This window comes from Pempheris klunzingeri, chromosome 6 (genome assembly GCF_042242105.1).
Source record: "Pempheris klunzingeri isolate RE-2024b chromosome 6, fPemKlu1.hap1, whole genome shotgun sequence".
Lineage (NCBI taxonomy): Eukaryota > Metazoa > Chordata > Actinopteri > Acropomatiformes > Pempheridae > Pempheris > Pempheris klunzingeri.
Window position 1 is genome coordinate 9,087,166 of NC_092017.1, and position 72,089 is coordinate 9,159,254.

Here is a 72,089-nt window from a genome sequence, read left to right on the forward strand (position 1 = left end):
CTCTTTGAATTATTCAGTGGAGCGCTGCTGCTCGCCACAAAGAGCCATCTCTGAGCCATTGAGACAGAAAGAGGGCAAATAGGAGATAGACAGAGTGAGAGCAGAGTGGGAGGGAGGGAGTGGGAGGGTGACAGAGTGATGGCAGCAGATGTCTGACTGGGAGCTTCCCAGGAAACCCCACACTCATCTTCCTCATCCTCCTCTTCCTCCGCTCTGGCAGGCCTAATCGCATAACCCGGGTATATAACTAGCTGTCACGGCAGGTCAACTGGAAATAGACAGCATTCTTGACGGCAGGCATGACCCGATACAGAAACCGGCAGGGTGCCTGGGAGAGGATAATGTGTCCTGAGCAGCCATCATGACATAGCAAATCTGCCCGCAGCCTCGTGCTGAACTGAACGTCTGCCTGAACCGACAATAACACCACTCATTTCATCTAAGTTGTTACTGTAGTCTAGTACGTAACAGTTGAAGAGCTCAACATTTTGAGGCAAACGTATATTCGCTTTAGAGGGAGAGATGGTATTATGAAGCTACAGCTGGGCGAGGACTAGCTTAGCTTAGCATAAAGACTGAAAACAGGGGGAAACATAGTGTACATGTTATTGTTGGTGGTAGTAGTAGTGGTAGTAGTATTATTAGTATTATATAATACATCTCACTCTGAATGTACATGTTGTCATATGTTATTATTAGTAGTAGTGGTATTATTTGTATCATTATTATTATTATTATCATCATTATTATTACTTTCGTGTTTGAAGTTTATTCTTATTCTTTTGGAGCTTGTGTAGCAAAAAGCAATTTCCCCCTGGGGATTATTAAAGTGATTCTGATTCTGAAACAGCTAGCCTGGCTCTGTAGGAAGGTGACAAACTCTGCCTACCAGCACCTCTAAAGCTCACTAATTGACATTTTATTTGTGGAAATTGACTCAAAAGGTTTTTTGCCAAACTATTTCTTTGCCAGGAGCAATAACTTTGCCCGCCAAATGCTTCTAGCCAAGATTCTGGCACATAATTGTTCGCAAAATAGCAAATTATCCTTTTTACACTTAAGTTTCGAAACAAATTAAATTATATTAATTAGTGACCTTTGGATGTGCTGGTAGCTGGATTTTGAGACCTTTTGACAGAGCCAGGCTACCTACTTCTTTTTTGCTAAGCTAAGCGAACTGGCTGCTGATTCTAGTTACATATTTAACTTATGAGGGTGGTCTTCATCTTCTCATGTAACTCTCAGCAAGAAAGCAAAACAAACTATTTGCTCTAAATTTTGTAATTTTCTTTATCTTCTGTGCATCTTTGATGAGTTTCTGAATCAGTCATACGTTAGTGTGATCCAATATCTACTGAACACAGCAGCTTTACTGCCGCAGACATGACACCGCTTTATGAAAAACTTTTTAGCGCTTGAGTAAGTGTGTACTTTGAAACCACTGAATCATCATCAGATGAGGACACTATAGCTTGTTCTGGAGGCTTGAAATGACTTACCACAATGTGCAAAATGGAGCAAAACTGGCAGAGGATATTCAGATCAGATTCAGTAGATATTCGGGTCCAACAAGATCTGGAGTTCAATTCAAAATAAATTAAAGCCAAAATGTAGGTACACTGGGAAAAGTTTTATAGAGTTTTGTTTAATCTGTGCAGGATTTATTGGAGAGCTGTATTAAAGAGAACTGGATGGGTTTTACCAGATTATGATGGATTGAGAACAGTCACGGCCATCTGGATACAGAAGGGGTCTTAGCTATGAATTATAATAGGGATTAATAGTAAGATTGGGTAACGTCTTATAATCTTTATTGTGTTTATACATTGAATCCTAAACCAGAAAAGATATTCAGAAGACTCCTGAAGGTGTTTCCCCAAAACAACATCTACCATTTACACCTGATCAGAGTCTCTGATGACACTCAGGACTTTATCATTTTTGACAGTTAAAATGTAGCACTCCAATCTCAGGCTTTGAGAGATCACACATTTCCCTCGTGTGTGAGTTTATGTGGTACTCTGTGTTTGAGGGAAAACCCTAATAGTGAGTTTTATGCAAATGCTGAGGGGAAAGAATGGAAGAAAGCCCCCCCTTGCTGTGTCGCCTCACTGAACACTGAGGGGAACCAAATAACACCAGCGCTGCTGTGGGAGGTGATGCAATGCCAGGAACTTTAGGCTGAGGAACTCCTGACCTTTCCTCTCATCTGCACTTTCTGTCACTCAGACATCTGTGCATCGCCCAATGCCGGCTTGAAAGGTGAGATAACACTAACTGATGAAATAAACGGTGAGAAATGTGTTCTCGCGAAACATGAGAGTGTATGACCATGTGGATTCAGGTATTGATATAAGAGAGTGAAAGAGAAATTGAAACAGAGCAGAAGGGGGCAAAAGAGAAGAGGGTAGATGAGATCAATGACCCAAAAACTGATGAGTGTAGATCGAAAGTATCTCGTATGGAAAAGACATAGAGGAGCAACAAGTGCTCCTTTTTCTTCATCGATGGCTGCATGTGGTAAAGCCATACAGCGCTGCAGTGTGATATAAGTGGATGAGATGGTGTGTATGGTAATACCCCAGACTGGGGCTATTTCTGCACTGTCTGTAAACCTGTGTGTAACTGCACGTGTGTATTTGAGCCTGTGTGTGTGTGTGTGTGTGTGTGGCTTAGACCATGCAGAGTCAGTCAGTCTGTCGTGGGGCTGTTGGGGATTCCTGTTTAGTCCTTCGGTGAATGTCTGGGGAGGGGTAAGGGGGGGGGGGGGGGGGGCTGGTGAGACTATCAGCTGCCCTCGATGATGTGTCCAATTTCTGTTGTTTATAGTTCACGTCTCCACTTCTTTTCATCTCTCTCATCTCTCCTTCAGTCTCTCCTGTTTGTGAAGACACATAAGCCACACCTTGAGCTCCACCAAATATTTTTAACCCAGTCCTCCATGTCTGTCATATCTTGTCTTGTTAAACAAACAGTAAAGCAAACCCATATCAATGTGTGTTGTTGTTTCAACAGCAAGAGGTAATTAATTCAACCTTTCCTTCAACCACCCGCAGAAAAACCCATGGGCCACTATTAATTCATTTGTTGGTATATTATGCTTCAGTAAAACATGCCAGAAAAGAATGAAGTGACACTGATACATTTGATAAGATAAGCTGCTATTGAAATTTATATTTTTACTTTTTAATCAATGAAAGTGTTAATACTTTATTGCTTTATTACAAATACTGAAACTGTTTATATGTGCAAGTCCCTGTAAATAAAACCAGCATCAACCAACCAATTAACCAGTGCATCAATATCAGATCATTTCTTTCTATTTGCTTGAAAGAACAAATTTATTTTAGTGATTCTAAAAAAAGGTGCAGAGACTCTATTCTGCAGTTGAAATGATGTGGTAAACAGACTCCTATCACACCCATCATCACTTCTGCTATTCTTCAGCCACATCCTTTTCCCTGTACTTTGTTCTTGCATGCAAACATCTGTTTTTTATCTTTATCTGTGCTTTATCTCCTCTGCAGACGCTTTGACCCCCACCAACACACTCTAACCCTTCCTACATTGATCTCTGCCTTCCTCTGTCTGGATGCTGAAATTTCAGATACACATGTTGTGCGTCTACAGTCTTCATGACCTCGAGGGACCGCAGGGAGGTCAGAGGTGAGGCAGCTACTTCTGCTCTTCACAACCTGACACTTCAGAAACATGACAGCTGAAACCAGCATGTGTGTTTGTGCATGTATGCGTGTGTGTTGATGCCTGCACTTTGACACTGTGAATAAATAAACCGCAGCATGTTCTGCAGAGAAATTGTTTATTTAAATAAAGGCTGGCTGGTTTGTGAAAATGTGTGTGGTTTGTGTGTTCCCCCAGCATTTATGTGTGTTTTCTTGTGTGTGTGTGTGTGTGTGTGTGTGTGTGTGTGTGTGTGTGTGTGTGTGTGTGTGTGAAGTGAACAAAAAGACCAGATAAACACACTGTTATAAGTGACAATTTGACAGGAGTCGGGGTGTTTTTCTCTCTACGGAGATGGCAACTTCTTTACATCCCTCTTCATGCGATGTGTGGTGTGTTTCTGTCAATCTGTCAAATGGATACACACACACATAGAAACAGAGAAGTCACGCATACACATGCATTCATGCACACAAAGAAGCCCTGCTGTCAGTCAGGGTTCAGTAAGAGGCAGGAAACAGACAGGCTATTCTGTCCCTTGGCACAAGTCCCTAAACTGTGGCCTGGCTACTGCAGAGAGAGCACTGTGTGTCACACGCTACAGATACAGGCTACCCTCTGTCACACACAAATAACCTCTCTCTCTCGTATCTCTCTATGTCTTTCTGCCACAAACCCAGCGTTCACATCTGCATGCAGGCAAGTATGCACGACACCCATTCATGCAAACTGCACTGAAGTAAGCTGGAAAACCACATCTGCGGGTGATCTAGCCCTCATTCTTACAGACGGCCTGCTTGGTGTATCCCTTTCACCAGACCTGTTCACCCAATCAGAGCCTGAGAGCATGTGTGTCTGTGTGTGCACACACGAGGGTTTAGATATGTGTGTATCTGAGCATTTATCCACAAGATAATGTGGACAAATGGGAGCCTACCCCAAATTTTCTGTTTTGGTTGGTGGCTGTCACTTCAGTACTGTTGCTACATGCAGGGTTTTAATAAGATCAGAAGACAGAGAAAAAAAAGGGGTCTTGAGAAAAAAAAGATTCTGCAGACATTTTTACATGTAGAGCAGCACTATCTGTGGAGCCCCAAACAAGGAAGTAAATTATATATAAATAGGTCATATAGGTTGAAAAAGGTCGGACAATGATTCCTCCTAAAGGTGTTGGATGGGGTTAAGATCGGAGCTCTGTGCAGTCAAGTTCTCCCACATCAAACTGGGAAAACCTCTTCTTTATGGACCTGGCTTTGTGCACAGGGGTATTGTCATATTGAAACAGGAAGTTGGAAGCAAACCCCCTCCGTCTGCCTCTCTTCCTTACTATGCCTCAGTTGCTTGATTCACACTGTCCATGTAGTTTGCATCAGTTGAGGTCATACTGGTTGTATTTCTGGAGCAGCGGCGCTCTGGCAGTGAGCAGAGTGGCTCCTTCAGACGTTACATCACATACAAAAACACACATTTACACCTACAAAGAGAGGTGTGGATGCAAAAGCACACTGGAAAACTCACAAGAAGAAGATCAAAGCAGCACTTGCAGTCTCATCTGAAGGTGATATGACTGTTTTCTGATTTAGGTAGGACCAACTCCTCGACTCTGCATGCATGCATGCAAGCATGCAGAGTCCAATGATTTAAAATGGACAACTACTCTCATTTCTACCTTTAATATTCAATGTTTCTTATTGGGTTGGGTTGGTCACCCCTAATGAGTGACAGAAGATCTCACCCTTGCACGCATAGCTGTGGAAAACTGAAGCTGGACTGGCCAGCAGGACGCGGCAAGGGATGATAATTGGAAAATCTCTCCGCATCGAAGGAACAGGAAAACCTCAAAACTGTTGGTTTCAGTTTTCTTCCTTTACACTACAACTGACTGACATTTCAATTAGTAGCTAAATCAGTGAATCTAATTTAAATCTATTAATAACCAAATCATCACCTTGATCAAACAGATTGTGCTGGCACGTGAAGCCCGAAGAAGCATCCCTCTCAGCACGTTGTGTTTGTCCATCCAGTAATGGTCACCTTTTCATCCACACTTCATTCTCACACAGGGAAACTACAGCAGTGAGGCTGGCACTGACCTTCAAGTCAAGTCTTCCAACTCACACTGAAGCCATAATGAGGCTTTTCCTTCCAGAGGCTTCTCTACAGTCACTCCCCAAACGACCGCAGGAAATGGAATTTTCTGAAAGGATCAAAACAAGTCGAGAGTTGTAAATGGTTTGAGTTTCCGACAAAGACAATGTGCCAGATTCCATCGCCTTGAGGGACACAACCATATCACAATGAATCCTCTGTCTGCCTAAAACGTGTGCACAGGCACACACCCACTTGTTCACACACACACACTCACACACTCACATACACATATATATCCTTACAAATCCGCTCAGATTCACACAGAGGACACACAACACACACAGTGTTTACTAATAGGTTAGGAGATCCTGGGAAACGCTTCAGTATTTCAGTGGTTTTCCAGTGGAATCTTTTTCATACCTGTGTGTCAGGGCTTAGTGTGGTGCATGCCTCTGCATATCCTGCACTCCTGGTCTGACTGTGTATGTGTGAGGCACCGTCCTCTGAGCCTAAAGGCAGCCTTACATTTAACAGTACTCTGCTTTTGTTTGGGCCAAGGTTCAGGAGGGTAATTCAGTTTCTGCTCTGTGTGTGTATGTGTGTGTGTGTGCATGTGTGTGTGTGTGTGTGTATGTGTGTGTGTGCGTGTGTGTGTGTGTGTGTGTGTGTGTGTAAGTGTGTGAGAGTCTGGGGTCGAGCAGCCCATTAGCAAGACATTCCCTGATCTAATTGCCTTCTTCCAGCACCCAGTTTGACAGCTCTGTAATCTACAGTTACTCACGGTCACTCACCGTGGTAGGTCTGTGTGTGTGTATGGGCGTAGATGAGTGTGTGTGCACTTGTCCTTGCTTATGTGTGTGTTGGTTGTTATGGCAGGTTACAGATTAACTTAAACATACCTGCAATGTCACTCATAAATATGTGCAAAAACCTCCTCTCTTCTTCCTTTCTTTGCTTCTAAAATAGTGCTCAACTACGATGTGATGACTTGTGAAGACTGTACAATTGTACAAACATTCAAAAGTATTTTAAATTCTTCTCCCTCACCGTTATAAATCGCTGGCAATTGTTTCTGTTATGGAGCACAGGTTTTCATCATGTGTGAGGCTTTATGAATTCAATCTACAAAGCCTAGAGAGTGCAGTGCTCTTGACTTGCATGATGAGTACAATGCTACTGTTTTGGTCCCCACATATAAACATGTATCCAACTTTAAAGGTGCAACCACAGGACTAATGCAAATCTTTGTGACACATATTTACTATAAAGTTTTGAACCTTCACACAAAATCTTGCTCTCTCACTTATGCATTCAGTACACTTACAGTGCAAGACGGTGGGAAATGAGACAGAAAGTCAGTTTCAAAGAGAATGCTTTCATCTTTCCCACAGGCAGGCTGAGAGTCGTCTTATCTCTGAGGCATGGCCCAGCTATCTAGAGTAAACCACAGTGTCTGCACAGGGAGCTAAAATTGATGGTGCAGTCCAAGTTCTCCCTGTTAAACATTAGTCCCAGGAATCCCCCTTGGCTTTGTGTGTGTATGTGTGTGTGTGTGTGTTCTATCTTTATTGGGACTGTTTCTGGAATAAAAGCCGACCTTGTTGAGACCAGTGGTCCGAATGAGGACAGTGGCCTGTTCCTGATGAGGCAAAACATCATTTCTGAGGTCCTGTTTAAGGTTAAGGTGTGAGGTGTGAGGTGTGAGGTAGGTAAGGTGTGATTTGAGGCTAGACTGAAGTTAAGTTTAGGCATGAATTGGTTATAGCTGTCCACAATGAATGGAAGTCTATACAGTGTCCTAATAAGGATAGCACATGTGTGTGTGTGTGTGTGTGTGTGTGTGTGTACAACCATCAGAAGATTTCCAAGAAGATAGCACCTATTCTGCAGAACAGAGAAATAAACATTCCTTCTGACCTGAGGGTAAGGACACACACATCTCTAGGGAATTGTTCGCATCCATTTAGCTACCATGAAAGCAGCACTGCTAAAGCCAACGAGGTCAAAATACCAAAGAGACAGACAGATACAGAGAGAGAGAGAGAGACAATAGACTGAATGAATTGAATGGAGAAGCTGTCAGACACTGACAGACAGCCACCAATCTCCCCCCCCCCCCCCCACACACACACACACACACAGACACACACACGCACACACACACACACACAAACACACACACACACACACACACTGCTCTCCCATTCTCTCCGTCAGGAAGACAGCAGAGCTTTGGCTACGATAAGCACCCTGGAAAACAGTTCAATCAGTAAGAGATTTCCTCTGTTGAACACAACACACACACCTGCATGTACCAGCAAGCCTGAACTCCTCAACTCTCCACTCACACACACACACACACGCACACACGCACACACACACCCACACACACACACACACACACACGCACTCACACCCACACACACACGCACGCACACACCCACACACACACACACACGCACTCACACCCACACACACACGCACGCACACACCCACACACACACACACACACACACACACTGCCTACCTCTCATACACTCATCCTACACGTGAACATAATCAGCAACAGTTTGCCAAACCCCACAATTTGCATCTTTTTACTTGATTGTGAAAAAACTCCAGCTGAACATGAGACACGAGCCGAAGAAATCTGACACAGCAAAGTTTATGAAAGTCTTCAGGTTCAACCCGTTCATTTTCCCAGGACTCTCTCAAAACATTGTTTTCCAGTCTTGACAGTTGGTAGTGTGTGTGTGAAACAAACCGCCTGTTTCAGCGAGAGACTGCCGCACTCCGCGTCTGTTTTATTTTGGCTGTATCCTAGCAACAGAGCTGTTTCTGCTTACTTCTCTCTCCACCCTCTGGCCCAAAATGCTCCAGGCTGCTCTTCCACGTGTGTGTGTGTGTGTGTGTGTGTGTGTGTGTGTGTGTCACACATCTGCTTTGCATTGTGGAGGATCTCAGCTCTGACTGCTCTCTAAGCCCCTGATTTTGTTACAGCAAGCCAGCGAGATGAGAGGGCAGCACGCGGTTGGAGGTTGTGGCGGAGTGGGCGCGAGGGGTGAAGATGGAGAAAGAGCAAGCGAAGCACGGAAAGAGATAGAGGGGAAAATAAGAATAAGATAGCGATGACAGTGCAGCAAAAAAAAGTCAGAACATCTGTGGCACATGCAGAAAGAATGTGACTGCTTCATACGAGGAGGAAAAGGGAGCTGAGGGGAGAGGTTTAAATATTATGGAGCTATAAAAGTTTTCCAGTGCTTCATATGAGGAGTGGAGGTTCCATGCTTTGCCTCCTGCAGGGTTGAGTGAGCGCTCGGGTGGTGCTGGCTCACGCTGCTTGGCTGGACCGGACTATGATTTGGTATGCTAGGTGAGGCTAAGGGAGGATGGGCAGGGCCTGGCTCGGATGGAGATGTCTCATCCCTGCTGAAAGAGGAGAATAACAGTGAAGGAAAGCACTGGGCCGAGGAGATGGGTCACTGGGTTTGTTTGGCTGCTCCGACGGCTGCCGTGTCTGCACGACTCCATCACCTTGTGATCTTTCCTCAGTCTACCCTTTTATTCTCCACTCCTTCCCTCTATGTCATCTCATTCCTGTGGGTATTTCCTCATCTTGATAGCCCTCTCACACCTATGCCAGCTAATTATTGGGCTTCACTTTGTGATTATTTATTGCGCGCAGCGGAGGGAGAGTTGAAGCTGAGAAGTGGAGAAGAGGTGAGAGAAAGAGAGAGAGCTTACATGAGAAATGGCTGCAGTCAGTTCCCCATTGCAGTGAAACATTTGGCAAGGGTGCTGAACAATCAAAGCTTTGGGGCTGTGTACGGGTGTGTAAAGGTGTGTGTGTGTGTGTGTGTGTGTGTGTGTGTGTGTGTGTATGTGTGTGTGTGTGTGCGTATGAGAGTGAGAGCACTGAGTGAGTAAGACTGGCATTAACCCAGGATATCAACTATAGGGTGCTTGAACTTTGGGGAGCTGAGACACTTCCAAAAGAGCACTGTGTGCTCATAAAAAATATTATACAACAGCTGTGGTGTGTGTTTGCATGTGTGTTTTTTGCAGTTGCATGCGATTGTATGTATGCGTGTGTCTGCGTATGTGTTTCGGCAAAACCATGTTGGAAACCGTGTCTACTTGAGAGTCTTTTCAATCAAACTAGAGTGGAGAAGGGAGCGCCAAGAGAGCACTTTAGCCTTCAGATGAAGAGTGATGAGAATAGACCCATAATTACTAGTGAATCCTCTCAGTCCGCAACCTTCAGCCGAAAACACTGATTGTGTGTATGTGTGTGTGTGTGCGTGTGTGTGTGTCATTCATCCGTCTACCAAACTCTGAGTCACATTTAGACTATGTACGTGCTCTCCAAATGTCATTTCACGTGTCACATACACAAACCTCAATACCTCAAAATCTGGTTGGTTTTAGTGACAAGAATGGCAAAGGAGTACCTTTTCTTCAGAGTCTTTCTATTTATTATGTGCGCTTGCAATTCACGTGTATCATAATTTAAAGAATTTCATTTTTCTGTGTCTTACCTCCCATATGAGACACATCAAATTGTACAACTTGTGTGACTCATCTGTGACTTTTTCTAGCAATGCCATATACATATGAAATTAAGAAAATACCTCCACAGTTTTTGCCTTAACCTTTATTTTCTATTATTTTATACCAAGTTTTTAATATCTTTTCTACTTTTGAGAAATGTTTATGCATATTCGTATATTTCTATTATTCTGTAATGACCTACAATATGCAGCACAACCTTAGCAACTATCCATTAAACCATGTAGCAGCTAGCAGCTAAACTTCACTTCAACCAACCAAGCATAAGCCAAGCTCAGTAACACCTTAGCACTTAGCATCCATCCATTAGCATCCAGCAACCATTTAACAATGTCTTTGAGGAGTTTCATTGCTAGTCTTATCCAGACATTTTTTCAAATATTATTATGCTGTAGCAACTGTCTAGCATAGCCTTAGCAACCATCTTGAAACCCAAGCATATGGCAACTACCTAGTAAGACCTTTGCAACTATTTAGCAACCAACTTGTAACCTTTTTTGGTGCTCAGCATCCATCTTGTGAAGATCCAGAAAACATCCAGTAACATCTCAGAAAACCACATAGCAAAACATGAAGACTTTAAATAATAAGCCCATGTAGAAAGCCCATGTAAATGTTCTTCAAACAACAAAAACTCTTTTTATTTTATTTCTAATAACTCTCACACTGCTCTCACAGCCATGTTAGTGGCCTGTCTGTCTGCATTCCCTTAACTTCACGTGTCCCGCATCAAAACTGTCCCCTGAATGTGTGTGCATGTCCAACTGTTACTGTCTGTCTCTTTAAGGCTCTGACTATAACTTATTTTTATGGCACTTATGATCCGAAGATATTTTTAAATTTTGTAACTGGCAATGTGGCCTTTTTAAAATCTCATATACACAAACACAGACAGACTCTTGTTCACACAGACACATGGATCCTGTTAATTTCCAGGTGGGTTTCATGTTCAGAAGGTCTAGTTCAAGACAAAAATCTGGTCCATGTCCCTTCTTGACCTCTACACACACACACACACACACACACGAACACATTAGTAGGCTAGAGGCCTCTGGCCAGTAATATCAGAGACAGTTGGTGTTTTTGCTGCACTTAGCGGCCCAGTATTCCCTTACCACAACAACATCCAATCACCTGCCAGCTCGTGACCTCTGACCTCTGCGACAGAGCCGGGGATAGAGTGCATACCAGTGTGGGATAGCATGTTTCACAAGCCACAAAGTTGAAAGGATTTCGTCTGCCTCCAGGCAACAAAAGCTGTTCCCTCACTGCAAACACAAGTGATTAGAGAGAGAGAGGGAGAGAGAGGCTGTTAGCTGTTCATCAATACACTACATTAGGCGGGTACATGGATGACTATCTTTTCATTACATATGTGGACAGATGAACCTCCCTGAGGGATTTCCCCTCCCTTCACTCTACCGTCTCTGCATCTCTCTCCACTCCTCATCATCTCATCTCACTCCTCCTCCCCTGATCTAAAACACACGCCAAGCCTTCTACCCATCCACCTTCTCTCTTCTTTCACTTTTGTGTCTCTCCTTTCACTTTCAACCCAACTTGCTTTATCAGTTCAAGCCAAACTTGGCGCTAATCATATCTGAAAATAACTCTTGGCAACTCTTGTCCTGCCTGTGGACAAATGAGGGCTCTACCAAACCAGGATTTCAGGTCATTAAGCTGTTGAAGTGTCGTTATACAAGTGACTAAACTTTCTGGAAGTCCCTGGTGACTTATAACAATTAAGTGTGACATCGGTTGCTCTTTCATATTTTGTCCATCTTCCTTTTATCAATTCATCAACCACTCTTCTTTCTATCCCTCTCTCTCTTGATTTCATCCTTCTATCTCTCTTCACTCCAGCCCTTTAAAACAATAAGCTATGGAAGATGGCCAGTTTATGGGATGAGACGTGTACTGTAAGCAATTACCATGAAATCAGCCTTTTTATTTCATTACTGATATACCCAAGGGCACACACACACACCACACACACACACACGCACGCAGGCATACAGACATTCACTTGCCCAACACGCGCTTAGTCCTTGTGTTTTATGCGAGTGGTAAAGAAGCGTATCAGTTGGTGGGCATGTAAATTCATTAGCCACTAAACAGCACTGAATAATAGTGATGTGTTGATGGGAAAGTGTACCGTGCACATGCGTGTGTGTGTCTGATGGGAATCAAGCTCAGAGACCAGAGGGAAAACGATGATTGAATTCTGTGCTATACTCATGACTCAGTAGTTTATGGGGAGCAGCACTGCTCCTTCTCAGAAACACTAAGTGGAATGAATAAGTGTGTGTGTGTGTGTGTGTGTGTGTGTGTGTGTGTCTGTCAATCCTCTTCTTTATGCAAACATGTGGATTCATGGACCTATTTACTAGCACTGATGCTTTATCAACCACACGTTTTGTTACAATAAGCATTTAGACTGAGCCCTTTTGCTATTTCCTGTCATATATAAGCAGATGTAAGGATGTTGCCAGCACCATTGTAAATGTGCGAAGAGGAAAGTCATCACTTACTATTTCCAGTCACTCAGCAGAAATAGACTCAAATAGAATTCACTCAGAGCTGTAAATGTTGGACAAACGAGCCAAGTACGACTGCTGATTTGGAAAGGAAAACGTTCCCATTGTATGTGACTTACGAAACATTTTTATTGTTGGTCTGTCTGCAGATGCTGCTAAGGTCCTGGTCTCTCTATGAAATTAAATTGAACAAATAAAGATGACTTTAAAGAAAAAAATATGGAACTTAAACATGCAAAACTCCAGCTGGCAGACCTTGAGGTCCTGGCTCTCTGTCGTTGTCTGATATGAATTAGTACTGTCTGTCCCGCTGCACTGTCAGCACTTTCCCCAGCCTGTATTCATTCTGCATAAACTGTGTAGGTGTTTAAAGGAAGTGTAAGGATGAGAAACCATGGTCAGACATTCAGTGGTGACAATGTATGTTAGGTATTAGAGGTGGCCGAATCTGTTTAAAAGGTCAAATGAAGTGTGCATGAGTGTATGTGAGTGTTTAGGAGTGTAGAGCAAGGGAATGGGAAGGGTAGACTGTCACCCCAGAGCAGCAGCTGACTGTCTGATGGTCTCAGTCCCTGGCTCCATGTCCCCAGCCCGGCATGTCAGTGACTAACTGGATATAAGTGAAGGATTAAGCACCTGGACATCACACAGAGCAGCCTGTCTGCTACAATATGACATGCGTGTCATCACCTGGATAAGATGCAGATGGGGTGGTGGTGGTGGTGGTGGTGGGGGTGGGGGTCGATTACAATACAGACAGCCCAAGAGGAGGGAGGCAGGAGACGGAGGATGTTAGTGTTGGTTGAGTTGTTTCCTTGTCCAAAAAGTTTGATTTACAGTAGCTCATTAATCAGCCACATATGACACAGAACAGATACTTGAACACGACAAAAGTGAGTGAGATGGGAAAAGTGACAGAAGGGAGAGGAGAAGAGGAGAGAGGAGGAGAGAGGAAGGAAATCCCTCCTAATTGGCAGCAGGGTGCCATGTCGTCAAGCTGAGGGTCACATCTCTGTGTAAGAGCCTGGTCTGTCGGTCAATTTCAGCAACCTGAAGTCCAGTATTGTCACTCACTGGAGTATCAGCTGCTGTGGCTCTGTCTATCTGACTGACTCCCTGTTGCTTTTACCTTTGTACTTAACACTGACTGTGTGTCTTGTTACATTTTCTTATGCTTTATACATTCATGTCATCCATACTGAATGAGTTTCACCTGTTCGCTTAAAAATGAATGAATAATAGCAACTTTTGCCTTTAACAATCTTTCTGACGTCACTGACCAAGACTAAAGGCACAAGTTTACTCAGAACTCAAAACAGTCATCTGGTCAAAAAGCTCCATAAAATCCTCCAAAACCCAAACAGCTTTCTGATGACTGACTTTTGTCACTTTCCAAAAATCGAGAATCTGGCACTCACACCCACAGACTGGCCTGTGTGGAGGTGAAAGCCAGGGTTTGAACTTTTCTCTCTAGTTCTCTTTTTTTATTTTATTTCTATCTATTTTAATGTAAACAACACTATGACTGTCCTCCAGGAGAGACAAAGCTTATCAAGAAGCAGTAAAAATAACAACACAACTAAGCATGCTGAATGTACAGTGTACAAATAGGGTTACAAAAATGTGTGTTGCTTTGACATCTGACAGATGTTAATGTATATAAAGTACAAACACACACACACACACACACACACACACATACATATGGTGTAAATGTTTACACGAAGGTGTGTAAGCATGCATGGGCATTTGTCTGCATGTCCTCGTGCTGGTATGTACTCTTGTCTCTCTGCCTGTTCTATCAAACAGCCAAGCCAGAACAAGCCAGGTGAAATTATTTATGGCCTTGTTATTGGTATCTCACTGCTGAGTTGCTCAATATTAATAGCTGATGCTTCCCTTCGTGACTGCATGCGAGAGAGCAGCGGGGGAGAGAATTATTACATCTCAGTCAAATGTAAAATACATATCAATAAAAATCCCTCTCGGGGTGCCTTCTGTGGATCACACGCATATGAAACAACAGAGAGGTCAGATTAGTTGACTGGTGAAAGACAAAAATGCAGCTATGTCAGTATTCCAGTTCAAGACTGACTGATTTCTGAAGTGAGTGTAAAAGCAGGTCTGAAGACTTCCTTTTTGTATTGGAGTCTGGCTGCATGCGAGTGACAGAACGCTGTCTCTGTTGTTCAGTCAACACCGTCAGCAGAGGAGATGCTGGACTCAAATCAGTACAGAAACTATGAAGTGTGTGCATATCTGACTATTTGTATGTATGTCAGTGTGTGCACCGTGTTTGTCTTAAACACAGAGGAGAACAAGAGCAGTTGTCGCTCACAGCAACAAGCATGCGAGCATGTAGGTGGCATTGGATTTCTCTTTTTCAAACTCAGCTATTCTCTCCTGGCCTTTTATCTCTTTTGCTCTTTTTCTCTTCTCCTCTTCGCCTGCTGTTGAGCACCGTGGCAGCAGAGGAGAGGAGACGCCTCTGTAAATGTTTACTGTGTGAGAGTTTGTTAAAGATGTGATTGGAGAGTGATAAACACAAAACATCTGGACTCAGACCCAACATCTGCTGCCTTGAGGGAGGTGGATGGAGCGAGCAAGGCTACGGGAGAAACACTGAGGGGGGAGGAAGAGAGGAGCAAAGGGAAACAAAGTGGGAACAGAGAACTAGAGCTTGCAAATACTCATCTGATGCTAATCCCTTGACAGCGAGATAAAATTCTTTTAACACTCTACTGAAATGGCTGCAGATATGTTCCCTCTCTTTGTCTCTTCCTCACTTTATCTCTGTCTTTCTCTTTTCCAGCTGAAGATCTTGGAGTCCAGCACCCACTACAAGGGTGGGCCATGTAGGGGAGGGAAAACAAAACCAACGAGGAGCAGATGTTAGAAAAACACACACACACATACACACACATGGATGCTCACTGACACAAACACACACATTTGGAGGATAGATCCTGTCCTAGAAAGGAGACCATGACCACACCCCTTCTACACACACACACACACACACACACACACACAATCCCACTGATGTAAAAAAGAGAAGTTAGAGAACACATCAGACACAGAAAAGCATCCTCCCAGCAAGACAGGAAACTTTTCAGAAACTGTCCCTTCAGTAGCTTTTCACGGTTTGTGTGGCCATCCTGAAATCCCACAACATGTGTGTGTGTGTGTGTGTGTTTCAATCTGATCCATAATCATCGGAGGAAACAGCTGCATGGACCTGTGTGGGTTGTAAGGGGCGGGGGTTCGCAGATAATCTCTGAGTTCTCAGACAGGAAGCTTGGAGAGAACCTCAGGAAGTTGCTCTCAGGACCGACGTACAAAACAGAGTATGCATGTACAGCAGCAGGGAAAATAAACACAGCTTTCAGGTGCACAAGCACAATGACTCGAGTGTATGCACGAGTGCCTTTTCCGTATTTTTTACAGCATGGCAGAGTGCGCGCAAGAAAAAGTGCATTCAACAAGTTTATGCATTGGGAATATAACAAAACGGCAGCATAATAACATGGTGTGTTTTAAATATGTGCTAATGTAACACCTGAACAGCTTTTGCAACACTTTGACAAACAAAGTCATCAATCAATCAGTCAGCAGCCCATCAAACTATTTGCTCTGTATGTTCCCAAACTCTTGAGTGACTCTCTATAAAAACCCACCTCGGGCTAGAGGAGGAGAAACTGGCACTGTGCCTCCTTTTCACTGCCTCTGCACAGAAAGGAAGCAGCCTGAGTAGTTTCATTGTAAGTCCTTCCTGCTGCTCTTGAAAGGCAGAAACCATGCTCCACTGGGGCCTGTCCTCGTGTCAGGGATTTGTTTACATCAATCATCTACAGCATATATCCAACAAAGCACAGTCACAGCTGAAAAGTAGGACATTGTTGGCAGAATGGCCCTCTAAACCGGCACATGGCTGAGAAATGCCACTGTGATGGTCTATTGTCCAAACAGGTTAGGCTCCTGGGTAGCGGTGCATTCCTCACATGTTTTATGTTCTTCATGTGCAACATCTAAATGCCACTGTCAATATTTAATCCATAAACTTGAATCTAGGATGGTTGTAAAGTCTGCTCTTGGCGCCAGAGTGTAACTGTTGCTACAAAATAAAGCACACTCATCGAGAGAAACAACGGGCCTGTGGGGCGGCTGTACGTGACACGGAGCTCTTTCGATCTGTGAATTTCACTTTATGGTTGAAAGAGAGGACGGTGCTGCCTCTGAAGCTACACTAGTTTCACTTCTCTGCTGTGCAAAACCACACACACACAGACACTCATGTCCTCTCGCAAAACCATATTGACACACAAATGCACGCACACACACACACAATGCTGAGGGCGGACGCACGTCAAAAGCAAACAATGGAATCCTACTCCCCTATAACGTCACGCGCCCACTGCTAACCGGCATGGCACCCAGACACATAAAGACAGCGGGGCGTTTGTGATGAGCTGAATGAAAGTGTGTGAGTGTCTGAGAGCTCCTACATCGACTGACAGTGACGTCCGTCCATTCGCTCCATCTGTCTCCTCATTTCTGCAACCCACGCACTAGAGCGAAAGAACACAATGGGCAGGCCATGAGCAGAAGTGAAGTGAATCTAAGACAAATATGTAAAGAAATGGGAAAAGCAATAATAAAAAAAGGGAGTCATTCAGTTCTGATATAATCACTCCCAGACCCAGGGGACTAAGACACAGCTGTGTTATCGTAGGTGTCTCTGCCCAGCCTGTCAGAGACTCACCCGCTTGGACACACATACATGCACAATGGGTAATTAGTGCCAGTTAGCCCACTCATTTATCGCCATTACGCCAAAACGACTTCCTCTGCTGCCCATTTCAATGCACATCAGTCTGGAAATGTCATTTAGATGTGTGGGCTTGACACACTAGACACAATTAAGCAATTAGAGCAAATTTATCAATCAGGTGCATTTCACTTACCACCACTAGCTTTAATTTGTTCACAAATAAGAGCTGAGAAGTCCTGACTAACATAAATAGGGCATTTATTTCATATACCTGCAACCTCAACAGCTCCTTTCAAGGAGTAGAGCAGGTGAACAGAGATGATATAGCATATGCTGTGTATTTAATGTACACTAAAAGGTAAAGACAAGCTTATCACAGCTTTTCAGGTTGGGTTTTCTTTGATTATATTGAAATTTCACCTGGAACATTTTGAGGTATATATTCATTCTCTGCCCGGAGGGGAGTTAGATGACACTGATTGACTATGTTAAATGTCTGTAGGGTATGAATGAATTATTAGTTTTATTTGCATGTCTCTCTCCATTGACATGGCCCATCCTTTATTGAATTATTCAGACACATCGTTAAATGGCAAATCAAACATTCTGGTATGTAAACCCATCTGCAACTGACAGCATGCAAATATGAACAGCCTTCATACAATGTCCCAGGAGCGTGCCAGCAGTGGAAATTAAATACATACACACAGCCTCACATGCATAAAGACAACAGTTGAAACAAACATGACATAAACAGCAAACAAAACAAACAAAAAACACATTGGGGATTTTCAAATGTAAGGACACAGTAAACAGCTGTAGGCTAGCTTAGCATAAAGACTGGATCTATACAGAAATAACATAATCACCAACACTATTAAAGATCCCTGTTATCACTCTCGGATAAGTTAACTGGCTGTTGGCTGTAGCTTCATTTTTACTGTACAGATGTGAGAGTCTTATCTGACTTGCAGCATGAGAGCGAGGGTATTTCCCAAAATATTACATTTCCCAATTTAATGGTTTATGGCATGTGAAGAGACAAAGGGACCACAAATGTCCCCTGAGACCATCAGGGCACCAAAAAAGTGAGGATTTTATTTCAAAGGATTCACAGGCCAAACAGATCCAAAAGCCCAAGTAAAAATGAAGCTGTGTGTTTAGCTGCACAGTCCCCTTTGCGTGCAGGAACCGGGACCACTGAGGAATCCCTTCCCCAAGATTTACATGGCTGTTGACCTGGATTCAAGAGAGAGAAACAAAAACAGAGAAACAGAGACCTCTGGACATTCATTATTAAGACGGCCTGCTAAAATGCATGACGACACCTGATAAAAAGAGTGAAGAAGGAGGAGAAGCAGTACCATAAAGAGACAGTGAGATAGTGGGTCAGCCTGGCCGCATGTTGACCTCAGGTAACCTGGGTATGTGGGAGCTGCAGATCGGCTCTCTGGACGACTTCCTACTGTCTTCCACAGATATCTGTTAGTCTTGAGTGGAAACAGAGCTTGTCTTATCTGCTATTTCAACGTGACTAAAGAGTTTCTATTAAAAGTATCAAAATCAAGATTATTATTATTGTTAGTTTTAGTGTTGGTATTTGTATCAGTATTAGTCCATTGGTTTTGGTTGTAGTAGTAGTATTTCTGTCGGCTTAAAGTGGAAAAAGATGAGTGCCTGAACTCTCCTTATTCACGTGTGAATTGGCTGGGATCAACAAATCATAAAGTGTTACATTCTGAATTTCCAGAAAAGCTACCAGGAGTTGCTGTTGATAACAACAGATGTGTTGTATTCAACCAAGAGGACAACTGTTTGAATTATTGGAATAATTATCATTGGGTAGGATTTGACATTCAAAACTCTGTTGTGTCATCTTCCGATTCTGTTTGAAAAAGTCACAGTACACTGAAATGTCCTTTTTATCAGAAAATTACAATACCTGTCACTATTAAATGAACGCTGTCAATCTAAAGAACACATCCTGATGGCAAATCACCAAAACATTCTATTGAATCATGAATGTTTGTACTTTAATATTGTGATTTTATGTAAAATATTTGTCCATTTATCATGTAAAAGTGATGGTCCAATTATTTCACAGCAGACAACATGGTTTCCAAAGTCAATAATAGCTCCCAGATCGAGGAGAAAAGGAGGGCTGGCTTGAGAACATGTGGGATGTATTCATATTTGAATGCATTTCACCAGAGTTTCTACAGCTGCTTGTAATCTCTGTGACACAGGTACGTGATCAAAGTATTGCTCAAGGATACTTTATGTCAGGGTGTACCAAGTATAAAACCTGTGACCTTCCAGGGTGGCCTGTCTCATCACCATCTCACCCTACAGCTGTACAAAGATATACAGAGCCATCTTGAGAAGTGTCTGGAGAATCCCCCAAAACCCACTGGGATCTACGGAAGTCCACATCAACTCCCCAGAGAGGTTATTCATCAGGCCTGCATACCTAATTCAAACATACAAATATATCTAGGCCTTCTGGCCAGACCACCTGACCTTCGACGCCATAGTAATGGTCTGCCTGACAGAGCCAAAACACACAGCCAGAGCAGTCCCATGAGCCAGTCTGTGTTTTCTCATGCATGCATGCCCACACACACACACACACACACACACACACACACACACACACACATGCACAGGGTTATACAAACACACACATACAAGCACGCGAATGCATGTGCACACACACAGTCTCAGTATGTGATAAGAGACGTAGCCCTTAACCTTCTGAGATAGACGCAGGTCTTTAAGTGCAGACAGGAATCCAACTGCTCACTCAATCACTCCAGTGTGTTTGCATGTGAAACACGGACAACATGTGTGTATATGTGCATGCACCAGAGTCAGTTTCGGGTGAGGCTTTTTTTCTATCTCTCTCTGACAAACCAGTCTAACTGCACACGCTCACACATATATACACACACACGAGCAAGTGTGCTAAAGTAGAGAGGTGATTCGGGAAAGATTTCTCACGGCCAGAGTGCCCCGAGCTACACTGAGTAAATACAGATTAATGATTGGTTGAGAGGGCGGAAGTGCATTCCACAGAGTTAGCCACTGATTGCAGCCACCTCAAACTCAAATGACAAACAAACACACACATACGGTACGAGATGTAAAGTCACTATTGTTTCCAAGAAAGTAGTAGTTAGAAATGAAGCACTCCCACTGCACTTATACTGGTCTAGTTTGTGCACATGGATTACTCCCAGACAGAACTCCTACTGATTTAAGTGTGTATAAAGGTCATCTGAACACAAACAGTATAACACAAACGACACATTAAATTACAAGAACTGTAACATTATATTAAACACTGATAGCAAATCAGACACTGTATACCAGCATCGATCTCATAAATCCTGCATGCTGAGCAGTTCCAGGATGTTAAAAAGCACAATTTACAACAACAGTCCCCTGTCTTGGTAAATTCAGACTATACTTCTTGTCTGTGCATATCATATTTCGACCCATATTATTCTATATATTGTGGTGATACATATACCTACAGACTTGTCATATCAGGTTACAACCCTTAAGATGAATTGCAAGACAAACCAGACAAGCTGGATGCCTCACAGAGATCCTGCTTTCCATCAGCACGCAGGCGAGCTGCGGGACTGCACGTTACAACAGCTACACTGCTGCCGTATTTCACATGTTGATCTGATTTTATGTGTGCGCACAGTACGTGTGTGTAAGCCTGCAAGTAAATCCTTAGGCAGGAATATTCCCAGGCACCGCTTGTATATCACTTGTCAGAAGCTTCAGATTTCACGCCAAAACAGTTGATTGCCTTTCGGCAGAACTGCGATAACTCTGCCAAGTCATAACTTAGTCTAATGATTAACTAAGGATTCACCGATCACTGGTTCAGATTCACAAAGCGCGAACAGGAAGGAAAACTTGAAATGAAATTGAAGCGGCACATCAATTAGGGGAAGTTCTTGTCTGTCACCTCAGTTATGGCTCTGAAACTCACAGTATTCTCAACCCGACAGCAACAACACTACGAACAGTTTCTGAGTATTAGAACCTTTTCAAGTTTTTTTGTTTTTAAGACTGTCTCAGAGACTGTACTTTAGACTGATGAGACTGCTGTTATTTCCAACATTTTGTCTCTTTTTTGCCAAATGAATACACTCAAAAACAGTGTAGGCAGGTGGATAGAGAGTCTGCAATGATTACTGTACAAAAGCGGACAAAAAGAGCGATTACACTTAATGGATAGTGAAAAGGGGCAGCAGGATGGTCCAATGGTTTGCACTGTCAGCTCACAGCCAGAAGGTTCCAGGTTAAAGCCTGCCGGAGTTTGCATGGAGTTTGCATGTTCTCCCCGTGGGTTTTCTCCAGGTAGTTCCACTCACAGTCCGGAGACATGCAGGTTAGGTTAATTGGTGAATAGCCCGTAGGTGTGAATGTGAGTGTGACAGGTTGACTGTCTCTATGTGTCTGCCCTGTGATTCACTGGCGACCAGTCCAGGGTGTACCCCACTTCTCGCCCAGTGTCAGTTGGCACAGACAAATGATGTCGTCCTTCCAAAAGTATTTTCTGATTTGACATCAAAAAATACCCTCATGTGTCATCTGAGAGAGCATGGACAGTAAGTATTTTGTTGTTTAATGTGACTTATGCATCCAGAGTGGCTATTGTCAGAAAAACGTGGGTTTCTCTGGAGAGGGCTACCACACCAGCAACAGTTTGGGTCATCTCCAGCGGTGTAGCTTACTGGCCATCTGGTACACTGGGACAAATCCCAGCAGGAGGCTGCATCAGTGTGCCATGAAGTTGTCATTAGGTGTCTACACGAGACTGGCCTGTGTAAATTTCCCAACCCGACTGGCGCAGGACTGGAACTGGGCTATATGCAGTTGTAATGTAGATGATCCCAGCCATTGCTCATATTGGAACGCTCTCCGGGGGAACCAATGGGAGGTTTGACCTGAAAGACCTGAAGGAGAGTGCAATATGCAGAAGCTCGCAGCTGGACGCCTTTTTCTACCTAAAACAACTTGTTGTTTGCACAGTATACATAAAGTAGCACAATGAAAAAAAAGAATTGAAATGAATCAAGTAAAGAGAAAGTACATCAAAATGGTAGACGGCTTGTATTTGACTGCATTGTCTGCATTATTGCATTCACTCCCTGTTTATACTGTATATATTGCAGCACACTGACACCATGTAATGGAGTATTGTTTGCATAACCTTGACCACATTAAATCTATCCGATCATATCTGAATGAGATATCATTCTAATTCTCAGATTAGAGCAGAGTATATACAGATTACCATTGGAACAGTAGTAATAATCTAGTGAGTACAGGCCATGTCAATATTCTAACATTTAGCCAGTTATAATGACAAAGCAGTTACTATTCCTGATCTGCATTAGTACCCAGTCATATTGTGTTCCTGCTCTTAGACAGAGCCACTCACTACTGTTTTCAAGTTCATTTTCCCAGAAGACAAAGAGTCCATTTATCTATAGGGAGGCAGAAACGGGGAGGGGAGAGACAGTGAAGGGTGACAGAGAGCGAGAGAGAAAGAGTGAGGAGGAGGAGGAGGAGGAGGAGGAGGAGGAGGAGGAGGAGGAGGAGGAGGAGGAGGAGGGGAGAAAGACGACGGACAGAAGAACTTTCCAAAACAGCAGATCCTGGAATGTTGGTGGAAGGTGCCACATAGCTCCAAATATTTGTTGCTTGGTTGGCACGGCAACAGGACAACCAACACGTTTGTTAGCAAATCCCTACAATGATACAGGGAGAGTCAGGGAGAGGAGACGCCCAGAGAGGAAGAACGAGGACTGTGATATGGGACAAAAATATATCATTTAAAAAAAGAAGCAGGTTGAACAATAAAAGGGGGGAAATGACAGAGTGAGGGTAAGGACTGATGGACTGGGAGTTTCATTGTTGACATTCATGTGTTGAGAAACAGAGGCACACGTGCCATCACACAGACACACACACACACACACACACACACACACTGACAGCTACAGATAGACACAGCAGTGATGGTGAGAAACAGAACAAACTACTGTCACTCACCCATGAGCTGTTGCTTCCTCCCTTCAGTATCGCCCTACCTGGCCCCAAATAAACACACACACACACACACACACGCGTCTCGGGTAGGTCTCAGAAATCACCATACAGTATCTGGTAATGTGCACAGCAAGGTCTTCCAAAACTAATGGATGACATGAGTCTCGTCCACTCAGTCCAGTATTTTCCAATTTTGCAGCACACCATGGCAACTTACCAAAGCACAAAAGAAACACATAAATCATATTCAGGTTTCTGGGACAAAGCACCTTTGATTTGACAGTAAGTTAGTTTAACCTTTACTAAGTTTCAGTTTTGTTGCTATGGTTACTGTTAATCGTTACTTGTGGCCACATTGGCTCGCTTGAGTCACAGAGGCTTGCTTGAAAAGACATTTGAAATAGTGATTAAACTCTAACACCGAAACAGAAATAGGTATTTTCCATGGTCTTAGTACAGTATAAAGTGGTAAAAAAAAAAAATCTTTCATCCAACAGCCAGACAACCATCAAAATCTGAGCCCCCTCCCCTACAACCATAACACCACTCAATATTGATCTGTGATCAGGTTTCATAGCTGTCTCAGAGGAGGGTGGTGAGGATGATCTGTGTGTTTGCGTGAGAGAGAGAGAGAGAGGCTGATAGAGAGAACAAGACAGAGAAGAAAGGAGAGGAATCTTTTTTTTTTTACAGTTGCATGTCTCTTGTTTCATAGGATTGCATTCTGCAAGATCAAGTTCACTTATCATATGTCCAATAAATAAATTAAATTAGAAAATATTCACCGCACCCTGAGTCATGTTTTATTTGTTAAAGCTTCTCTCTATATCTATCTCTTTCTCTCTCTGACAAACCTGTATTTACGTTCTTTCTTCTTCAGCAAATGAAAAAGAACAAACTTCCATTCTTCCTTCTTTCCCTCGACCACAGGCTGAAACTGCTGCTTGACTTAAAACAATCGCTCAGTCCTGTCACTCTGCCCCCTCCCTTTCCCCTCCTCTTTCTCCCTCTACTTTTTTATTGCCTCTGAAAAGCCAGCCTAGAATAATCAGCAAGTCCAAACACACATTGACAACCTCCCAATCACACACGCACACACACGCACACACACACGCACACACGCACGCACATGCACACACACAAACAACACAAACACATAAAGGCAGGCAGAAACATACTAAAACAAAAACACACACACACACCTTGTGCGGTTGGTAAGGTCCCCCAGCTTGCAGCGGTAAATGGAGTGGAACAGGTTAGCATTGCTGCCATATAGTGTCCCACCTGTACAAACATGGTGCTTGATCGTGGCCTAACAGACACAAACACAACTGCACACACACACATGCACGCACACACAAAAATAGCCCTCCATCTGGGCCGAGGCACTGGTGGGTTTTAATAGCTATCGATCATTCTCCCTGGTGACACACTCACACACTCACCTCCCTGTTACAGGCCGAACAGAGCCAGCTGAGGACTCATACAGGTCTCTGAGTGTACACACACAGACACACACACACACACACACACACATCAGCTCCACATGTGCACACAACCTTGCAGTGTCAAAAAGGCCATTTACTTTGCCAGCCTGCGTGTGTGTGTGCGTATTAATGCTTCTGTGTGCCTCTGAGTGTACATTTGTGTGTGTGTGTGTGTGAGAGAGAGAGTCCTGCTGTGGCTCACTCTGCCTTTCTTTTTAAATGAGGTTATTTAATTTACATAATGAGGCCCAGACCCACTCTCATAGATTGAATTACGTTGAGACAACAAATAAAAACGCATGCAGACAAGCACCCCCACAAACATACAAATCCCAGCCTATGTTGCTCTTTAACTGAAGTCCTCTCTTGCCTTAGCTGTGATTTAAAAAAGCATCTGTTGGCCTAAAAAGCAAAAGTAAAGTCAAAGAACGTGCAGTGTGCCCGCCCTTACCAATGATGTCATTGTACACTTGCCCGAGTGAGTTACAGTGCGCTGAAAGGGTCAAAATAAGGGAGAGCCAATCGATATTCCATATGATTCTGACCAATAAATCTAAGATGTGATTAGTCTGGGTAGTTAGCGGCAATTAATTGTCAAAGCCAATAAAGTCTTTTGTGGCTTAGGGTGCCAAAGAGGCTGCTGGGAAGCACAGTTCATTTTATGGGCAAATTAATTAAAACAGCGGCTGAAAAACCCTGTCAAAGACGGGCATCAAACACTCATTCTACACTTGGTGAAGGGCGGAACAATGAGACATCACTCAGGAGGAGTCACTGTATCTGTGTGTGTGTGTAGTAATCAAACACAATGGTGCCTCCCTTTACACCATGTCATAAATCCAGGAGGGAAAGAGGGACATTTGTCATTTAGCTGCATCTCTCCTTTTTCATTAAAAAAATGCCTGCCACAGTATCTTGTTAATGTGTGAGGATGGATATGTGTGTGTGTGTGTGTGTGTGTGTGTGTGGACAATGGAAGATGTGGTGTAGGATAAGGACGAAGCGGGAAAGAACAAAGAAGGGAAGGAAGGAGGTGTGGAATGACATGCGGGTTTGACAATACAAAAAAAAAAAGAAAACAGACATTGCTATTGTAAGGTGCATTGATATCATTGTGTTTGGCCTAGAGGCTAAATCCAACCACCGTTTCTGTCAAACTCAGATTAGTTATCAGATTAACTACCTCTTCACCCACAACCCATCATGTTTCAAATGTTTTAACTTTAGAAGATATTTTTACTATAAAAATGTGGTTTTCAAGTTTTATAACTGACTCAATATGCGATATCTCATTTTTGATGAAATTATAATACTCCACAGTCTTGGTTGGGAACCACTGATGTAGACAATTCACATCGTTCTACATATTAGTCTCAAATACGCTCTACCTGCTTAGTGTCCTCCGTCTGTGACAAATACTTTTTTAAAATGAATGCAGTTGCGGTAAAGGCAGACCCAGACGTGTACGCACATGCACATCTGAATGTGGAGCTTGCTTACAGGCCAGTCCGACACACAATCTACACAGTCGGGTGCTTTTTTCCTCCACATAACAGCTGAAACAACAATTGTTCTCCCGGGGTAAGACCATTGTGAGTTTGCACTGTCTCAAAAGCTTCAACAGTCTGTCTCACTGTCTCTGCAAACCTCACAGGACGTTCAGATTGACGTAAAGTTTTTCTTTTTATGTTTCAGTGGCTTTACACTTGTGCTTGTCCTTTGTCTTATGCAGTGTTTTGGCCAGTGTACTGGCGTAACTTTACATGATACCAACTCAAACACAGAGAGCACTGGAAATTTATTAAAAAGAACAGCTGAAACAAAACAATTGGGCCACAGCCTGTTTCCATCACAGGGGAAATCCTGCTGCCTGGACAGGCACTGATAGGAGTAAGATGAGAGGGACGAGAGAGGAGACAGATAAGGGAAAGTGTGGTGGGGGTGTAAGCGGAGGACGTTTAGGATCCAGTCCAGAATGAAAAGATTGCAAAGGTAAGATCAGAAATTAGGGAGTGAAAGAGGTGAGGTAGAGAAAGGGGGAGGTAATGATAGAAAAGTTCAGCTAGCAGCAGGGGTTGACGGGCCGAAGACGAGACAATTCAGAAGGCCCAGTCATAGCGTCTCAGGTCAGGATGCAGCTGAGCAGGAACACAGTGCTTGAAAAACGTTCATGTTTGTGTAAGTGTCTATGTTCATTATTAATCCTGAAACTAAAACACAGATGCTGAGGAAGGAAAGTGAAAAGGAGGAAGTTGAGTCACCACTACTGGTGTAGTATGAAATAAAAAAATGTTTGTTTATTTTAAATTGTGAATTAAAATTGACACTATATAGTCAGACTGTGAGTCAGCAAGATTGATGTGGAGCAAACGCATTGACACACGTGGAAGCTTTAGATGATGGATATTGTTGTCTCTGGATTAAATGTCACTTTGACATGTTCACTTTTTGCAGCCTGTTTACCTAAAGGTATAGGTAAGGTATGTTTACCACAAACATCACTCAGATTTCTAGAAATACAGATCGGTCTGTTGGTCCAGACTGAGATAGTTCAACAGACGAGAATTTGACATTCTCGTCCTCCGCAGGATGAATTGTAATAACTTTGTCAATCCTCTGACGCTCTAATGTCATCATCAAGTCAAAACTTAGACTTACTCAATACTTTTTCTTTGTGACCAAAATACTTGCAGATCTAATGACATTCCCATCATGCTAAAACTCCAAGATGATGACCATGGTTAGTATTATACCTGGTTAACATCAGCATGTTGGTCATTGTGAGCAAGTTAGTATGCTAGTGTTAGCATTCGACTCATTGCTCTGCTTGCAAAGAGCAACCAGCATGGCTGTAGACTTAGTTTGGACAGCTGTATATACTAAATTTGTGAATATTATAAGATTATTCACTATGAACATCTGCTATGCTTTTTTAGTTGGATAATATAATTGACCAAATAAAGCATATAAGAAACAGATGCAGCTTCTGTTCTGCTCTGAAGTGCAGCATAAAAAGGACAGATTATTAGTACTGATTCTGGAAAGTAGAGAAGTACCGTTACCCTGCTTCTTCTACATCCATCCTGCTGTATAGTAGTTTGCTCTTTCCACAGTGCTGAAATCTCACTTGCCAAAGTTGAAGGAGACCATATAATATATAAAATAAAATTCAATAAGAACAGGTCAGATCATTGAAATAAGGTCTGCTGTCTGATTTACAACCTAAATATAATTTATATGAGACAGAATATTACAATAATCCATATTAGAACTGAATACATTTATTTGGATTTTTATAAGTAGGATGCAGCAACCCTTTGGCGTCATTCTCCACACTGTTAACTATTGGCTTTTTCACTTCCTAGGCCTCTGTCTCTATCCTACTACATGCGAGGACAATACTGAGTAAGTACTGTTTGTGACCACAAGTGACCAAATGTCCAGGCCCTGCACCAAGGCAGCAGCAGGATATCCCAACCTCATGCTGAATAGCCACTTAAACAGTAGGGTTCCTCCATGCTAATTTTCCCATACATTCCTCCACAGAAAATTACTTTGGCAAACTCCCATGCTGTGGTTACCCCTTTATAACTTTACGCATGGCGACCAGGGAAGAAAAGCAGACCCAATTCATCCAGCGCTCCAGCCATATTGAAACATTTAGGGTTTCTGTATTAAACAGTATTTGAAAGTATATAAAACAGAATTTACCAAGGTCTGACTTTTGCCATGGGATTTGACTCTGAAAAGAGTTTTAATTTAAATGAGATAATGACTTTAAATGACATCATATGTTTTACCCTAATTTCATTCGCCTATTTGGGACAATGGGTGAAGTCATAGACGAGGATCCCTGCTGTCAGGTGGTGGGCACTGGACCACCTAGTTATGATTCTTTCATGGGCTTTAATTCAGAAGAAAACAGTCATGAATAGATGAATGAGCCAAAGTGGATGAATATTTCAGAATGAGCTGGTGGAACGTTGAGTGTGAACAAGCAACTAAACAATTTATCCTTATTCTGCTTCCTCTTATTTCATGCCCTGAGTTATAAAGGTACAATAAAGTGAATTAAACTGAAAATAAGAGAATATGGAAGTCTGTAAGTGCTTGAAGTTGCAGCTATCTGTTAACATTTTAATCTAAAATAGGTTTTTTACGTTCCATGTTGGGCCAAAGAAGGTGCATGTGCCTCAAGACCCACCTTAACCTTTCCTTCTTGGTGTGCATGACCATAAAACAAAGCAATCTTCTCTAAAGCAGTGAAATCAAAAAAAGATACTGCACAAGATCAGTTAAGTCAGCCGGCTAGATCAGATTATATCCAACTTAATTGATTGCCACGGTTTGACATATACAACAGTACATAAAGACAACATTAGCAGCCATAAAAAGTCAGACTGTGGTGGTGTTTTATGATCTGGTTCATCCTCCTTAGGTGCCTCTCTGAGCCAGCCAGCGCCAGGGGACTGATTTACTTGTCACACAAGGGGGACATATTTAGACGTGGTGCGCTGGAGATAGTAGGCAGTAAAGCTGGCAGGGCAGAAGATGACCCAGACAGTGGGAGTGTAGAGGACTAGAGGGGAACACGTAAGACACACCGGTTAACCTCCTGCCATTAAACCAGCTGTGATTTCTGACCACAGGCCAGGGGACAATGGACTGCACTACACTAATTACACACCCTGACATGGACAATAGGAAATGTACTTACTCTTTATGAGGACAAACACATGTCTGTAGATCTATCGTTGACAATTTGTAGCTGCGGCAGAAATAAAAGGTCTTAAATGTAGTTTTTCAGAGTGGTAAAACCAAAACAGCTCTATTAAATATGTGTCCTAATGACTGAAGAGAAGGAAAGTCTGTTAGGTACCAAACGTGACTCAATAAGATGGATTTGGCTCTACGCTTCGGCTAAACATATGAGCTTTAATGCATTTCTTACATAGGCCTATATGTAATGATGTCTATGTTTATACTGACCTGCCCAGGTGTCAAATTTTAACTCCCTCAGCACGCACAGTGTAGTCTAAACTAAATGCAAGATGTGTTTTGAGTATCTGTGCTATATAGGACAATTTATAGTGGACCACCAACCAGAGACCACCATGATATCACAGACTGGGAAGCAAAATGACAGTCAGAACAAGAAGACTTTCCACCATGACGGCACACACACACACACGGAAAAATATCTAATTTGCTTTACATAACGTTCACGTTTTCCATGTTTTTTGAGCTCACAACTTTCTCCAGCTCTAACCCACAGAAATTAGAGCTCTGATTTAGCCACAGTGTAAGCCTAGATATTTGGTAGAGTAGAACAGAATAGAAACTTTGGGGGGTAATTTTGATTTACTCAAGTCATATATCATATATTCATATCACATAATGTGGCTATTTTGAAGCAGGTTAAACGTGAATGAGCTTGATTTTCAAAATAAAATAGAATTTGTGAGAGACATTTTCTTTTAATGTATCACAAAATGACATTTTGAGGTCAGACAAACTTGAAAAAGTTCAAATAACAGACTTTTTCAGTTAATGTAACATGTAAACTTTAGAATAGAATAAAATAGAAATATATTCCCACTTATTGAGTGCCATATGGCTGTTACAAAAGCCAGCTATTTCTTTTATAAATATGTAGTGAGACAGGTGAGAACAGTGACAGTGTTATTTACTGTGCACTGCCTATGAATATAATGTATAGATTATAGATTTTTTATGAAGCTGTACTTTAAACGGCCTCTACACAGTGGTTATCCAGTGTAATGAATAAAAGACATAAAATAGATGTGTGTTTCACAACCAAGTGGTGGCGGCTGAGCAGAGCTGCTGTCCTGAACGCTGCCTGTCCCGCCACTGACGGTAAAGCGGGTAACCAGATATTCAAAAACAATACGTCATCCCACAATGCACCGCGCCTTACGCTCTCCTTACAGCATTACCTCATCCCACAATCCACCGCGAGATTAAGAATCTTCTGGGTGGTCGTCAAGGCAACGCGCCTTATCGGAGGGTTTGGCCCCGCCCCGCGCCCCGCCCTCCATCCAATGGGAGAGCCCCGTCATGACATCATGGCTATTTTTAGAGAGGCAGCGGCAGCAGATAAGGTTTGGCTGCACGCTGTAGCGCTCAGAGTATACACACATCCCGGCAGAGAGGAGGCACCACACACCGCGCTGCCGTTTGACAGGGAAAGTTAGAGCCACTCGGCGCGTTTTCATTCACGGACTCACTACAAGTCTGGATACTAAGTTTTGTGAACTGTTCTGAACGCGCGACCATCGCTGGCTGCCAGAAGTAAGTCTTGATTCCTGTGTCAACAAAGTGCCAACTCAAAGTTTGGAAGTTTTTACGCACAAGAGCGGACGTTTGGAAACAAGTGTGTTTTTTTTTTTACCCTTCAACTGATAAACCAGGAAGAAGAGAAAAGGGGGGACGAAGTGTTGTTTTGTAAAAAAGACTCTGTAGCTACATTGTTTCTGGTTTCTCTTCTATGTATACCAAGATGGAAACTACTTTCTATGACGACTCACTCAACGCTTTCTCCCAGCACGACAACGCCAGCTACGGGTACAGCAACCCCAAGGCGCTGAAACACAACATGACACTGAACCTCTCCGACCCGACGGGCACTCTGAAACCTCACCTCCGGGCCAAGGCCAGCGACATCCTCACCTCTCCTGATGTGGGCTTGCTGAAGCTGGCCTCCCCGGAGCTGGAGCGGCTCATCATCCAGTCCAGCAACGGGCTCATCACCACCACGCCGACCCCGACCCAGTTCCTGTGCCCCAAGAATGTCACCGACGAGCAGGAGGGCTTCGCGGAGGGGTTTGTCCGGGCCCTGGCCGAGCTCCACCACCAGCACATGCCGGGCACCACAGGTGTGAGTGTCACCTCAGCCCCCCAGACCAGCGTCAACTCTGCCCTGCCGCCTGTCTCATCTGTGGCCGGCGCCACCGTTTACAACAACACCGCCACCATGCGCTCCGACTCGCCGGTTTATGAGGACTTGAACCCTTTCAACCCGGCCATCAGCACCGTCTCGGCACCGAATTACACCACCTCAGCCCCGACCATGTCCTTCCCCGCTGCCCCGCCGCAGCTTCCCATCTACGGGCAGCCCCGGCTCACGGCGCTCAAAGAGGAGCCCCAAACCGTGCCCGAGATGCCCGGGGAGACCCCTCCCCTCTCCCCAATCGACATGGAGAGCCAGGAGCGCATCAAGGCTGAGAGAAAGCGGATGAGGAACCGCATCGCTGCCTCCAAGTGCCGGAAGAGGAAGCTGGAGCGGATCTCGAGGCTGGAGGACAAAGTGAAGAACCTCAAGTCCCAGAACTCGGAGCTCGCGTCCACCGCCAACATGTTGCGCGAGCAGGTGGCCCAGCTGAAGCAGAAGGTGATGAACCACGTGAACAGCGGCTGTCAGCTCATGTTGACGCAACAGCTGCAGACCTTCTGAGGCGGCGTGAGCGGCGGCGGAGAGAGGAAAGACTGTGTTTGAACGAAACGGACGCTTCCTGTGATAGTGAGCGGCTGTATCTCCCGAAATCGTGACGGGATTTGGGACGATGTGGCGCGACACTGGCAGGACCTGGGACCGCGCCAAGCTCCTGAGTGCCAAGCGCTCCCCCTTGGCGCGTCCCAGAGTGGGGCTCGGGACAGTGACAGTGGCCGTGTCCCAGAGGGGGCACGGCGACAAGCAGGATACCTTTCTGTCTCTGTGTCGTGCTGTTGTTACAGAAGTGGACAGGACCGAAGTTTTCTTGATTTACACCCAGCTCTGCATGGACCTTCTCACGACCATCACAAGGAGAAAATTCAGTATTAGAGGATTTAAGAACCTGCAATAGAGACTTTTCTTGCTGTAGCCATAAAGGCCTCGAACCTGGGCGTGTTGGCCAACTCGGCTGAAAAGTTGTAACAAAAGCTGCCTGACTTCTGAGTTACAGTACAATGTACTTTTTTTCTTAATTGTAAGAAATTCAGTTAGAAAAGCTTCAAGATTTACTTGTTTTTTTCTACAGCTGTTTAATGGGGTTTCACTCATTGTTATATGTATATAAGATCAACTTGGAGTACTTATGTTTACCATTTGTAATAAGAATACTGTATAATTTTTTATGTTTTGTTTTCTGAGCACTTCAGAAACTAATCAATATTTAAGAAAATAAACCAGATAAAATGAAGCAATGCTGCCTCTGTGTTCTTGTGAGTGTGTGACAGAAGAGAAAAAGTGGGTGTGCCATGTCAGGAGCTCAAACAATAAAACATGTTGTAACATGTTGCAAGAGCTGCCAGTTCCCAGTACCTCAAGGTAAATTCCATTAGTGCTGCTATTGATCCAGGCTAAGTGATTGTGCTTCGGCTAACAGACCAGGCTGGCTGGCTAATGATGGAGTCCTAATCCTGCAAACTGGGGTTGTAGAGCTCGAGATTCCCTTGTTTTAGGTTTTACAGTCTTTAATATTCTTATGGTCTCAGTACACACAGACATCCTGAAGAAAGTAAATATTAGACAAAACCTCCCATTGTGCTTTGGTGTTCACATTACTGAACTATACTATACCGCTGTGAAATGTAGGTTGACACGAGTAACAAATCTATACGGAGGACATTTAAGGTGTCACTGATCTGACATATAACTGGAAACTCACAGGTTGTCATCCACACTATTGCAGCATCCACTTGTTCAACACTACTTCCTGTCCTGTTGTAAATAAAGAAAGGCCCAGCATGTCAACACAAACTCTCACAAAGATCCTGTGAAGCAGATGAGTAAATGTAGGCAACATCAAATCACATTACTGAATATTAACTCTACAAAATGTTTAAGTTCCCCTGGGGGAGAGTATATTTTCTTGTATGCTACCATCACAGTCATCATATAGTGTACTTTCAGTGTGTGCTGTAGCTTAAAGGAACAAATAATAACCCAAATGTAAACGCAGGGATAGATCGAACAACAAAAATCAGAACACATGATAGCAGCATCGTTGACAGGCCTTCAAATTCAGGATTTAGGGTTAGTGTTTCCATCAGTAATGCTTGATCCATCCGGATAATATGACCAGATGATTATTATGTAAATGTATCTGAAATCAGTGAAGTAAAAAAACAGATTGGGTGCTGTGTGTGACTGAAAGTGAAGAGGCTTTGACTCTACAGCAGGTGAATGTGGCGGGGCAGCTCAGATGTACTGTGGTATTGAACACTCATAAGCCACCAGTGTGTCCTGCCTTTGATGAAACACTAGAGGGCGACACAGACCGACAAACCAGACTGAATGATGAAACGTTGCCGTCTGAAACTCCTCACGCCTCCACTGGAGCCTGTATTGCTGCTTCGTGTGTAAAATGAACACACCTGTCTTTATTTCAAGCGTCAAAGGAACAGAGGAGGTTGTTAACCATGGAGGCTTGAAAGGTATTTTAGTAGTTGAGTATATACAATAAAGCCTAAAAGTGCTTCAGAATGCCATCCTGTAGCGTAAAGTATGAAAAATACAAAAAACATACTATTTTGTCTTTATATCTTACACATCACATCTTGTACCTTACATGTTGTCTTATGAATCCATATGGAAGAATTTGAAAACACGATCGGGCACACAAATGCAGCTAATTCACCTGTTTGTCAGATTTTATTAAATAAATTACAGTAGGCTAATTTAAAATCCGTTATTTAACATTAAACGATAAACCAACGAAGAAAGTTGATTTTCAGGGATTAGGATTATTTCAATTTGTTTGTTAGGTCCAAATGTTTATTATTCTGCAGGTTCAATTATATTTAGAGCTCAAATGTATCTATTTATCTGCTTTAATCTGCTCTGATTTCTCAAATTTGGGGCAGTATGACATCATTCCGGAAGTGGTGTCCTTCCTACCATATAAGGAGAGGGAACGCTCGGAAGATCTACGTCATGACGCAGGGGCGTGTATTACTGGAAGTGACTTGTCTCCGTAATCTGTGCATAATACGATGCTGAGGAGTTATCAAGGGCAAGTCAATGAAACGAGTACAAACACAGCAATATGCACGCATGAAAAATAAAGATACATTGCAAAGAAAATTATCTAAATCAGTTGTTAAGACTACATTTAAGTTACTCTAATGCTAAGATCTTAGGCATGTTTACAAAATAATCATCTGGCAGTATTCAAAGTAGTCAGAACTGTCTCTACCTCACCTAGCTACAATGGTAACAAAGCTGATTGAATGTAAATGCATCAGTAATTTAATATCATACGTTTTCAGATAATTTTGATTCATAAAGTTAATTTTTACCCAGAGTTTGAGTGCTGGACTTTTACTTTACTTTAAAGTATATTAGTGCTGCTTTTACTGTAGGAAAATGATCTGAATACTTCTTCCATTGAATGTGGCACATATGGCACAAATTAATAATTAATAATAATGATAATAAAGGGTTTAGTGCAAAATGGCACAAAATCATTGAAATAGGTTTCAATTAATTGTTATTTCATGGACCAGATTCATTGGCTGTAGGTGAATTAGATTGAGCAGAATGGGGATACCCTGGGGGTGCACCACCTCCACACCCACACATGGTCACATGCATCCTCTCTCTCTCTCTCTCTCTCTCTCTGAATTCAGTTCAGTTCAGTTAGATTTAATAGAACTGGCTGACCACATATTCTGTCTTCTTTTGTTTGCCATGATGTTTTGTGTCTTTAAAGTTCAGTTTGTGGTCAGTGAGCCTGTAGTTGGTCAGGATCTGTCTCTGCTTTCTGTCTCTGACTGTAGAGAGATATTCTGCCATCTCAAAGTCTCTCTGTCTCTCTGTAATCTTGAAACAGCTACATTTTAAAACCCGTTATTGTTGTCACTGTTTACAAAAGTTAATTATGTAAAATAAGACGCAAAGAAGAAGCAGTCTAATATTCTTTGAATTACAAACCTCAACTGTCACACTGTGTCTGATGAAAACTAATAGTGTTGATCACATCATGTCACAAAGGACAGGTTGAGCTGGTCAGACCTGGTGAATGGCTCCTGTCTGTATTTTGTTGCTGGGCTGAGGTGTCTCACTTAGCAATAAGGTATAAAACACACACACACGCACAGCCAGAGCTGAAGTCATAACAATGTCTTGATGTGTGTGAGGACATAGGAAAACATTTGGCCTCCCACCATTTTTAAAATGTTCAATACACTCAAGGCTTTTGATGCTCAAACGGCATCAAACTATATCAACCCCTATGCTGTGGACGTAATCCGGGCAAAGAGAAGGGATCTGATTTATGGGATCTCAAACACCAAAGATCTGCTGGATCTTCTCGTCACAGAGGGCGCCATGACGGCAGCAAAGAGATCCATCGTTTTGACCATCAGGACTCGCAAAGATCAAAACTGCAGGGTGCTGGACATCCTGGAGGCCAGAGGTGAACGGGCATGTCGGAAATTCTTCCACCCGTGTCTCATGCTGGCAGAACCCGACCTCTATGAGCGAATTAAGACCTACGTGGGTGGTGTGAATGAACATATGCAAGATGCAAGGAGACAGCTGATTGGATATTTGCTGGAGAAGGACCAGGAGGGAGTGGATAAAATAAGGGAGAGAACTGTCACTCAGAAGACTCGTACTCTATTTGCCACCAAAGGATCTAGTCTGGAAAAGGAAGACGTGAGCACTTTACCACTTTTTAAACCAGAGGATCTTAAAACAGCACAAAGTAAAGCAGAACATCTCATCCACACGATTGCTACAGATGGAGAGGTAGGACTACTGGAGGAGCTATTAGGAGACTCTGATATAAACATTGTCAATTCCTCCCATGAAACTCTACTACATTTAGCTGCTGAGCACGGTCACCTGTCCACTATTGAGCTCTTGATCCGTAAAGGAGCCAGACTGGACTTGCAGGATAATAAGGGCCACACAGCTCTTCATAGAGCAGCCAGCAGGGGTCACAGTGACATAGTCAGGGCCCTCATACAGTCCGGGGCCCCCATCTACACTCTGGATCTACAAGGCAAAACCCCTGTTCACCTGGCAGCGGAAAATGGGCACCTGAATTCTGTGAAGCTCCTGGTGAAGGAGGAGGCCAGGCAGCCTGAGAGCCACATACAGGACATCTTTCTTCACATGGCATCCATAGAGGACAACTGGAGGCTGGCTGAGATGCTGCTGCAGAGCGGGGCTGCTGTTGATGCCACAAACAGCCATAAAAAAACTGCTCTATTTTATGCAGTTTCCCACAACAATGAGGAAACACTGTCTGTTCTTCTAAACGCAGGGGCTAAGGTGGACTATGATGTTTTAAATGAAGCCATTAAGCTCAAAGAAGAATCAACCCTGCGTCTGCTACTTGGTGAGTCTTTTCACCAAAGCCTGCAATGCTTTTTAACATGTTGAATTAAGCTACATCACCATGCATCAGACCTCTCAGATGTTAATGGTACATTAAAAAGCACAAAGCTGCAAATATACAAGCTCACACTATATTCTGTTTGAACCACAGACAAGGTGAGGGGAGCTCCAAGTGAAGAGGCGCTGAGCTGTGCTCTCTTCTCAGCTGTCAGACAGAACCGTGACGGGGTGGTAACCGTTCTCATAGACAGCGGAGCCAATGTGAACATGCCAGACAAACAGGGCTACACCCCTCTCCTGCTGTCAGCTGAGCTGGGACACACTGAGGTCTTCAGGTAACTGTCTAACATGAACTGAATTTTCAGTGTATTTTTAAACGGCATTAGATACATAAAGAGCAACATTACTCTCTTATTTTTCCCCCTCTAAATAAACCTTTTTCCTACTCAAAACACTTTTAGACAAAACATAAAACTGGCACATATTTATATCCAGCATGCCCTCCTTAAATCTCTGTCAGAACACCAAAGGTCCCACATATGAGGTAGCAAACATGAAAAAACAGGACAGGACAACCAAAGCAAAGCCAAAGTTGATAACATCTGTGACCGCTCACAGTCGCTCTGTAGCACATCCCAGAGATCTTGCTGTGATATAATCCAGAGCCTATACAATTTGTCACTTGACACAAAGTCAATGGAGAGCCATTCTGTTAATTAGGCAGTCAATCATTAAAGCAAATCACCAAGAAGAAAATGCTACATTCTCTCATGAGGAAGGATGTGCCGCTCTTCTGTGTCCCATGACTCAGACACATTTGATGTTGTTGACTTTGTGATGATAGCATTGCTTGAAATATTGTTGTGCTATACATGACTATCTGGGGACAGTCCTGAGTTCAAATCTGTGCGGTCTGTGCAACTTTTGGTCCTTCACATTCAGTACATTTTAGATCTGTGGGGAGGAGGTGGGCTGGGGCAGCAGCACGTATTGCTAACCGCCACAGTTGGCAATGAACCCCCTCACATCAGGGGTCATCCTAATTTTTTAATTTTACACATGGTTCTCAATATTTCTCTTTTTCTGTTTTTTTGCAGACAGCTAGCAACAAACCCAAAATACAAGAGAATATTAATACAAAAATACCCAATAAGGGGAATGTAATGTCGATACCTCCATACTTGTCCTACCTCTGTACGAAATCATATATTTTTTATCTCTATTACTGTAGCTCTTTCTTGTTAATGACCAGTTGTGTCTTTATATGTATGCAAAATTGACTTTGTTTAATATGTTTTGTTGGAGAGCATAAGTGGCTTGCTCAATTGCTAGTAAGTCCATATTTACTTTAAGTCTGTCATTTTTCTGTATTTTCCTGTTCAGTAACTATTGGTACATCTTAAATAGTGAGCCTCTTCTCTTTTAATTTCAGAGTGTTAGTAGCGAAACAGGCCAAACTGGATGCTACTTTGTCCAACCTCTCCTCAGCGCTGCACCTGGCTGTCCACAGCGGTAGTGTGCCCATAGCGCAGACACTGCTGGAAAAGGGATTAGACCCCAACATCACTGGACCTAAAGTCCAAACCCCTCTACACCTGGCAGCTCAGTACAACAGTCAAGAATTGGTTGATCTGTTGTTAAGATTTGAAGCACAGGTAACTGTCAAAATAGTTGGTGTTCATTTTATAGATCTTTATGGTTGTGGAGACTGAGCGCTGTGTGTCACTCCCTCAGGTAAATGCAGTAGCCCAGGATGGGCTGACCCCTCTGCATATAGCCAGTCAGCAGGGCCATGCAGGTACCGTGATCCAGCTTCTTCAAGGCAAGGCAGACCAAGGAATCAGAGACAGACTGGGGAGGACTGCCTTGCACTGGGCAGTCTCTTCACAGGGAGCAAGCCGGGTGGTAGACCTGCTGCTGTCGGCCAAAGCCAACCCAAACACCTCCGATAATGAAAAAAAAACTGCCCTCCACTTGGCTGCCATGGAGGGGAACGTAGATGCTGTGACTTCACTGTTGTCTCAAAAGGCAAAAGGAGGGGCTAAAGATATGGATGGCTCCACTGCTCTACATTACGCAGCAGCTGGTGGTCATACTAGTGTGGTTTCAGCTCTTCTACAGTTACTCAACAACAAGGGGATAGAGGAGAGGAATGCGTGGAGGAAAACGCCGCTTCATGTTGCAGCTGAGAAGGGCCATGATAGTGTGGCGGCGCAGCTCCTGGAAGCCGGAGCGAAGATCAACAGCACAGATCACAGTAAAGACACTCCTCTGCACTGTGCTGCACGAGGTGGACACCAGGAGGTAGTGATGAGGCTTGTAAACTGGGGCCGAGCTGAGCACATGGGACGGCAGAAGAAGGCAAATCTGCGGGCTACCAATAATGTGGGCAAGACACCACTGCAGTTGGCACAGAGTGGAGACTCAGCAGAGCATGAGGACGCTGCAGCTTTACTCATGAGAAAGATGTTTCTTATCAAATAAAAGACGAGAAGTTAAGAGAGCAAAGGAAAGCAACTCAAAGTGTAAAGTCAGCTTCTTGGTTGTTATTATTGTTACCTTTTATCTATTCATATTTTCAGGTACTCAAATCAGCATGCTCATTCAAAAATGAAGATAGTTGGTAGACCTATGTTCGTGTTAAATTTGGTCTGACGGTTTATCAGTTGGTCCAGATTCAGACTTGTTCAGACAGTCTCATACGTACTGTACAGTTAGGATGTTCACAGCTGTGTTTTCTGGCTGTTGTTGAAAATATGTGGTATGCGTTTACCGTTTACGTCATAAAAAAAAGCAACAAAAAAAAGATGTGCAAAGACGAACGTTGTGTCGGATGATTAAATTGTCATAAATGTGTTTCTTCCTGTGTGATTATTGAGCAACAAAAATAGATCAAAATGGTAAGTGACTGATGCCAAAACCAAAACCACTAGAGATCCAAGCAAGTCATGGTGGGATTTTTTTTTTCTAGTTTTGACTTTCTTCATAAAGGCAGCATTTGCAGTTCTTTGTAATTCTATCACATCCCACTACATCTTTTTTTGTGCTGTTCACTGAATCTACACTCTTGCATCAGAAAAAAGATTTACACATTTTCATGTTCATTGCGGGCATTTAAAAACATTTCACAGAAACAAATACCACGTAAGTTTCAAAGTACAACATAAAAAATCAAAAACCTGGAGGCAACTTTGATATAAAAACACTTTTAAAACTTTTAATGTTGACATTATGCTGTCAGACTCAAGAGAATACCTTTTCAGTGGTCTGGTATAAAATGTATATCTATAAAGTGTTTTATTAAATAGTCATTTATTCTAAAGTGTAATCATAAATCTCTTACGAGTATAATTTAAGACCAGAATAATGATATTTAGTCTTTTAATCTCCATTTTTAAATTCATTTTACAAATTTAGACGCTAATTTGATTAATCACTGTGAAGGAATTGTCTTTAGAGTCTAGAGGTTTCCCCAGGTCACCTTCGGGTCAAGGGGTCCCACTGAGGCCCACTGTGAAACCTAAAGTTGGGGAGGCCCTCTCTGTCTCTGCCAGTGCAGCAAAGTCTAGTTGTCTCATTGTTTCATTGTCTGGGATGGCTGGGTGACACTCTGTTGTCAGGGTAAACAAGGTCATGGCTGTGTGTGCTGTGCTCCAGCCCAACAGTGTAGATTTTAAAACGCGTTTGTGGAGACCTGAAGGCTCATACAACGTGATCTGGGGTAATACGAAGTTGTGGTGCGTGTAGAAAAGGAAGCAATATTTAGGCAGCATCAGACAGCTCCAACCAGTTTTATATAGTCTGCGTTGTCCACACTCCAGTCAGTATTTCCTCATAGTATGAGTTAACCAGCTTCAAGGACTTCCATCACAATCGATTGATTAACCGGTTTATACATTGTGTTTAGGTATGTGAACAGTAAGAAGTCCAAGTTTGTGTCTTTCATGTATTATCACCTCATTTGAGTAGCTGACCATTTTCCCCACTTTTAAAAAACAAAGAAAGTTATTTAACAACACCTTGCTCTGATGATATTTCTATAATCCACAAAGACTCAATCATCTCGATTTAAAAAAAAATCTGACCAGTGCAATATTGGTAGCTGGAGATGACATATATCCTTGTTGTTTTGTATAACACAAGAAAAACATAAGCTCATAGCTGAGTGTAAAAATACAGTAATTGGATGCTGCTACCCTTGCAGGTCTTCTACAGTGATTCCAATGAGACACGTTGAAATCCACAGTCCTGTTCTGTTCAAAAATAAAGTCTGAAGCTTCAGCAGCTGCTGTTAGTGTGATAAAGATGATCTTCTTCTTGGGTTACACAATAACCCAATCAGATGCAACCTCGGAAACTTGTTAAAATCCGTGCATCAGTGGACGTATATATATATTCTTTTTATGTTAAACAACCCTCTGGGGTTTATTTATCCTTCAGAAAGCCAAAGCTGTGACTCCTTTGTTGTGACAATAAACTACATGTGAGGCGCCTCCATCTTAAACTGTGTAATTCACCAATAATTGCCTCATGTTTTTCTGCATGCAAAGCAGAGGACCAGAAACACTCCATCACGAGTTTTTTACAGGTGAGTGCACCTTTAATGACGTTGCAGTTACTCTCGCTGTATGTTGGTATCACGTGAGAGGTACATGATGTCACGTGACATTGTTTTGCCTGAGCGGCGGACTTTGAGACTCTCTCGACCGAAGTTAAAATGGCAAGAAACGAAGAGAAACAACAAGGGAGGCTGAACAGACTGTGGCTTCAGAAAGAGAGAGAGGGTATGAAGCTACAGCCATAACACACACTGTCATTTATTAAAATAAATAAATGAATATCGCATAAAACACACCCTGCCGCGCGGACAGCTAGCTACAGTTAGCTACAGCGATGCTAACTCATAGTTGTTTTATTAACTCCATCTGGTTTGAATGAAACACTTAGGTAACTAATGAATGCTGAGCTCTTACATTAATGTTTTCTTTTCAGAGGGACGCCTCAAAGATGCGATTGAGCGGAGACCCAAGCTGGTAAAGCGGGAGTAAGGCATTTTTATCAAATAGTCACTTCACTTTTACTGGGACTGTCTGTATTCAGCCACACTTTTCTTCCCAGTCTACCCTCAATTCAGCTTCCTCTGTGAAAAAGTGGATCCCCAGCATCAAGAGTGAAATAGAGTATTACTTGCAGGTGAGTGAATTGTTGGTACAGAGATGGTTTCTAATTGCAGTGAGCTTCCTGCCCAATAATATCTGTTTCTGTCTTTTCCCTCGCAGCAATCCCAGCTGTCTCATTACCCAGAGAGGAAGATAGCCGAGTTCCAGCAGCATATCGAGGCTTTAGAAAGAGAGTACAAAAGCTTCATCACCAGACTACGAGTTCTCGACCCCTCCTGCAAACACAAGCCATGGACCCCTCGAGCATACTGCAAAAGGAGAGCTGACACACAAGACTCGCCGAGCATCGGTCAGTGTGTTGAAGGCTTATCTCCTACATTCAATAAAATCATGTTGCTGTGTTCTTCATAACCGATGGCCGTAGACTACCAGATACATTAACTGTAGGAGAAGTAGATCCCTGGGAATGTGTTCAATTTAGTGAGTATGGGACTTTGTGTTTTTAATTGTTATTAATACTTTAGAACACTAGTAATTTTATTGTAGTTCCTCTTTTCAGAGCTCTGAATAACTGCATATTTTGTGCAGCTGATTATTTTTGGGAATGTGCAAAAGGGAAAAAAAACCCTCTGTTAGACATAACTGTATAACCTTAATTTGCAGTTACTTGTCTAATCTCCCTTGACATGTTTCTGACTGAATTTAATTGTGGGTGAACTAATCCTTTAAGACACACCTTTCACCCCTCTGTGTATCTTCACTGTCATTAACAGTAAAAAACCCTCGGCCCTGTGGGTCCCACGATGGTGGCAGTCAGTGGAGTGGAGGTGACACGACAGAATGTCACAAAACCGATGGACAAGCAAATCTCAGCAATTTGGAGACCAGCTTTCAAATCCCTGCCCCCACCACCTCTGAGGCTGCAGACCAGGACCAGCCCCTTTCCTTCGACCATACAAGGCTGGCGGTGGCCACCGCCGCGTTCAGAGGACTGACAACTCAGCGAGGCTCGTGTCAGACACAGAACCTAGCCAGGGTGCTGCAGTCTGGCCTGCCAAACCTTGTTAACACTTCATTAAAGCAAACAGGCTCAACCAAGAGCAGAGACACAGAGAATGATGGTGGGGCAACGATGGGATCTGTTGTTGGACAAAAATGTGTCGTCCCAGACCGTCAGTCTGACTGTGGGGCAGCTGAGAGGATACCTGGGAAATCATCCAGCAGTGGGACAACAGAAGAGAGAACAGGTCATCTCCTTGGACTGGGCTGTTACTCTTCCTCTGATGAGGAGTGTGACTCATGATATTTTATGATCAATGGTCCACATTTTGAATTACAAAGAATTGTTTTATGGAACCTCTTGTTGCTCTGTGTTAATTTGAAGTCTTCCTCAGCAGTGGTGTGTCATATGGACGACATTAATATCATGATACTCAGTATAGTATAGTATAGTAAAGAATCACATTTAGGATTTTATTACAATCAAATCATCTCATTTTGAAAAATTATAATTGAAAATAGATTTATTTTCAGTGAGATTCATTTATTTATTCTATTAGACAGGAAGACCATGAATCGTTATATGTGGATATGAAAACGAGAACAGCTGAATTTTGATATCGAATGAAAACTCCACTTACAAGTTCTGCTGCATAATGGGAAAGGTGTGCGTGCAAGAAAGACATGAGTAATGTCACCCATTTCAGGTTGAGAACTTCATTGTAATTTTCAAGCACTCCATTTGTGTAATCAGTCATCATGACCACATCTACCTCCATTATGCAACAGAAAGAAAGAGACTGTGAGAAACAACAGTAATTGGTAGATACTTGCTGGTTCAGTGATGCATTTTAGTCTCCCTGTCTGGTAGTATTAACTGGGGCAGCAGCACTGAACACGAACTGGTTAGACCCCAAAACCCCACCCTCCCACTTAACCCACTCTGTGCTGCCGCTGCTCTCTACAGCGGGGACCGCTTTCAGCATGACACTTCTGGGAAACAGACACATCAGCTTGTAAGGTGCAGCCACCCTGTGCAGTTTATGGTTACGTTTGACGTAGTTACCCTCTTAGCTGGAGCTCTGTATGTGCACTGCAAGGTGGGTTTCCCTTTAAGTCCTGGAGAAACAAAACTTTTGTAACAGTGAACAGAGCCGAGGCCTTGTGAGTTTCCCTTGTAGTTGCCAAAGTACACACGTTTACATGAGACCCAAGATTGTATTAGCTCCATAACTGCTGTAAAATATGATGACGTGGTTAAAGCTTTAGTATGTGCCTGCATGAGACAGCTGCAGCCCCCTCCACTGCCAGGCTGATTTATTCCATGTATGGGGTCGGAAAGTTCTTATCTAAAACCACCTGAATTTGATTAACACGCAGATAAAAACTGCTGCAAGGAAGAAACTGTTTCAACCACATGAAGGAGAAACGTAATAGCTCTGTATCCGAGGAAACAAACCCCAAAGTGACAGAAAGACCACAGCGGTATTAACTCTTCTGTGATGGTGCGATCTGCCTGTTCAGCTTTCCTGTAAGCTCATCTCTGAAGCTACCAGCTTTTCACAAGCAGCGACATGAAGCCAGTGCAGAAACGGTGCTCGTTCTTTTCATGTGGCAGCAGCATCTTCCCACCGGCAATACGATGCTTTGCTACTGAAACTGCTGTATCACTGTTTACTAACAAGCTGTGCCTCATGAAGACTGATGCGCAAGAACAATACATTTCAATAGTTATTTTTTAACAGGTTGAATACTAAAGAGAAATATTCAGTAACAGTCCCCTGCAGTGTTAGAACGTGTACTACCTGGACCACAAAACCTGTTGCTTGGGTTGTTATCGGTAGGTGGCTGATCGTGGTTGCTCAGTCTTTCCTTTCGTGGAATTTTTGAAAAGGTTTGATGACTTAATTGTGGTTAGTAAGGTGGAGGTCAGCTGACAACACCCCCCCTACTTCCTTTGCCTTTAGACTACACTTTTCTAGATACACTCACATAAACTCATACACAGTGCAAAAAGTTGGGGGGGGGGGGGGGGGTATTTTGTTGTTGTTACTTATCAGAAACTTCCACAAGCTTATGATGGATTAGTATCTAGTCTTCAGTCCATGGTGTGTGAGTGGGAGGGGTCTGTGGGTGGTGACTGTCTTGACAGCTGAAGCTTGGTTTTTTAGTAGGAGTCAGAGGTGTTCACACCAAAAGTACACACCTCCTTTGTGCAGAGGCAATAGATGCACACACAGTTTGTCTCGCAGCAGGACCTGCACCATGAGCTGTGACCAGAGCTACCCGTTCCCACAGGTGTTCCTCGTGGATGGAAGTCCGCATCACCCCGCCCAGCCGCCGAGCCTTGTACCCTGCTGGTCCTTCCCGCCTGCCCAGGAGAGGGTGAGGAGCCGAGGGAAGAGTCGGGGCTGCATGGGAGTCAGCCCCAGTCTGGCCCTGCTCGTGCTGTTTCTGTTCCTGCTCGCGTTTGTGGCCCTGGGGTTTGAAGCCTACCAGATTCACGACATGCAGGAAGACATGAGAGATATGAGGAAGGTGAGGAGCCACTAGGCGTGATGGGATTGGTTTGCAATTCACAGAGCTTTTACTTCAATAAACTAATGCTTACTCCAGCTGTTTGTGGAAATACATAGCTTTGAGGGTAAAATCAGGACAAGAAGGAGTGAAGTGATGGTTTCCAAGATATAACCCTAATATCAAGTATTAATGTTAGTTTTCCTCTGTGTAGAAAATTGCTTATGGTACAGATTTAATATGAGCAAACATGCAAATAATACAAAAAAAAAAACAGATAGAAAAAGGTGCAACTTTTAGCACCTTTGCTGGGGGTGATAGTGAGGTGGGAGAGTGTAAAACAGAGCTGGAAAGTTAACACCGCATCGCAAAGTTTAATAATTAATTAATTTTGCCATCATTGAAAGGGGTTAACACATCTCAACTCTGCTCTGACATTTAAAAATGCAAACGGTAGGGCTGTTCTCTGTGTGGTCACCGGTCCAGTGAGACAGGATTTCCTCTCTGTGAGTCTCTGTGAGATCTTAGAAGAAAGCGCTGATGTGCAGGCGTCTGTGTGATGTGGTATTGAGATCCCTCTGTTTCTCTTGCCTCACCAAAGGTTCTAGGGGTGACGGAGGTTAATGCAGCTCAGAAGCAAATCGGTAAGTATGAACAAGAAAAGAAAGTAAAAGCGTTCACAATAAAGTAAAACAAAACAGAGGTGATGAGACTGTATACTGGTTGTTTCAGGGCACTATGAACCTGGGTTGAATGGAGAGGATGAAGGTGACAGACCTGCAGCACACGTGACAGGTAACGTGACAAATAAAATGTAGCGTACACTATATGATTGTCTCCTCCACACAGGACTGAAAGAAGTAACAGAGTTTCTCATCTTGCAGGGCGGATTGAACGAAAAGTGTTCCCCAAGACTTTGCGATGGGATCCGCGGGATGTTCGGGCGTTCACATCCGGAGGGGTGGCCTATCGGTTTGAAGATGGCGCTCTGCAAGTCAACCAGAGCGGACTCTACCACATTTACTCACGAGTGGAGTTGACCTTTAAAGACTGCTCCCCGACATCCTTTTTTGTGCACACTGTGTTTGCGAGGAGAGCGGGACGTCCGTCGTCCGACATCCTGATGGAGGCCCACAGGGCGGGGTTCTGCTCTCAGAGGCTTGAGCACTCCTGGACCACAGAGAGTTACCTCGCCTCCGCCGTGCAGCTGAAGCAATACGACAGAGTCTTTGTGAATGTGTCGCACCCCAGTTATCTTAGACATGCACATTATGCCAACTTCTTTGGCCTGTACAAGATCTGAAGAGTTTGGGTTTTGTAGGCTTTGTTATTTGGTGTAGTCATGAAAGAATGTAAAGTGCTCAAAATGTCTCAGGCAGAGGGAAATCTTACTCATCACTTTACCCAAATGATTCCTATGTTGAATGTGATTCCTGTGATATATAATACCTGCGCTGAATAGCATATAAAGAAAGGGTCTGCAATGTTAAAGCCTAGAGAAAACACTGCACTGTCTCTTTTATATTGCCAGCTTTAAAATTGGTGATGAAACAGATTGAAGCATCTTCCACACAAATCCATAAAAAGAGAGTCAGTTAACACTAACACGCTGATTTAGTTGTAGCATTGTTAAAATATTTATTATAGTGTGGATCTAACACTTTCAATGTGTAAATGTGTGCTTATGAAGGTGAAAAAGTGTTTTCTGATGGTTGTTTTGAAGAAAATAAAGAGATAATTTAAGCAGATTTTCAGTTGTCAATGAAATCTGAAAGTGTGCTGAGCTTGTCTGTCGCGCACTGAACACCCACATGTGTTTTGCTCATGACCACTGGAAAACATGTAGATAAAGACACCAACTCAAAGTTGTGTTTGCCCCTGATGATGAACTTGATCTCCATATATTCCACTGAGGCACAGCAGACGACTAAAACAGAAGCAGTATTTTGTATCTTGTAAAAATACAGTTAAACTCTCCAAAGCAGGTGAAATGTGGGGGGAAAAAAAGCTTGATCTCATTAATTGAACCTTTTGTAATGTAGCTTTCAGACCACAATGCAGCACACTAACTTTGCTGCAGAACTTATCTTGCAGTTTGACACCTCTGTTATGCTGCTCCTTTTCACCACAAACATTCATATTAGTGGAGTGCGAGAAGATTTGCAGGCTGGGCACAGATGAGGGGACTGAGCAGTAGCAGATTTGACGTGCACTTCCTTCCTGTGTGAACATCATGGGGGTCTCGCTGGTGTGCAAGTCGATTTTTGTGAAAGAGTTTGTGCTTCCTTTTATCCCCGTCTACAGTCTTTGTGTTCATTTTTGTCTCAAGTGTGTGTCTCGCAGTAAAAGCTGAAGAACCTTTCAAAATGTGTTTGAGGACATTTTCGTGTGCTGTGTAGCATATTAGTGCAACAAATCAACAGATAATTTATTACGTTAAATCACTATGTTCTGTTTCCAGAGGGTGCTCAGGAAATGAATCTGCAACTTGGTAAACGTAACTCTGTCCTGACTTTAAACATCCAGCCTTCAAACATGTCTGCAGTCAACAGACTTGTGGTTGCATCTCGTATCGTTTTTTACTCATTCCAATACTGTCAGTTCAAAGTGATACCCTGCCTGAAATCTCTCTTTTGACTAGCAAAACCTCAATCTGTATCTGTTTCCATCTCAGTCCTCACACAAGCTTGTTGGAATTAGACAAGGCCACTCAATCCTCCTATCTGGATCTATTTTTGTCCAAATTTCCCTCAAACTGAACACAGAGACTTTGGTTATTTTTGGAGAGTACCTAAATGCCAGGAATATATTTGTACCAGGATGACCCGTGTAAAGTGTTTCATGAAGGGTTGACAGCAAATGTCGAACGGCACAATGTGTCCTGCTGAGGTTTGAAGGCACACAATGATACAAAGCTGAGATCAAGGTTTGAGAAGCTTTCTATACCAACAAATGGATGCAGTCGTGTAAACCATCTGAACATGAAATGTCCAAAGCTCAAGCGACACTTGTGCAAAAGTTAATAATGCAAGTTGTCTCACGGAAAAACTGTGAGCCGTGATTCATGTTAGAAACTAAAGAAATCATGAGCACTCACATGGTTTTGAAACACTGACTCAATAGGTGGGTTTACATTTCTGAGCCGACATGCTCATATGTACGTTCAAAGACTTGCTGGTTGCAGTGATTGATCCTCTTGTCCATGTTGTCCTCATACAAATCCAATGTAAGACTTCAAAGACAAAAATCCACTGTTTTGTCCCCAAGTTCAATCAAAGCTGATATGAAAGCACAAAGAGGGAGTCTGTATGTGTTCATTTGTAAAAAAATAAAATAATAATAATAATAATAATTTCTTTCTGAGACACCTGTCTTAGGTGTACTGTTCATGGAAGTATTGTTTTCAGGCAGCACTGAAAATGTAACATTAGTTGCCTTGAAATACTAATTTATTGCATTCAGAGGAAATACAATTAAGAGTGCTGGCAGCTGGGTGGTATCACACAGGCTCCAGTTAAACTATGCTAGTGCCACTAAAGCATACATACACTTTTATGCACTCTGGCGCTGGATCTTGCTCTCGATTAGCTTCTTTGTTTCACTTCAAGTCCGTGAAAATCAGGCTTCAAATCAGGCTTCAAATGTAACCATAAAAAAACAGTTATTCTGGTTCATCGGGAGCGTGTGGACGCAGTCTCGTTGGATCTGACTGACAATGATCACACAACCCACCAACTGTCACCCCACTCGTCACATCACCTTTTTCCAACCGAGCTGCACCCACTTGAAACCAGTGAGAAAAAACAGAAAAAGAGAAATCTGTGAATGAAAATAGGAAAAACTTATTTAACTAGTCAGAAAATGGTTTGTTCATATGAGATCTGCGAAAGGAAAGCCAGGAGAGTGAAAATGTAGTGTAGGAGAGAATTTAAATCAAAGGAGGAGGTGATTAAAGATGTTTTTACCTTTTCACTTTGCAGACTCTAACACGTAGAGGTTTGAATCAAGAGAATGAGGTCAAACATTTTTGCTAAAACAGAAAATAAAAACAAAAATGGTGGCAGTGACATGATGTCTCTCCCTACTTGTATATATATATTTATACACTGTTGCCCATAAAGTTGGAATAAAATGTTTTTTACCTCTTCTGATGAAATGATTGTGACAATGTGATTTATTCTTGATAAATAAAGTGTTTATCTTCTCAACTTTATTGATCAAACTCTTCCAAACATATCACAGTGAAACTTAAACCACAATCAACCTTTGCAAACTGTGTATTCAGGCTTTAACAAAATTGGGGGTATTGAACAATTATTCCGACTTTATGGGCAACAGTGTGTGTATATATATATTTTAGACACGCATCTTTTAAAATGAAACAAATGTGGTGTTTTTATTTCATAATTACAACAGCCGTGTCCTTTGTTCTTACAGTGATTTGATCCAGCTGATGTTTTATAGAAGGATGTTAAGACACAATTTCCGTACATGAATTCGAGACGTTTTTCTTCTTTCTCTAACTGTGTTTAAATGTTTCAAACGCAGGTGATTTAGATATATGAGATGATGCATGCATTTGATAATACATCCAAGTTTATATAAAGGTATATGTTTGATTTATTGAAGCATGACTTTTTGCCCTGCCATGTTTTCTATGCACTTGTTTCTATGTGCTTAACTGAATTGTTAATAAAAATATTAAGATGTTTATCCCTCTTGGGGTTTAACCTGCCTTCATAGAGTTGATCAGTCTATTGATAGTCAGGATTTATAAATATTTGTGTGGTTTCCATTTTTCAAACGCGTTGAGCATATGAAGTATGAAGTATGAAGTATGATCGAGACGTTTTAATAACTGAACTTCTGTGGCATGGAGCAAGTGTGCAGGCGTTGTTACAGCCCTTCTTTCATTGACACTGTTTACTGATAGCCTTGCACCTACGTGGAGTGTGTATAATCATCTCCCTCCATTCTTATAACATCTAATCACTAACAGCTTTCAGGACCTTTAAGGGAATCTTGTTTAGTGTAGAAAAACTTAACTGGCTTGCACACAGTTTTCCTGCTCATCCAACACCTTTGGGATGAGCAGGAACACCGACTTAGAGGCAGACCATGTCTCCCGACATCAGTGATCCACCTCACTACAGTTATTGTGTCCAAACAGGAGCAAATCCCTGCAGCTAGGTCCAATATCTGGTGGTAAGACTGGACCCAGAAAAATGGAGGCCGCGGAGTAGATCAGTGCACTTGAATATTAGAATAAGTTAGTCATCAATCACATATGAGTGACATGTATGAGAGTCGTGTAGTTTGACAGGCAGCAGATGATGTGACTCATGCTGTACCGTTGTGTCAGGGAAAAACTGAGGAGACAGAGAGGCAAAATGCTGAGCACCATCTTCAACTGTTTTTAGTGCCATCGATCAAATCATTAATTAACTGTATTTGCATGTCTCCATAGAGTCAAACTGACACACATGTTTCAGCACTGTATCCCAAATGTATTTATCATCATGAAGAAAACAAATGTTAAACTCCGTCACACCACGTGTCATTCAAATAATAGTGTTTACCACAAAGCATCACAAGTCCTTCTTGTGTATTTTGAGAGGAATTTGAAAAAAAGAGGTTTTACCTTTGGACCCTCTGAAATTCAAATCCACTCCTGTCACATATGTAAAACTCCAATGGAGAAATGGACACACTTGTTTTAATTAAAAGGTGCTAGTATAAACCAGAACACTCTCATCATAAGGACACCAGCCTTTCTCCGTTCAGCTAAACAGCTTTTTTGTGTGTTCACTGATGTGCAGCAACTTGCAGCAACAGCGACACACCAGACACACCAGACACACCAGAGAAACAGACACAGTCCAGATGTCTCACAGTTGCTGTGTTTGGCATTCATAGGAAGGCCGACATCACTTCAGCCATAGATTCAAATCATCTGTTAGAAAACACTTTACAGCCACATACCTCACCCTCCCAATGTGGGGCATGAGCTGAGAATGACTGCACCAATGCTGCTGTATTGTATTGTACTAATTCTATACAGAGGCGCAAATACTGCAGAACAGAAGAGAAATCACATAATAACTACTACTCTGCTGCCCCTCACTGGTGGTATCATAAAGACACTGTGCCATGCAGTGAACTTGAACCTGAGGTGAGCAGAGCAGGAAACACGTGTGGTCGCCAAACTTCATTTCATAATTGCAACAAAGTCAAAAACTTTTTTTGAAAAACAAACATTTTGAAAAATAAAAGAAAATACAGATACATAATTATCAATACACTGCATTTTAATTCGTTTTAAGTTGGAAACTGCATGTATTTACTGTGCTTCAATACAAACTTCCCTCGTGCAATTCACCATTAAGTCACCAGAGGGCGCCAAAGTATCATCCATGCTGATTACTCACCTGCGCTGGATGTGGGACTGTAATGATTGTACAGTTATTTGGGATGTTGTCGCTCGGCAGAGCTGCAGAGGGGCATCAAATCTGATGAAATAGAGCCAACTTTATCTCTCCTACTTCGTAAACGTGTTCGTGTTGAATGGGGGGCGAGCAGGTGGCTTGTCAGGACATTAAACCTGCTTCATAACCTAAAATGGTCAGTGTTATGGCTGGATGCAGAGGTGGAGGATGAATTCAGATCCCTTTTATTGTAAGTCTTCCAATTGAACTGTTCTGTGCTTTAAGTAAAATCAGGAAAATTTACATAAGCCATTAAAAGTAAAAGTACTCAGCGCAGAAAAATGTATGATAAATGTATGATAAATATTGTATCATTAGATGATTAATATTCATGCATTAAAATAAATGCAGAATTTAAATGATGGAGTTGGCTGAAGTGGAGCTTATTTTAAATATTTTGTAAAGGAGAGTAGCTTATGATTATTTTCATCATGGATTAATCTTTGGATTGTTTTTCTATTAATAGGTCAATTATTTGATTAATAAAAAAAAATCAGCAGAAAATCGTAAGTAAGTGACACCATCATAGTGCTACTCAAACAAACAAACAAATAATGAACAAAATAGCATATCAAATAGCAATATCAAAATAGCTAACTTAACTAGAAAATTTCCCGCAGAAATTTTAGGCGGGGGCCGCCGTGGTGCGTGCCACGTCCGTATTGCTCAGGCGTGTGAGTGAGTGAGTGAGTGTGTGTGTGTGTGAGAGAGAGAGAGAGATAGAGTGTGTATGTGAGTGTGAGTGTGTGTGTGTGTGTGTGTGTGTGTGTGTGTGTGAGTGAGTGAGTGAGTGAGTAAGTGTGAGTGAGTGAGTGAGTGAGTGTGAGTGTGTGTGTGTGTGAGTGAGTGAGTGAGTGAGTAAGTGTGAGTGAGTGAGTGAGTGAGTGTGAGTGTGTGTGTGTGTGTGTGTGTGTGTGTGTGTGAGTGAGTGAGTGAGTGAGTGTGAGTGTGTGAGAGAGTGAGTGTGTGTGTGTGTGTGTGAGAGAGTGAGTGTGAGTGTGTGTGTGTGAGTGAGTGAGTGAGTGAGTGTGAGTGAGTGAGTGAGTGTGAGTGTGTGAGTGAGTGAGTGTGAGTGTGAGTGTGTGAGAGAGTGAGTGTGTGTGTGTGTGAGAGAGTGAGTGTGAGTGTGTGAGTGAGTGTGAGTGTGTGAGTGAGTGAGTGAGTGTGAGTGAGTGAGTGAGTGTGAGTGTGTGAGTGTGTGAGTGAGTGAGTGAGTGTGAGTGAGTGAGTGAGTGTGAGTGTGTGAGAGAGTGAGTGTGAGTGTGTGTGAGTGAGTGAGTGTGAGTGAGTGAGTGAGTGTGTGTGTGTGTGTGTGAGAGAGTGAGTGTGAGTGTGTGTGAGTGAGTGAGTGAGTGTGTGTGTGTGTGTGTGTGTGTGAGAGAGTGAGTGTGAGTGAGTGAGTGTGACTGATTCAATTGGTCTTCGACCAGCACAAATTGAAGTTGAAGGATGTACCGATGAACAATCTGAGGAAATTTGTTTTGAAAATTACTGGGCTTTTATTTTGAAAAGGTCACCATGAATCCAGTTGAAGTTGAAGGATGTACCGATGAACAATCTGAGGAAATTTGTTTTGAAAATTACTGGGCTTTTATTTTGAAAAGGTCACCGTGAGTCCAGTTGATTCAACAGGTCACTGATACACAACTAAACAGTCGGTCACCTGGCACAGTTGAGGGACATTTCTGAGGCGTAGCGGCGGTAGAGTCTCCGTCCGTCTGTCGGCTGAACTCGGTGGACACAGTCAGGTGTTGAAAGAACAGCACTGCTGGATCCAGGTCCGCCTGTTCCAGCAGACTAGTGGATAGCTGGTCACACCTCAGGCACAGGTCCAGGTAATTCAGAGACCAAGCAGCGGCCTCCTGCTGTGCTGTCTCTATGTTGTCCAGGCACGTGGATCTCTCAGGGCAGCCGTCGGGAACACAGTGAGGGTGATGCTGGACTGCTGATCCCCTTGTGGGCTGATGATGCTTTAAAGTTGTGGACCTGTGAAGTTGTAATTCACACACATGGAAAAGACATAATTCACACAGTGCCACTTTGTGTCTTTTGGAAGTTAGATATTTTTCCCCACTTACCACGTGCCTGGGACAACCTCAAGGATCCATGTGGGATATGTGCTGCCCACATGCAACTAGTCATGAATGTGCATATGTTTGAGTGGTGTATGGATGTTTTTATCTTATTATTTATTTATTAATTTAAAATTATTTTATATATATATATATATATATATATATATATATATTTTATATTTTTTTTCTTATTATGTTTGACATTGATAATAACAATTTGATTCAAATATTTTCCATTCTATAAAAACTTCACTTGCATGATTCGTTTTTTTTTTTTACAGTGTAGTCAACCATTTGACCACACTTCATACTTTTTCATAATTTTCAGGGGAGATCGTCCCTCCATCCCTCCTGCCCTCCCAGCTTCTTAAAGCTGGACCAGCCAGGCAGGTGTTACAGCCTGGCTGCAAAGGACGACCCCCCCCCCATCTCATAATTCAAGTATTATCTGTCATTTCATTTTCATTAATCCACTTTTGAGAATTGGTAATTATAAACTCTGATTGATTAATTCGCGCAATGTAAGCTTACTGCCATGATTTAGCATAATTCATTTTTCCCAAAGTTCCCAAAATGCCAGTTCTATTCACAATACATCTGTGTTCAATATACAATACACAGGACTATGATAACTGTAATAAGATTGCAGCACACCAGAATGAAGACAACACTGCGGCCGAGAGATAAAAATCAAATCTAACAGCGTGTTCTTGTCTGTAGTAGCGGCTGTAACCAGTTGCTGGTAACCTTTCGACACAAACAGTTCAAGAATCGGCTTGTTAGCTCGAGACAACAGATCCTCATTAAAATCACCACAAACCAAGATAGGATGCTGATCCATGATTTCCAGTGAATCCAACAGGCTCTGTAGGTTTGACAAGAAAGACCGCACACTGTAACCTGGAGGTTTGTACACAACAGCAATCACTACATTTACTGGACCTTCAAGCTTGACAACAGTAAACTCAATATCAGTAGCGTTCTGCACGTACTGCTTTTCTCTCGCTTGGATATGATTTCTGACATAAATAGCAACACCGCCACCACTTTTGTTAGCCATGTCACGGTACTTTGAATATGACAGGTTTCTATTGCGTTTGAAAATTCTGTAGCCATCCAATAGCAGACTTTCAGACACAAATGAACCACTGAGATGAGTTTCTGTTAGACACAGGGCATCTGCAAGACGTAGTTCATGATGACTTTTCAGATCAGCAATATGACAAGGCAGTCCCTCTGTGTTATGATGCACAACAGTTAGAACATCTGATCTGTTTAATGTCTGCGTGACATGAAGTAAAGGCATAACATGTTCCAATGATGCTACTCTCATTTCAGCCAGAGCTGCATTGATGTCTGAATTGGCATATATTTTATTTTCATCCATGTCAATGATATATAGTCCACTGAGGGAGGTTACTCTGCTGAGAGCCACATATGCCATACCATGTTCAGAAATTCGTTTCAGTGACACCACAGCTGAGGAAGTCGTCATTTCTTGTACTTTATGTGTCGTACATGCAAATGCCAGCCTTACTGGAAACTGTCGACGCACCACTCCTTTTTTTTCAGATTTTCCTCATCTCTGTCAATGTAAACAATATTCTCAGCTGCATTACCGTCTTTGTTCACATTATCAAGTTCTAGACCAAGTCTAACAACATGCTGATCATTTTCACCAGTAACTGTTCTTACAATCTTTGCAAAAGTTCCATTACACAGACCCGATTGCACATTAATATTTCTGGTAATCATCACACGAGCACCAATAGCAAGTTCAATTGAGTCAGGTAACTCTTTGTTCGTCCCTTGAAAAGGTACAGCTTGCCTCTCCATACGACCAGTTTTTATGTCTTTCTTATAGTCATCAGCATCTATCTTTATGATTTCAGAGTGAAACAGAGCCAATGTTTCAGAGTTGTGTTTGTCCACTTGTTTGTTTGTTGCAAAAACATGCAGCACATCCTTTGGACATTGATCTGGCTCAGTGACAACTTGTGAAAGCAAATCTCTGTCCTGCTCTGACAATGCTTCAGACTTTTCTTTCACACGAATCCTATTCAGCATCTCTGCAAAAGCAACGTCATCTTTTTGCCGCATAATCTCAGTCAGCGTTACCATCTGAAAGTTATAACGCCACAGGTCAATCTGAGTTGGATCATAAACACACAGAGGTTTAGATTGTCTCACAGGAGGGAGCTGATAGAAATCTCCAACAGCAAGAACAGACATTCCACCAAAAGGTCGTCGAATTCCTTTTATCTGCTTTAGTCTCGCATCTACATAGGCAAAAAGAGGTTTTGAGATCATGGATACTTCATCAATGATCAGTATTTCAGCGTTACAAAGCTCAGCCCTGACTTCATCCAGTTTATTTCCAAGGCCACTGAATGGAGGTTTTAAACTTCTTGGCAGTTTCAGGAGACAATGCAACGTAGTGCCTGAAATGTTAAATGCTGCTGTGCCAGTGAATGCAGTTAACAGAACAGTGGGTTTAGAAATGTCTGCTTCATCTGCATGTCGTGGAAGTTTGCACAATATTTTGGATGCCTCAGCATGGATACATTTAATAAGGTGAGACTTTTGACGCAACACTGTAGGATCAATGGAAGGGGCCTCTCTCGTGATAGCAATTTCTGAACGCATTTCTGATGGGTTATAGTCAGGTACATTCTCTGGAACATCATCACCAGGGTCTCGTGCCTCTAGTTCTTCAATGCACTCTAACCTTTGTAGTTCATTCTCCGGAGCCAGATTGCACCATTCATTTCTTAACACACCGCTTTGTTCAAACTCTACAATAGCATTATCAATGTCTTGACTGTGCTTTTCATATTTCTCTCTGTTTTCTTTCACAATTTGCTGTACAGACTGAAGCTGATCTGAACCTGGTAGCTCAACAGCAGCACAGTCATGGAAAAATTTGTATGTAGGGAAGTTTCTACTTGTCAGCTGGCTCACTGAACGATGAGGAAGGTAAAGTTTCAACAATGTGCCATGAAATTCCTCAGGATTCTTTTCTTGTGAGAAGCGCCGATATCTAATGATAGCAGGCTTATCACCAGTTCTGATCTGAACATATCCCATGTTATTCAGCAGAGGAACAGCATTTTTACTTTGTGTCTGTTTGCCATACACAATTCTACATGTGGAAGCAAAATCAGCCAAGCACATTGCCTCAAACTCTGGTGTTTCTGGTCTGCAGTAGTACTTGTCAGGTAGCCCGCTCATCCACACATTGACAGAGTCATCTGTTTTGTTTTCTAGGAATGAGAGGGGGTAACTCATTTTAAGGGCATTGTCATCCGTCTGTACAAACACAACACTGCGAGTACACTGTTTCATGTGCAACCCACATGCACGAGCCACACACTCTTGAGCACTGACCTCTCTTTTCTTTGAATATGCTTGCATGATTTCTTTCATTTCATCACTCTCATTTACATTTTCATGACGCGAATGTGCAATCACTGTTTTCAGATACTCGCTCAAACCATGTTCAGCTTTACTGATGTAGCTGCAAATGTACGCAATACAAGAGAAAGCATTCAGAATGAACTGTATGTCCATATTGCCATCCCAGGCGTCAAGGAGGTAGCGGTTATAGCCATTAACCCAACAGTCTTTAGGATCACGCTTCAGAACAATTTCCTCTGTTTTGGCTTTTGAACGCAGACATTGTTTGTACTGGTCAACTGTGAGGCCACACTGTGCCAGAATCTGCTCTAAACTGAAAGATACAATCTCAGGTTGATGAAGCAAACTGTGCAGTGCTTTGAGTTTCTCATCCAATGCCGGTTCTTGATCTGGATCATCAAGTTCTCCGGGTCTCAAAACCATTGTGTTTTGAACGGGTTGTTTGGGGAATCCAAAACGACAGTTAGTGCCAACATTTTTCACACACGTCTTTGAATGGTTTTTACTGTGTATCTGGACTTCTGATACTTTTTTATGCAATTCTGGTTGTGTGTCTGGATCTGGAAGCTCAGCTGTGATGTATTTTGATACAAAATCAGAGACTTTCTGATCAGAATCTTCATCAAACACTGGTGCACCATCCACCCAAATCAAGCAATGTATGTGCGGACTTCCTCTGTGCTGAAATTCCAAACGGTAAAAGTAGTCAACTACTTTGCCAATGGGTTGCGCAGGTGACAGAATCAAATCTCTGAACAGTGCCTCAACACGTTTGTCAAACATACGCATAGTTGTCACAGGATTGCTGCGTAGTATCTCACACTTTGCGGACCAATCAAGCTCATCAAAATTCACTTGTTCACCTTGTTGAGTCTTAATAGCTGTTATAACCTCTTTCCAATGCATTTCTGCAGCAGAAAATGTGCAAAAGAAAGTAGGAGTTCCCAGCTGTCTGATCATTGCAAACAAATCTTTAGTAGTTTTTTCCCAGTAGGCCGGGGTGCCTCTCAGTGGCATCATGAATCGTACTGCATCTTTGTTTCGCACTAGTTTTTCAACTTCTAGTTTGTCTCTCAACATTGCGTTTGTTATTTTACGACCATCTCGGTTAAAAGGTTTGCCTTTCCTTAGTTGGATTCTCATGCTGGAAGTGGCCAGATGTATCTCTGTCACAAACTGAGCAAAAAACAAGTAGTTTGAATCTCTGGCAAAACGGTCATCAATACAGCAAAGTCTTGTCTTGAAATAACTGCATGGTGTTAGTTTCACAGGTCTGGTTTCATCTAGTGTGTTTTCACCGGTGGGAAACTGAACTGGGAACGCCATCGCTTCAAGTTTAGGAGTTCTGAAAAAGCTTACAGGTTTTTTGCCTTCAGCTGGAGCTACAGAGTAGATTCCCTCACTGAAATTTAGTCTTTCCTCTGAAATGTCACTCGGCTGTAAACATGACTCAAGTACAACACCACCATTAGGTTCATCGCCCTCAGCATTATCATTCTGTTGTCTGCTCTGTGACTGACCTGGTTTGTCAACACACACACTTGACTGTCAGTATCTTGTTCAGCATCTTCAGGTTCTGTTTCTGCCTCACAAAGTGCCTCATTCTCACACCTCTCTATCTCAATCAGATCATCCACATTATAGTCACTGTCATTCATTTCATCTTCATCACTCTCATCATCTTCCTCGTCATTAAGTGTGGGATCACACAACTCTGGCTCATCTCTGATGGTGATGTCACTGTACTGGGGATGGATCTGTTTTAGTTTCAACAGAGCTCTCACAAGTTTACACCACGTTACAGTTTGAAATAACTGATGGCCTTTATAGCACAGTCGTCCCTTTAGCTTCACTCTCATGACCTGTGATTCACTTCTCAGTCTTGGTAAAGCATTAACTGTTTCTTGTACTTCAGAGGGAACACACACCACGTTACCATGAATGGCTCTCTGCTGACCTTTAGGAAGCGGGATAATCTTAGCAAATGCTATGCATTTAGCAACAAGATGCCTCTCCAATATATTCAAATCAGTTCATCTGGAATATCTGCAAGCTGTAAACAATTAGCCATGGCAAGAGAAGGCATACTACCATATTTGAGGTGATTGTGACAATTGTGACAGATCCACTCGCTCTTTCTCTCATCTGGTGCTGTACAGTGTTGTGGGTTTTGGCATTCATCTGTACAAACATGAACAAACCTTCCTGTGAGGCAGGCCTCAGACACACGTACATCTTTAACATACTTTGTTCTGTTACAGGATCGCACTTGATTTGAAAACAGTGCTCTGTGGCAAACTGTACAAACGTAAGTCGGTCCGTTCTTTATTTGTAGTTGGAAAATGGCTATAGCTTCTCTGATCATACTGTCATCCCTCTGGTTTTGCTGTCTGTTGATCTGTCTGTACTTTCTCCTTAGTCTCAACGCACGGTTCTAGTCATAACACTTCTGTTTCTCATGAGTTGTCTCATTGCTTCCTTTTGTTTGGATCTGAATGCAGGATCCTTTGCATAGCGGCTGGTGATGTACAATTTCTGGGCTTGTCTGAACCCAGCATTCAAGTGATAGCGAGTGTTTATATAAGATCTCTGTCTCTGCTGAAAGCCACTGTCTCGACTGTAACGATTCGTTATATAGTCGATAGCGACTTGTCATGTGGGATATCTTTCTCTTCCTGCACTCAACATTTTGCCTGTAATGTTCAATTTCATGGATTTTTTTCTGTCTGTTAACAAATGCATCTTTAGCATATCTTTCCCGCTCTTTAAGATTTCTCTTCATTTTTTGAATTTCCTTTCGTCTGATTTTTTCAGCATTTTTACCATGTGTAGCTTTTTTCTTTTGCTTTTGTTGTTTGTTAAGTTTTGACAGATTCAGCACATGATCATTGTTAGACTGTGGTGTCACCGATGTAGGACATTCCACTGCAGTGCTAATGTTACCATCATCATTTTCATCTGGTGTAATATCAGCACAGGGAGCTGGGCATGATGGCAAGGACGTCTCGATTTCACATTGTGTAACACTGGACTCAGTGTTACGGTCTTGTTCAATATCAGCGTTTACATGGGACACATTGTCATCAACAGAGACTTCATGTAGAGTGTTAAACAGCACAGGCATTAGCTCGTATGGAGTGTTTGGGCTGGTGCCTGCCATTCTGAAACATGTGACAATCTTTGCTATCAGATCATTCAAATGTGTGAACAGAAACATCACAGCTGTGCCAGTATCACCTTGACCATGGGGGGGTAAGCCATCAGGTTGCCTGGAGTGTGGGTCAAAAAATCCATACCTTCCTTGCTGGTCACGGAAAACAGCGATGCAGAGAGAACTCATAATCAGCAAAGCATAGTTTACCTCTGATGACAGGCACTGAAGTCTGTTGGGAAGGTTTGGGTAATCTCCTGTTTCAGCTGTAAAAATACCAAACATGGACTCGCACTTTGTCATTAAGTGCTGCTCACTGTATCCAAACACAATGTCAGGATCAGCTGTCTGTGTTCAAGTAATTGTGAACCATTCGTCCTTCAGCTCTCAACTGAGCCATAGTAAGTTGGTACATTACATGGCCTCTGTCCAAAACAAGATCAAGATCTGCTGTTTGTAGGTGCTGTCTCTCATGCAGGACTGCTAGAAATGATGCAGAATTACAAGTGCATTGACTGTTATTTGATTCAGCATATTTCTGATGCCTCTGACTGCGGGAGGCTAACACACATGTAACATTAGCATGAGATGGTTCAGGAACATTTATCTCAAAGTTACTGTGAGGATGAGTACTCACAGTGGGTTCATGGTTGTGTTCGTTTTGTATAGAGAGTTCAGACTCACCAAACTTTTGCCAGCGTAGTTTTTGAGCTTGAGATCTCTTTCCTTTTCTGGGCATGATGACAGGTAGTTTCCAAGGTCAGCGTCAGTGGTTGAAGAGTATTCAATGGGAGATTGTATTTGGGAGATTGTATTTGGCAGATTTTTCAACAATATTTCTTTCAAAACAGTTTTCGTTTTTCAAGGTTTTTCAAGGTTTTCAAGGTTTCAAGTCCAGGTAGGTATGGAGACCATTCATCAAAAAGGGCTTTTTTCAAGATTGAAAATAGTGTGAAATAAATGGAGGGGGAAAGAAGGCAGAGACAGCAGATGTAGCAGGACAGAGGATAGGATAGAGGGTTGGGGGAATTGGAATTGAGACACAGGGCCGACGGGACACAGGTCGTCTTCTTCTGCTTGTTCTTCTCGGACTGTAGATCACAGAGAAAACAACAATCATTCACTAAAATCATGATTGACAATTACACTTGGATACCATTTAACTGTATGTTTAGCCAAGTTATTTAAAAATCTCAAAAGGTGAGGTGGCTCAAGTCTCCCACTATGATCAAACAGTTTTGCTGGATAGATGGCTACAATAGATGTAAGACAGCTAATCAGTTATCCACAGCCAAGAGAATCACTCCTCTTCAGGTCAGATTCTGTTTTACTCACCTCAGGACAGGCTCTTGGAGTGGTTTCGTGTCTAAAAGACAAAAAGACATTTCAAACCTCTCACTCTGACCACATGTATTAGACAGCTAGCACGTATTGCTAAATCTTAGCTGTGGCAGGTGTCATTGTTTTAATACATGAGACAAAGAATGGACATAAACTTAGTTCATATTTCAATTCAGCACAGACATCAAACACACACAATGTTTATTATTCATTTATTTATTCATATGTATTATTTGCACACACTCTCTTCGGCCCTCTCCCCTCGGGCAGGCAGCTGCGTCTGGAGCACCTGGAGGCAGACCAGCAGGCTGACGATCTTATTTCCAGAAGCTGTTAGACTGCTGAACTCTGGTGCTGCTCTGTAGATCCACACACCCCCCTCACACACACACACACACACCTACCTGCAGCAAATACTTCTATTTTACTTTATATAGGACCTCTATTTTCTACATTTTATTTGTTATATGCTTTGCATAGCTAAAATGAGTCAACTGATAGTTTCAGCTGTACTTTTATATACTACAGGGTAGTTTAATTCATAACAAAACATATTTTATACGCTCTTAGTATGTTTTGCATGTAAAAATCTTAATTTAATCCTAATTTGTAAAGTAACTATGGCTGGCAGATAAATGTAGTGGAGCAAGAAGTGCATAAAAGCAAGTGAGTAAAAGCAGAAAATGGCATGAAAACAAAAGACTCAAGTAAAGTACAGGTACCTCAGATTTGTACTAAAGTACAGTACTAGAGTAAATGAAACTAGAGTATACGCTCACCGGCCACTTCATTAGGTACACCTGTTCAACTGCTCGTTAATGCAAATATCTAATCAGCCAATCACTCAATCACTCAAACTCAATGCATTTAGGCATGTAGACGTGGTCAAGACGACCTGCTGAAGTTCAAACCGTGCATCAGAATGGGTAAGAAAGGTGATTTAAGTGACTTTGAATGTGGCATGGTTGTTGGTGCCAGACGGGCTGGTCTGAATATTTCAGAAACTGCTGGTCTACTGGGATTTTCCCGCACAACCATCTCTAGGGTTTACAGAGGATGGTCCAAAAAAGAGAAAATATCCAGTGAGTGGCAGTTCTCTGGGCGAAAAAATGCCTTGTTGATGCCAGAGGTCAGAGGAGAACGGCCAGACTGGTTCGAGCTGATAGGAAGGCACCAGTAACTCAAATAACCACTCGTTACAACCAAGGTATGCAGAAGAGCATCTCTGAACACACAACACATCAAACCTTGAAACAGATGGGCTACAGCAGCAGAAGACCACACCGGGTGCCACTCCTGTCAGCTAAGAACGGGAAACTGAGGCTACAATTCGCACGGGCTCACCAAAATCAGACAACAGAAGATTGGAAAAACATTGCCTGGTCTGATGAGTCTCGATTTCTGCTGCGATTCGGATGGTAGGGTCAGAATTTGGCGTAAACAACATGAAAGCATGGATCCATCCTGCCTTGTATCAACGGTTCAGGCTGGTGGTGGTGGTGGTGTAATGGTGTAGGGGATATTTTCTTGGCACACTTTGGGCCCCTTAGTACCAATTGAGAGTCGTTTAAATGCCACAGCCTATCTGAGTATTGTTGCTGACCATGTCCATCCCTTTATGACCACAGTGTACCCATCTTCTGATGGCTACTTCCAGCAGGATAACGTGCCATGTCACAAAGCTCAAATCATCTCAAACTGGTTTCTTGAACATGACAATGAGTTCACTGTACTTAAATGGCCTCCAGTCACCAGATCTCAATCCAATAGAGCACCTTTGGGAAGTGGTGGAACAGGAGAGTCTCATCATGGATGTGCAGCCAACAAATCTGCAACAACTGAGTGATGCTATCATGTCAATATGCAGCAAAATCTCTGAGAAATGTATATGTATATATATGTCACCTCATTTTGTGCACATACGCTTAATCACTCAAGTATTGTAAATGTATTATGAAATCGACATTTCCAACAGGCTTGCAAATAAACAGTCACGTGAAATAAGACGAATGAAAAACAAAGAAGCTCATATAATTTATTGAATATCCCATCAGGATTAATGTGAAATAAAATCAGTTTATATAATGAAACGGTTGAAACAGTGAACCATGTGTGACAGTCCTGCCAAAATTACATCAGTGTTTGAATGTTTGTAGAAATAAATCCTTCACATTAAATACTTTCCCTCCTCATCTTTGGGAAACACACATCACGTCCAGTCATGACTATGTTTCCTTCATCTCTGGGAGACAACTGCTTTGTATATTGAGATTAAAAGCTTTACTTTTCATTGCTATGCTTTCTTTGTCTATTTCATTACCCTGAATTATTTATTGAATCATTATTGCATTTTTTATCATTATAGATGTTGTTAATGCGCAGAATGAAAGCAACATTAGTTAGTTCACAAACAACCAGGCGACTGATGTGTGACAGCAGGCCGTGATGAATTGTGGGATACACGTCTGTCCGACCCTCCACAGCAGAGTGAGGATGAATGTGCGACATCACAAGTGTGGGTGATTAGACGAAGACTTTAGTTCATTGAAGAGCTGCTTGAATTCTCTGCTGAGTTTTATCATCATGCTGTTCATTGTCACCTAAATACTGTCTGATCCTGCTTTTTGACACTTAGCGACACGCTGCTGTGTAAACTCTCCTCAAGACAATTCTACACACTGAACAGTGGACAAGTGACAGCTTGAATATTTTTATCATTACAGAAAATGAGAAAAATTGTCAGTAGAGTGGTCAAAAATGAAAAATTTAATTACACTTTTTTTAAAAATGGTTAAAAACAGTCAAATCACTTAAACTATATAAGTTCACGTTTGCACTGAAAATATTAGATCAAATATTTTAAAATCAAAATTTCCCCAAGATTTACATACTATTACATTTTTCATACCATTTTCACCAAAGCAAAGGCTGAATAACTCATAACTATGATCCTGAGTTATGTCTCTTTCTCTAAGAAATTGATCAACAATTTAATGTTACTGAGAAGTACAGAGAAGCCCTCTATTATTATTACAATATGATTATTATATCATATCACATTACATTACATTATGTTATATCATTCCATTTATTAGTTTTAGGGTTCAGTTGTGACGTTGCCAATAAGAGGACATAAGAGCAACTCACACGCTGTACTGTTTATTTAGTGCTCACAAAATAAAGCCACGGCAGACAAGTGTGTGTGTGTTTTATATTGTAAGAGTGTGCGTGGGGAAAAAATAAGATTAACGTGAACCAGAAAGGGGGCAGATGTAACACTGATACACAAGAGTGCTAAGAAGGTGATAAGAGCATCAGTGTCAACAAATAGAGCATAAAGCCAAAAACTACAATACAGAGTATTCAGCAACACACAAAGCCAGATTTTAAGGTAGTTTTTTATGTTTTTTCATATCCTTTTCTGAGCACTTACCCATGTTGCACACAGGGGACACTGAGCTACTATTGTGATCTAATCTGATTCCTTCAAAGTCTACCTCATTTATTACTCATAGGGTTAAAAGTCTCATTTGAAACTGAGACCACAACCGTCTCCCAAACAAAAGGCACAGAGCAGCATCCAATTGCTATGGGGACTGCACCTTTTCTCTGTCAGTGTACCAACAATAGCACCAAGGGGGGTCCACCAGTGTGTTTTATTTTACTCAGCAGAGGGCTTCCTGGAATTGTACAGTATGCATTAAATCTCTATAAATTTCTCATAAAAGTCTATTACACTTCCATGAAGCTTAATGCAGCTGAAGTAGTTGACAGATACTGGTAGAGAGCTGCAGGGGGGGATTCCCCGTGCCATCTTGAAGTTGACTGTGTTTAGGGAAGGCGACGATAAAAACAGCCAGCAGTAGACAAGCAGTTTTGACCTAAGCCCACTCATGATGCGAGATAAAGCCTATCGCCCAGTGTGGAGGTGGGACCAATAAGCTCAGGGGGGAGTCCCGTGTCCACATATTGGGAAATCTATCTCTCTCTCTCTCTATGTGCGTCTGATTCTCTCTGTTTCTCTCTCTGTCTGTGTCTCTTCCTCTTCTCTCCCTTTCTTTATTTGCTTTCTCTCTCAATTTTAATCTCTGCCGTCCTCGCTGCAGTTTCACGTTACCCTTGCCACATGCACACACAGACACACACACGCACACGTTTTGATTTTCCATAGAAAGGTATGAGCTGTTTATCTAGGTCTCTCTCTCTCTCTCTCTCTCCCTCAGTGTCCTTGTGACACTGTCCTTTCTGATGCATAAACGGGTTCGTAATGAGTCAGCCAGCAGCAGAAACCTGTTGCACACTGCTCTCCACTCCCCACAGCCATCACACTTGCGAGTTTTGGGAACACAGTACCAAAAACTGTGGGTGTTTTGTCCAAGAAATGTGCCCATCTTCTCCCTGTGTGAATGAAATGGAAAGTATGAATTTACCAGAACTGTAGGTTGCAGATGATTAGATTATATAAACAATAATTTCTACAAACAACTAAGCAGTTCTTACTTTTCGGTCAAGCTCACTGCAAAATTCCCATGTGATATCATGTTTTAGACTTTTTAAAGTGTTGCATGCAACATCACAACATTGAGGCTGTGATCTGTTTACAATAAACAGGCAGGCCACGGGACACATGCTGGATTTCTTTCGCTATTATTGCCACACAACAAGTGCTTTTCAAGTGCAAATGGAAAGTGTCTGGGAAAGAGAAGTGATGCCAAAAATCGCGCTGGTGGATGAGAAGCAACGCTGCCTTTGCAACATGACACAACAGGGTAGTAGACAGCAGCTCCCAAATGTTTAAAGCTGCAATAACTAATTGTTTGTCTTCTTGTGGGAAGCAGAAATAAATTGTATATCATCGCCCTTTTAGTTGATTCCAGGAACTTGTTAGCAAACAGTTGCTTATTTCCACATCCATACAGAACAACATCATCACTCATTTGAGGTCATGTTTGTGTCCATCTGATGAATCCAACATTCACTTTAAGTGTCCACCAGCACTTGAGGGAAATAACTGGCTATTCAGCTGTTTAATGCTCCACTATGATCAGCAGCTAGTTGTTTAGTCTGTCAGTGGGTTTTCTTTCTGGAGCTTTTTGGCTGAAAACATCTGCCTTCTGCAGCTGAAAAAGACGCTATAAGAGCGAAGAAAGTGAACTAAAACAGCAAAGTCACTGTCTGGACAGCAAAAAAACGAGCTGAAACTCACTGTAAAGCTGCAGATTATAGATTATAGACTGTAGCTGCTTTAAGGTGATCAAACCATTTTTGGATAATGACATGTAAATATTCATGACCCCATGGACCTTTTCACAGACGAGATTTCAACAACTGAACCATTACATTTTGACAGACAGAGGTGGGAGGTGGTATGACGATGCCCCTGCAGAGCAGGGCGCACGGGAATCCCCCGTCTTTATCATTTTCTTCTCTATGAAGCAACGATCTTTCATGCATGAGGCATGGATACATAAAAAAAACTGATTACATAAATTAACATGAACAAGTAAGAAAAGATTCAGTGCAATTAAAGGTAACCAGTGGAGGTTTTGACCCTCTAGTAGCAAAATTTTTAAATTAGTGGATTTTTGTGTGTCTCATGCAACACACAACGAATCACATGTGTGCTCCCAGGGGCGATGGGCGATGTTTTTATGTTATTCCACTGATCGAACTGCACAGGCCGACACAGGCTGAAGGAGACTGCTGGCAAGTAAACATGGATGGAAAAATGTAGGAATTAAAATTCTTAAAAAACTTGCTTTATCTCTAGGAAACTTGCCTAATTCAATTCAATTCAATTAACTGGTGACTATAAATTGCCTGCAGGTGTGAGTGTGAGTGTGAATGGTTGTCTGTCCCCCCCCAAGTCTGTATATTTGAAGTGACCCCGCGAGAAAGTGCAGAGGCCACCCGAGGAAACTGTGGTGAACTATAAAGACAAAAATAGCTGATGATAAGATAAAACCTCAGACAGGAAACTTAAACTCAACATTAATCGCAGGGACATCATACAACAGTACATCTGCACTGACAGTGTTTGTAGCTTGGTTCAGTGTGGCTATGGAAACTGACCGGGAGCCAACCCGCCGACGACATGCCTTTAAGTCTTTGTTCCAGTTCCAGTTAAATAACCAAGAGGCCAACAAAAGTGTGGATTACTGCAAACAGGAAATTGGAGAGGAGCAATGAATAAAGGATCCGAGATGACTTGATGTATTTCCTTGTATTTCTGACTGATACTCATCATTGTGAGGTAACATGGGCATGTTGTTACCAGTTCGGTTGGCTGTGGTCTGAGACTGAGCCGTGTACATGTATGAACTGACAGTGAATGAATGGACACTTTGTTTACCCGTCCTCAGCACCAGACAGTCACACAGGAAGTCAGCTGACCTGTGTGGTGTGAGCTTCACTGTCATGAAGGGGGTGTATATGTGTCACAGCGGAAAGACAGACCAACGTTATTTGTTGCTGTGTTCCAACTTCACCTCCCCCAGTAGATCACAAGCAAAGGAAATGGATGATGGTGGAGAGACTGTAGGCGAATTCTACATTAGTGTCTACGACACACACAGACGACTGAGGCATGTGTAGAGTAGATCAGATGGGCAACCTGGTGGACCGTGGTATAGGTGGAAAAACAAATGGTTTGGTGACGTACAGCTCACCACAGACTTTCCCAAATACACGAGAAGGGAAAAATCAACTGTGCGCCCAAGGTCTATCAAGTGGTGAATTTTTTATATCAATCACAAAGCAAAGCAGTGAAGACAGAGAGGTGAAGCTCCATTGGGTTTTAAATGGCATGATGTAGTTTTCACAACTGCTGTCATGTCCTTCTCATGACTCACCAAGATCCTCTGCACAGGTAATCCAAATCCATCAAAACATTAACAGAGGAAGTACCTTTCTTTGAATTTGTCCTAATGGTATTTGGCTCCCATTTATCTGAGACCAGACACAAGACAGATTCAGAGCTTGAGTCCACATGTCTGTGATTTCTGTCATGGCTCTGTCTAGTTTTCACCTTTCACCTGCAGTTTTTAATTCTGATGAAAAGAAAGTCTTGACATTTGTTAGACGAAACCTTCTTACGCCTAAACATTCACATCTCAATGTGTAATTGGTCTCCAAAACGGAAAAAATGACTTTTTCCATACCGATCTGCTGCCCCTTCAGCAAAAATATGTTCAGGAAGCAGAAACCATTTGTGTGGTTAGTCTTGTTCAGAAGAAAGGAACTACACCATCTGAGGTCAAAGTCACCTGCTCTGCAAAACTATCTAGCCCAAGACATTTTGTGTTTAAGTTCACCACAAATGTCAGCTAATAAAGGTGTGGTGAGCACATGGGATATTCCACATGATTATCTTCTCACACCCCCAGTGTTGTAATAACACAAACCCCCTGGAGTTCTTGTTGCTGGAAATCTACACCTTTGACTCAAATATACTATATGTAGATCAAAACTTAATACAGAGAGAAAAAAATAAATCCATCCATAAATGATGCAGACATTGAAAAACCCCTTCAGTGCAGGAGGAGGGGAAGAGGAAAGACAAACAGTATGATCTACTGTGGATTAAGTGGTTATGAACTCCTCCACTTTGTCAAGTTATGAGTAAAGTAAAATAAGGTCTGTGACTGCCTGAATCAGATGATCCACTGAGAGGATAAATGACTATAGGACTATAATGCTGTTCTATATGTATATGTTTTGTGGCATTGTTAAAGAGAAACTGCTATCACTTACCTGTGCGAACACAGCAAAGTTGAACTTGAACTTAAGAAACAGTCTTTCTACTCCGACAGGCTGCCCAGAATGCTGTTCGCTGTTCTTTCTCCGGTGATGTAAGAAGCTTGGCGTGGCCTCTGTGAACCTTTCAAATGTTCACAGGTGCGCACTCAGCAGCTGCTCTGTTCACAACTGCAAACCCCTGCAGAGGGTGCTACTGTGAGAACTGCAGAGCAGATCAGTGGGCAGGGAGCTGCCGGACATTCAAGGCGTTTGCTCCACACTTTGCCTTACACAAACTGTTCCCTGCTGCTGTCAGGTGGTGCCAAGGTGAGAGTTTCTATTCCATGTAGTAGCCATCTGACGTCCAGTAGCTGCTATCTACAGTTTGTGCTACTGTGAAGCTGCTCCCATTAAATCAACAAGCCACATGCAGTTACTGCTAGTAAATTTTACTATTGATGTGCGATTAAAGCTTCCTGCAATAATTTGCTATGTTATATTGATTATATTAGTTTGTATGTTTCTACTTTTATAATTGGCACATTCTTTTAAGAAACATTTCTACATACCTGGTGCTCTGTGCTTATTGCTAGAAATTGACGGTGTAGTCTTGACCCCAAAATTGAATTGTGTAGTTTGTTTTGGACTGAAGAAAAATAAAGACCTTTGACCTGAGAGAGAGAGAGAGAGAGAGAGCTGTTCTGCCTCCAGACATCCAGGCCATATAACTAGACTTTGACCTGATTATACTCAGCTAAACTCAAACTAGGATGTAATAAAAGCAGCAAATTACATTATACACGCAGCATTAAAAAAAAACAGCTGATGACTCCTGGTGGGTGCTTTGATTTTCAGCACATTTACTTAAACTTTTTATTTTTGCATTAAAATCTTACATCCTTAGCAAAGATCATTTTGGAACTAGTAATAATAACCATTATAAGTACCAAGACTGATAACCATGCTGCTTAATTTACTGTGTCCACAAGAGAACCATTAGTGTCACATCCTCAGTAACATGAGAGGGGGAAACAGATCTACGATGCAACTATCTGTGACTCCTGGTGAAACTGCTGCTGATTTATGTTATTTAGTGAGGACATGGCCTGTCCACTTCAGTTCATCTACCTTACCATTAAAGTAATTTCATTAAAGCTGTTGTAATCACAGTTTTTGAATGAAGAAGGAATCAAAGCAAATTTTGGCCCCAAAATTTGATCACAGGACCATTTGGGTTGTAATCATGCCGTCTCTAAAACCTGTTTCTAGTTCTGTCTGAAGGCATGGTGAGTGTAATGTGAAAGGTGGCGCTGGTAATGAAGAACACACAGATTATTATCACCCAACTCCACAGTTCAGGTAATGAAGGCCATAGAAGGATGAGACTTCCCTAAATGTACTGCTGGTTATTGTGTACATAAATATAGATGTGACATGATATGAATTTCTCATGGTATCACTGGAGAGTGTAGGATCGAGCCACTAGGCTGGGAGAGCGTCTCTCTGCACCAATGGTTTCCGCGACAGCAGCTGTACTGTTGTTGGAAACCATTATGCTCTTTAGTGCTCTGACGCCGAAAGAATAGCTGCTAAACCCTCCTAAGCACACATGCTGAAAAGTGAGAGTGAGGGGAACCAGGGGGAAGCAGAGAGGAGACCGCTGGGCTACAGTCGGTGAGAGAAG

The 72,089-nt window shown here is 42.4% G+C and overlaps 4 protein-coding genes across 4 annotated transcripts; all 4 read left to right on the forward strand.

Moving 5' to 3' along the window:
- The first annotated feature begins 31,381 nt into the window (after window positions 1–31,381).
- On the forward strand, window positions 31,382–33,398 carry jun (Jun proto-oncogene, AP-1 transcription factor subunit). Its single transcript, XM_070832518.1, has 2 exons — window positions 31,382–31,526; window positions 31,646–33,398. Exon 2 carries the CDS (start codon window positions 31,723–31,725, stop codon window positions 32,686–32,688), a length of 966 nt encoding a protein of 321 aa, XP_070688619.1. The 5' UTR covers window positions 31,382–31,526; window positions 31,646–31,722; the 3' UTR covers window positions 32,689–33,398.
- Window positions 33,399–36,393: 2,995 nt separating this feature from the next.
- On the forward strand, window positions 36,394–40,061 carry caiap (CARD- and ANK-containing Inflammasome Adaptor Protein). The gene is made up of 4 exons (XM_070832959.1): window positions 36,394–37,564; window positions 37,715–37,898; window positions 38,996–39,218; window positions 39,298–40,061. The coding sequence occupies exons 1-4, from the start codon at window positions 36,394–36,396 to the stop codon at window positions 40,045–40,047; spliced, it is 2,328 nt and encodes a 775-aa protein (XP_070689060.1). The 3' UTR covers window positions 40,048–40,061.
- Window positions 40,062–42,229: 2,168 nt separating this feature from the next.
- LOC139203017 (uncharacterized) lies at window positions 42,230–44,039 on the forward strand. Its single transcript, XM_070832647.1, has 5 exons — window positions 42,230–42,347; window positions 42,556–42,596; window positions 42,682–42,756; window positions 42,843–43,032; window positions 43,457–44,039. Exons 1-5 carry the CDS (start codon window positions 42,281–42,283, stop codon window positions 43,984–43,986), a joined length of 903 nt encoding a protein of 300 aa, XP_070688748.1. The 5' UTR covers window positions 42,230–42,280; the 3' UTR covers window positions 43,987–44,039.
- Window positions 44,040–45,873: 1,834 nt separating this feature from the next.
- faslg (Fas ligand (TNF superfamily, member 6)) lies at window positions 45,874–47,906 on the forward strand. The gene is made up of 4 exons (XM_070832684.1): window positions 45,874–46,220; window positions 46,801–46,843; window positions 46,932–46,994; window positions 47,084–47,906. Exons 1-4 carry the CDS (start codon window positions 45,948–45,950, stop codon window positions 47,500–47,502), a joined length of 798 nt encoding a protein of 265 aa, XP_070688785.1. The 5' UTR covers window positions 45,874–45,947; the 3' UTR covers window positions 47,503–47,906.
- The last annotated feature ends 24,183 nt before the right edge of the window (window positions 47,907–72,089 follow it).

Excerpts from the sequence above, each read along its gene's own strand:
- caiap (XM_070832959.1), top strand. The coding sequence starts at position 36,394 with ATGTTCAATACACTCAAGGCTTTTGATGCTCAAACGGCATCAAACTAT. Across the intron at positions 37,899-38,995 it reads GGACACACTGAGGTCTTCAG|AGTGTTAGTAGCGAAACAGG; the intron begins GTAACTGTCTAA and ends TTTTAATTTCAG. Across the intron at positions 39,219-39,297 it reads TGTTAAGATTTGAAGCACAG|GTAAATGCAGTAGCCCAGGA; the intron begins GTAACTGTCAAA and ends TCACTCCCTCAG.
- LOC139203017 (XM_070832647.1), top strand. The coding sequence starts at position 42,281 with ATGGCAAGAAACGAAGAGAAACAACAAGGGAGGCTGAACAGACTGTGG. Across the intron at positions 42,348-42,555 it reads GCTTCAGAAAGAGAGAGAGG|AGGGACGCCTCAAAGATGCG; the intron begins GTATGAAGCTAC and ends TTTTCTTTTCAG. Across the intron at positions 43,033-43,456 it reads ACAAGACTCGCCGAGCATCG|TAAAAAACCCTCGGCCCTGT; the intron begins GTCAGTGTGTTG and ends TGTCATTAACAG.
- faslg (XM_070832684.1), top strand. The coding sequence starts at position 45,948 with ATGAGCTGTGACCAGAGCTACCCGTTCCCACAGGTGTTCCTCGTGGAT. Across the intron at positions 46,221-46,800 it reads ACATGAGAGATATGAGGAAG|GTTCTAGGGGTGACGGAGGT; the intron begins GTGAGGAGCCAC and ends GCCTCACCAAAG. Across the intron at positions 46,844-46,931 it reads TGCAGCTCAGAAGCAAATCG|GGCACTATGAACCTGGGTTG; the intron begins GTAAGTATGAAC and ends TGGTTGTTTCAG.
- jun (XM_070832518.1), top strand. The coding sequence starts at position 31,723 with ATGTATACCAAGATGGAAACTACTTTCTATGACGACTCACTCAACGCT.